A 72,089-nucleotide genomic window follows, 5' to 3' on the forward strand; every position below is an offset into this window, starting at 1 on the left:
TTCTAGAGCAAGTCTAGTAAAAACTGAATTCCTTTATCAAGTGAAATGTCGAGGTGGCACTTATACCATTGTGACTGGGCTGTGAAAGGCTCGTGAGATGCCGGCCCCTTTATATGAAATCTGTACTGGCTGTGTTATTTCTTATACAGCAGGTGCATTTTTCAGCTGTTTTCAAGATCATAATACTGCTATAGCAGAGATGGTCTTGCAAACATTTATGGTAAGGAAATTAGCAAATTAAAAAATTCGTCAAAATTTGATAATTAAAGTGGGGAGAATTAATGGACAGAGGGAGATGTGAAACAGTATTGTATTGTTATTGTAATGTTCTAACATGCCATTCATCTGGACAATGAGAATGTAGTCAAAAGCAGCGTAAGTGAGCGTGAAGTTCATGCACAAGAAGCTCAATAGGCCTTATTTTCAGGTGTAATGTGAGTTGTATTAAATGTAAATGTAAAACACAGATCACACAATTCAAATCAAATTTAAATCATACAAACCAAACAAAAATACATGTTTTCAGACATCGTATTTCTTCAGAAGATACAAAAGAAAGATCTTCAAAAGGGTAGTGTCCCACATTTTGTTCTTTGGCACTTTCTACATTTTTCTCTTTAGGCCTATATTGGAATGAAGCATGTTTTCTGCACAAAGCACATCGTTGAGAGCCAGAGGATAAATATATTTTGAAAAATGGCAAGGATGTGTCCATAAAACATGACATTTGAAACCAAAGATTAAATACAAATTCTAGATTTGTATATATTTTAGAATTAAAGAAGTTATCTGCATGGAATAATACTAACTTTGTTTTTCTTCTCTCTAGAATCAAATGCCAAATTGCTTAATTAATTTCATGTTATTGTAAATTATGATATTTACATGTATGTGCAGCCTGGGTTCTAGAACCTTCATTCATTCAGAAAATATTTACCCCATGACCAGAAAGTATTTACCTGAGACAGTAAGTGAGCAGTTTAATGTGTAACGTGCAGTTTATAGCAACTCACTGTAGCTATTAATGAGATATAGTCAGTTTTGAACACAATTCTGGTTATTCAGCTGGATAGTTTTTTTGTTTGTTTTGGAGGTCATGAGATCCTTGACATGAAATAGGCTATTGAAATATCTCTTGTGTTGCATTACTTTGTATTGCCTCTGTATTCTAGGACTGTTTCCATTCCTGCAACATTCACCTTTTTCCTTTAATGTTGAAATGTTTGATTAATGACCCACAGACTGGACCTAAATTGCTGGTGTTGTAACCCAGCTGTGTAAAAACATTCGGCTTTTCACATATTCTTAGTTGTAGGAAAGAAAATGTGCAAGGGACAAAAGAATGCTAGAAAATAATTAAAATATTCTGTTTCAATTGAAGTGAACAGTTGTGGGTTTAAATGCCATCACAATTTATAAATAATTCAAAGATTTTGGCATTTGCATGAACATTTGCATAGCTGTAGAAAAGAATTGCACCAAAGAGACTTCAATAGTATGCTTGAAACCATTCTCATAGCTTCGGTACACAAAGGGTGCTATGTTGAGGTTCTTACACAGCGCACAGAGTCACTGTGGGGCTAGATCAATGGTATAGGTTTCAAAATGTGTTTGATTAACAAAGGAAAATATTGATGTTAAATGCTCAGCAGCTTTGTGATGCAAAAAAAGAGCCATTACATACAAAGATGAACTAAAAATGATTATGGTGTATTGATTAATTATAGACATACTACTTCAATATGTGTATTTGCTTGTGCATTAGAGCTAAGTTTAAAGAAAATTGGATAAGAAATGTATTGGATATGTATCCTATACACTACATGGGAACACAAATTAAGAAAACAGTGAAATTATGATTTTGTACATTTCCACCATCACTCTACTGACTTTCAATTGCTTTCTGAAATGATACAAATTATTTTATTGTACCTATGTGTAAAGTTGTGAATGCCTGCATCTTGCTTTAGATATTTTGTCCCCTCAAATGAGTTCTGCCCCTCCCTACATTTGTTCGTGAAATTTTAAAAAAAACATGACAGTCTATGGTACTCCACGTGAAATCAAATGTCTCCTGAAACAAAGATTCTACCTCAGAGGCTTGACAATCTGAGAGGCTAAATTTGTTTTAAAAAGACCAGAAAGTAAATATAAAGGATTCAAATGAGCTGTCTCTCAGGCCTCATGCTGAGTTCACCCGTGTGTGTGCCACACCACCCTAGTGTGATGAATTCCTCCAGTAGGAGCTCTATGAAAGCAAAAGACTGCTTTTCTTCAGAAGGACAATGACAGAAGGAGGACCTGGATTGTCTGTCTTGTCTTTAGGTTGGTGCAAGCAAGGATTAATTAAATATGATGTGATAGGTCTAGCATTCCGTTTCATAATTCTGCTCTCTGTTCTGCACGTTTGTTGGAAGTTTCCATTTGTACACAAAAATAATATATAAGACATGTTTATGAGTATTATATTTTGCAGCTCTATACGGTTCTGTATGCACATCAAATGTCAAACATCAATTAAAAAGGCCTGTATTTTCCACACAGAAAAATAACTATTGTACATAAAGCTCAGCAGGGCACTTTCACATACGTATATAGGCCTCCTCTTCACCTCAATATAAGTCTGAACTGAACTTGATTTACCTTAACTTATTAATTATTAGGTTCTCTACTGAGAACAGAGTTGAATGTCTCTGGCATGTACTGTGGCAGCATTTGACATGGAGTAAACCTTAGTTTTAAAAGCTTTCAAGTCTTAAACAACATCGACTCAGTGTCACTGCATTTTTTTCCTTTAGCCCATTTATTCACAGTGCGGTTTTTCTTTTCCAGAAATACAGTGTCTGTATAATGAACAATAAAGGCCTTGCAGCACAAGAGTAGCGACTGCACTGATCAAACCGCTATACCATGGTGTGGATGCTGATTCCCTGGAAGCGATGGTTTGACGAGGTACTGGGATCAATAAGCTTTTCCTTTTTATGTAAAATCAGCAGAACACTTCAGCACCAGGATTGGGGTTTCATGTAACTCGAGTTGAAACACAACTACAGCAGCAGAGAACAACAACAAACTAAAGAGTCACTTCACACCACAAGAGCATATACTTAAAAACAACTACACATGTTGCTGACACATACTGCCTGTGAGAAATGTGACATGTATACGCTTGATTTAAAGATAATTATGTTCTTTCTGTGAATATATGCGGTTACTTTTTATTCATAATCATCATGTGCCCAAATCCCCTTATTGTGTATAGAAATCTAATATGTACATACTTAAACAAAATTATATTTTTTAACAGTATATGGACATTTTCACTTTGTAATTATGAATACAGAGATACTGATTGCACAAGTACAATAGATTTCTAATTTCCAAGTGGCACTATTAGAGCCAAAAATAACTGTATTGACCATCCCTAAAAATATTATAAAAACATTATTTTCAAAGATGCTAACTAACCATGCAAGCATAAAAGCTTCTGAAATGTCTTATGGTTAATAAGTAAGAGTATAGGGCAAAACACATTGTCACACAACAATCTGGAAAGTCTGTTGCAAAACAATATACACAATTCTGCATTTCTGCACAGCAATGGATAGTGACTTTATCTCCTGCTGCACCTTAGCCTTGAAAGCATTAAGATGTATTAAACTTATAATGTGAACTGCATTCAGTAATCTTTAATTTAAAGCATATTTAAGAGCAAGGGAGGGGAATACACCTACAGTAAAGGACATTTGTTTTTTCGAGTAGTCATTAGCAACAATTGCTTACGCCCCTCCAAAACAGTGTGATAACTCTGATCTAGTATGGAGTCTCTATAACAGGTTCACAGTAGCTCATCATGCTTTCAGAGATTGATTATCTTTAAATCCCACATAAACAGTGGAGAGTGGACATGGTGTGTTAAACAATTCATGTGAAGGATGAGAGCAATACATTTTATCTGCAGAATCTTCTCTCTGTGGACAGGCCGCACTATGCTACAGCCATGTTGAATTGGAAATTGTCCCACTAACCTTACTCAATAACTCACTGCTTCTCACTTCCCTCCCGGCTTTCACTTCAACCTAAGGAAGAAATTAGCACTTTACAACAGATCTATCTATCTATCTATCTATCTATCTATCTATCTATATACACACACAGATATATACATATAGATATTATAGTCATTTTATCAAAATTCTTCCTTAAAAAAAACCCAAAAACTCCATGTCATACAGCTGTAATTTCACTATTACTGCTAGCACGAAACCATTAAAGAATGTATTTTTTGTCTATTAGGAATAAATTAACGTAACAATTTTGGAACATAGGATTAGGAGATAATTGCACTGCCATAGGTTTACCAACAGACAGACACAATCAGAGACTATTCCAATCTTGTCAGGCCACAGCAGGGGCAGAAGTTTCATTTCAAAAATGGGTGGGACATTCAGTGAAACTGTATTCCCATCTTTCAAAAAGTAGGGGGTGATGAATTGCCACATTTTTTTAAATTGTGGGGGCATGTCTCCCCCCCACTCATAAATTATGCCTATGGTCTACAGGTAAGACCCCCAGATAGACAGAGATGAAGGAATGTGGTGAGGAGCTGTATATTTCACCAGCATTGGGCACTTCCTCCTGTCTCCAACCTCTGTAGGAGGTTTTCATTCCAAACTAGCTCTCAAATGACATAATATAATTGATTATCATCTCTAGTAGTCATTTTTAGCAGGGTACTGAAAACACCTCTAAAACTAGAATGACTGACTGAGACTCTCCAGGACCATTGTTTACAGCATACACCGATCAGCCATAACATTATGAGCACTGACAGGTGAAGTGAAAAACACTGATAATCTCGTTATCATGGCACCTGTCAGTGGGTGGGATATTAGGCAGCAAGTGAACATTTTGTCCTCAAAGTTGATGTGTTAGAAGCAGGAAAAATGGGCAAGTGTAAGGATCTGAGCGACTTTGACAAGGGCCAAATTGTGATGGCTAGACGACTTGGTCAGAGCATCTCCAAAACTGCAGCTCTTGTGGGGTGTCCCCGGTCTGCAGTGGTCAGTATCTATCAAAAGTGGTCCAAGGAAGGAAAAGCGGTGAACCGACGACAGAGTCATGGGCGGCCAAGGCTCATTGATGCACGTGGGGAGCAAAGGCTGGCCCATGTGGTCCGATCCAACAGACGAGCTACTGTAGCTCAAATTGCTGAAAAAGTGAATGCTGGTTCTGATAGAAAGGTGTCAGAACACACAGTGCATCGCAGTTTGTTGCGTATGTGGCTGTGTAGCCGCAGAACAGTCAGGGTCCCAATGCTGACCCCTGTCCACTGCCGAAAGTGCCTACAATGGGCACGTGAGCATCAGAACTGGACCACGGAGCAATGGAGGAAGGTGGCCTGGTCTGATGAATCACGAGTTCAAGGTGTCCAATCGAGCATCTGTGGGATGTGCTGGACAAACAAGTCCGATCCATGGAGGCGCCACCTTGCAATTTACAGGACTTAAAGGATCTGCTGCTAACGTCTTGGTGCCAGATACCACAGCACACCTTCAGAGGTCTAGTGGAGTCCGTGCCTCGACGGGTCAGGGCTGTTTTGACGGCAAAAGGGGGACCTACACAATATTAGGCAGGAGGTCATAATTTTATGGCTCATCGGTGTATATGACATGACAAAGAAGACTACTTGGGGATTTGATTCAAGATTTCAAAATCATGAAAGGCATCGACCACATCAAACCAGAGGAGCTTTTCCAGATCAGCAGGGACACACGGAACCGGGGACACAAATGGAAATTGGGCTTCAAGGCATTCAAGACAGAAAACAGGAGACACTTTTTCACACAGAGAGTCGTCACAATCTGGAACAAACTCCCCAAGCGATGTGGTTGAAGACACAATTTGGTAACATTTAAAAATAGACTGGATAGGATCCTTGGATCACTTAGTTATTAATGGACACCAAATGAGCACGATGGGGGGAATGGCCTCCTCTCAATTGTAAATTTTCTTATGTTCATATGACAAGGTGACCCCGCAATGTTTTCACTGAGGTTGTGGGGGCATTTTTCATGTCTAGCAATCCCTGCATATAAGGTCATATCATAATGGACATACATACATCTATTCTATACTGTTTTTGCCCAGGTGTGAAGCATCACACCCTGATCATTCACTCGGATATAGATCTGATTAGTGATACAATGTTCTTTGTTGTGTCATTTGTCTCTCAAACAAACTTTAGCTAATTTAAACCAGACAAAATCATAATGATTCATCAGTAATGGTTCACTACACTCACAGATTTGCGGTCATGGAGGGCTCTGCAATCTTGGATTGTATGGAGAACCAGTCTTCTTCACATTTTATAGACAGATTCATTAATCAGAGACCAGGGAAACATGCTAACTTTTACCAATTAAGCAAATAATCAGTGTATTGTGTAATTTAGAGTTCCATTGTATATCAATACTTCTACTACTACTACTACTACTATTAAAATATTAAAAAAGATTCACCCCAACAATAAGTGCATTCCCATTATATTACCACGTTTACTTTTCAACTCTATGAAAGCCCTTTTCAGATTAAATACCAACTATAATACGTGACCTCTGGGTAACCTCACTAAAAATACACTAGTCTGACAGTGCACTTCCGAGTAACATGATATATAAAAATGGTTATTATTTTGTATTTATTTCCAGCTTACAGTGTCGATATTAGCTTTTTTCCTGTGTCTCTCTGCTGGACTCTTTTTATTGCAATATACAGCAGGACGGAAGACACTTTTCCCAGAGGTACTGTCATAAACGAGACATCACCGTAATATAAATCTGGATTTTCTGTGATTTTCAAACAAGACTGCCCTAATAACACACAATGAATAAATAGATACATAAATCTACAGATAGACATCTCATAACAATGCATTCCAGTAATACTAAAATAATAATGTAATGTAAAGTAATGTGTATTTTAGTTCCCCCAAGCCATTTAGCGGTGTACGCAGGTAGCCAGTACTACTTGTATGCATCACACCACCTTTTCTGGAATTGTTCTGCTGGTTCGCTTTCTGGATTTTAATATTAAAGTATAACATCAAAGTCGAATAGCGCACCGCAGATCGGTCTAGATGTCATTATGCCTGTATCAAAAGCATGACCAGTGCTTTTCCAGACATTACACAGAAAGGACCGCAAACAGTTAACCCAGCAGCCGAGTGACGTGCGTGCTCACCTCTGTGCAGCCGCAGAGACAGCACTGCCGGCTGCAGGAAAGCGTGGTCCTTTCATTTCCCTAATGCACCCAACACAAATGCCTGAAAACGCCTTAAATAAACACATTCTCCCGGAGATTTGGGGGATTCACACGTTTTTATCACCAATGATATGTAATGCTTGAATAGTTATATTATTATGATCTGTGGGATACTTTTTAACGGATAAGTGTCTTTCATTCTCGCTTGCTATCAGGCGAAAAGAGCAGACAGCTTCTTACTGAGGGTCCTAGCGTGACCTCTACAGCAGTTGAAAACAGTAAGGAGCAGAGCTGGGCTGAATCAATTGTGGCCAGTGCTGTATGATTGTGATAATTACGGCGGGGGTAGGTTGTGTTGGTTAAGTCAAAGTTATTATTTGCAAATATCAACAACATCAAGAAGGCTTTATGTGCTCCGAGCCGCTGGATTTCCGACTCGGGGTGTTCAGTAAGACAGCTGGCGTGAAACAGTTGAGTCCTACACTGCTTCAACATGGTGAGTATGCAGGGCACATACACCTGAGTGCAGAAGCCAGGTTTTAGTAAGGGTATAATTGGTGGTCATTCTGCTGCTTAAAACACATAAAAGTGTCTTGCAAGAGACAGAAATTGGGTATTATTGATGGTGTCCTTGAATTACAGTGTTAAATCCCGCATCTGTGCGCCTCTGGGATCCGTGCAAAGGGAAGAGCACAGGTGTGTTCCTGGTCCATCCATTGTACCTGCGGTCTGCTGTCTGACCTCAGTCTGCCCTACAGACATGACCTGCGATACCTTACTTCGCTTTAACTTTTTACTTTCTCGCTTAATTATTATATTAAATCAAATTATTGACGATTCACATCACAGTAAATATAATGATTCAATAATTATTGGCACTATATTTACTGACACTTGAATAATTCACGCTATGAGGTGTTGTCATCTTATTTGTATTAACCTATTTTATTTAATACCCTGATCTTGATTTGAATCACTGCTTTACTTTCCATCTAACTTTCTACTACCTGTTAGATAACCGAACTCTACCTACTAAGCCTACATGTACAACCTTGATATTCAACCTTTAGTAAAAGTGTTGCAGGGAAGCTAGAGCCTTTTTAAATCATACAACTCTACAGGTTTCAGGTAATAAGTCAATAAACGTGGTGAAGACAGACATAAACGTGTGTGTTTTAGCTAAAAGCACTAGGCTTGGACAATTTGTTAAGCAACATTCCTATTAGTTGTGGTATGAATGCCCATTTTCTGCAAACCATAATCATCAAATCGTTAAATATAGGTGTCAGTCTTTTCTGTAAGACTCACACAACCAAAGATGTCTTGTTTGGCATGTCATCAAGGACCTGTTAGATCTGATATGCTTTTTTAATGTGTGTTGCAGAAAATGTTAAAAGGTGTTTCAGGTTGCTAACAGGAGTTTGTCACACATCTGTGAAGCACCTGGGCAGCAGTGTGGAGTAGTGCTCAGGGCTCTGGGTCATGGCTTCAATCCCACATGGGTGACACTGCTGTTGTACCCTTGAGCAAGAAACATTACCTGGATTGCTCCAGTACAACTCCAGCTGTATACATGGGTAATTGTATGTATACTAATATTATTATAATAATGTGGATATAAGACTAGATCTAAGAACACAGTATTTAAATGGTAGGAGATGCCAAGGAAGACTTGGTGCACTACCTTAGTTGGTCCTAATCTGGAATGCTTTTTTCAGCTTTGGGCACCACAGTGTGAAAACTAGCCTCTAGTGTGAAGAAGTAGCCTCTCCACCAGTATTTGGCCCCTGTTTTGTTTGAATCATAAACCAGTAAGGTAGTGATGCTATTCTACACTTGTCACTCTCTGGAAGCTCATATTGCCCATGTATTGCTTCCTGATGTGTGCCACTATAGATCTGATACTTTTCAGCATTACACTCAAGTGTTCATGGGTTTCTCAAGGAACAGGCCAAGAAACCATTTTGGCTCCACCTCACAGACAGGATGGGTTTTTCCCCAGAGCCACTGTGGCTGCCACCACCGTGATTCCTCAGGGTCCTAAAGACCACAGTTTCTCTTTAGGAATCTAAGCTGAAATTTGATTGGCCCATGTCCCATACTTTATGGAAGTTTAAATGATGAATATCGAGAGAGAACATTACCTTATTGAAGCATGTATAGTTTCATTTTAATCAAACTAAGAAAGTCAGTGAATATGGCAGAAGTATTTTTTTTCCAAAAATGCAACATGGCTTCCAAGATCTGAGAAAATGACTTGCCAAATGACAAATCTAAATCACATTCATATGACGCAGCCTGGACACCAAACCATGTGACCAATCCACTTAATTCCAACAAATCTAAATCTAGGCCATCAGCTTGTGAGTTATGTGTCAGGTGTGTAAAACATTGTGAAGGCGTGATTCATGAAATGGTTGTTCTGACGCCAGGTGGGCAATTCCCACCAAAAATACAGATGAATAAAGATGCAACCACCACCATGATACACCTAACGCCACCTTGCCTATCAGACAATAGTAACGAATTCCATTGTTCAAACAAACCAACAACCCAATTAATTTTTTAGTTAGTTAAGAAAGTTCTAATGGGTTCAGACAAGAAGATTTTTGTAAACTTTAGAAAATGCCCATTTAACACAATGTGGCAGCTGTACTATGTGACATGTCAATCATTTTCAACAAAAGTTTCTTAATATGTTTACAAGTGTGGTAAGTTTAATTACTTTTGAAGTATTTGTGTGAGTTTCAGAGGCTTTGGAAGTTCTGGCAGAATAGTAATAATTAAAAACTAAAAATAGGTATATATTACCTTCAGTGCTAGACTACATAATAACATATATTCCCTTTCCACTCAGAGTTAAGTCTGAGCCTAGTGTTAACCCTAGATTTAGTACAAGGTATTCAAATCTCAGCATTTGTTCAGTACCTCTGCTATACATACTGCAGTGATATTACAAAATGTACAAATCCTGAGTATTTTGGTTGAAAATTATTTGCATTTTACTTCCATTACCATATGTATTAAAATGTAGCTTTCAGTACAGTAATGCTGTGTCAGCATGACATCAAGTGGCAGGGGAAAAAAAATAAGATTAGATCATAAAAATGCATGGTCAAGAGAAACCGTAAAACACCTACCTTTTCACCTGCATTTCTTGTTTCTCAGTGTATGTTTTATTACCTTATTTCTTTACACAGTATAACTATTTCCATTCCTGATAATAAAGGTGGGATAGATTGTCATACGCCAGAATAAGGTAAAGCCTACAGATGATGCTTATTTATGTATTCCAAATCATCTAGCCGGGTTAGCTGAGTTTGATGATGGATCTTAAGGGGATTTGGTTTTACCGGCACAACAAGAGGTAATAATGATGCATGCAGAATACCAATATGCACTACAGCATTCCCTCTTCAAAGAGTTATATGATCTTCAACCGAGTTTTGTGAGGATAAATGTGTTGTTGTAGCATGTTGATGTAAGCAAGATCTGAAGTAGTGATTCAGTAGTGATGTTCAGCCATTTTTGGTCTAAGGCCAGTTTGTATTGCGTAGATGTAGACTAGTCAAATACATGTAAATGCAAATGACTTAATACTGTTAAAATGTACAATTGGAAATGTCATCTCTTGACTACCAAAACCAAATACAAAGGTCAACCTATAACTTACCAAATGCGTTTCAGATACTTCCAACCAGCAGCCATTCATTGATTCATTGAAGTCGACACAAACGTTAGTACAGTTTCAGCTGGTTTCACAGACCTTGATTAACACTAGTTTTGGACAACTCTACATACAATTCTGTTGCATACTTCTAAATTAGTGCTGATACAAGTCTGTGAAAGCAGCCCTTTATTTTACTGTAATTAATTTGACAGGCCTTAATCCAAGGTGGTGGATGGGGGATACACCAACATAAACACAGTAATCTTATAATTAATGGTATTCGTACTGAGAACAACCTGAAAAAGTTCCACGTCTGTAAAGTTTACACCAATTGCTCATGAAGGTTAGATATGTGACTGTCCTTTGTTTCCAGGGCCTTAAGTTTTGTATATGAAGAAAAACATCATAAACTAGAATCAGCATGAAGAATCAAATCAAAATGTTGACATAAGATGCTGTAAGTTTGAGTGCAGTTGCACATTTGGAAGACCGGATTTGCACAGAGAAATTGGTTGTAATTATACCTTCAGCAGTTTTATTTTCTATTTGCTTTAAAGAGATTCATACATTTCATGACAAAGCACTGGTGGTGTTTGTGCTCAAGTGATATTTCTCAGTGGGACAGCGTTCCTTTAATGTGTTGCCAGACACCTTATTTCTGAAGTTTGCACGGTCTAGCATATTTCTTTAAATAAACTTTGTTCTTCACCTTTCTTAATTATGAATTTATTACCATTGTGGGTATTGTAAATTTTTAAGAAGGGGGTTAAATTGACAGTTTGAGCTGCAACTTCATGGTTCAAATATGAAGTAACTTGACACACGCAATAAAACACCTCCTATGCTTAGATATGTGCACAGGCCCTGAGTATATACTATCTTTAATCCAGACATGGTGTCACGCAGTATCTTGTGGAGGGGGGAGGGGGGGGGGGAGGGGTCAATTTTTTTAAGTAGGCCACTGCAGCAAATACATTTATTGGTAGTTTCATGCTGCCTTTTCTTCCACACCATGCTCTAGAGCTGGGAGATGCTGATTGTACCACCATCAAGTTACCTGGTTACATGAATTTTTTAAGTTCCTACCAGGCAATCAGCCCCTGTCAAAACGAGATACCCCAACATTGTTATGGCCGCTGACCTATTCAAGAATGAAGCCTACAGTAGAACGATTGTGGTTTATCAGTATCACGCTGTCAAATGTCACCTTCAGCATGTTTTGTGCCTCTCCCTCCTAGCTGCAGAGCACATGTTGAAACAAGCAAGCTCCAGCTTCACAGGAGACCTCCCTCTGGCTGGGCAGATAATTAAAGTGGCCTGGTGTTTGTATGGGCCTTTGTTTCACCATATCTAATGCTGAAAGACAAGTACAGTATTGCACCTGCATTTATTGACTTACCGACTCTCTCAAACAGTTGTTCTTTATGATGTTTTCTGTTGGAGTAAGGAGCAATTCAAGGACAGTGCATTTTGAGTTTAAAGAGTAATATAGCAAATCTTCATCATTAAAAAATGTTCAATTCTATTTGTTCTAGTGTAGCATGTGTAATGCCTTTCTAAATGAACAAATGGTTGGTGGCATCTGTACAACAGAACCATCTAAAAACAGTTTCAACCCCCAAACATAATTTTTTCTTGCTTCCTTCCCTTTACCTTCTTAAAATCACCAGTATTTTTGTGCTCCTTGCACATATTTACACCTCTCTCTAGGGTAGTAATTTTATTTCATCCCCCCCATTTGATTTACTTTTTTTGTTGTTGCTGTTGAACATTGCCCTAAGATTGGAACCATAGTGTGTTGTCCCGATTCCTCCTATGTACAGGGTTGCGATCTAATGTGATGTTGGACATTTTCCAATTCACCTCCCAGGGACTTGTTTATCAGTGGACCTCCCGGCCTATTTTCCAGAACCCTACATAATCAGGACTTGGTATATCATCATGTCCTTTTACTCCAGTTCCAGGAGGAGTCTGTGATGGGTGACGGGAGACATAATACAACTTGTAAACATGTCTAACATGCTGTTAGTGGAGAAGTTAAGAATAGCATAGTAAAGTAAACTACATAATGTGTAAACAATATTTTACAAACAGAAAAACAAAGCATTTGTGTTTAGCTACATACCCATCTCTTTATGTGTAGAACAGCAGCATTCAAAACCAGTGATGTTCAAATCCTTTCATTAAATCTGCTATAAAACACACATTCTTCTTACTTAGAAACCCAAGTTTAAACAAAGGTGCAGATTTTTTTTTCCAGTCTTTCAAAATGCACATATTCAAAGTTTCTCTAGTCAATATCTAGAAACATTTTTAGACAAAATATGTAGTGCTGTAATGTGCGATTATTATTGTTTATTTACTTATTTATTTAAAATTTTTAATATATTTTTTAATGCATTAAGAGATTTCAGATACCTTTGACACAGATTTGTCTGAACCAAATTTTACTCTGAGTAACTCGCGGTTTTGAATGGAATTATAAACTAGCGAGAATGTTGTCAGATAAAGTCTGCAAGTGTCAGTTCCTGTAAGTGTTCAAAAGCTCTGCATGTGCCAATAAAACAGATGGACTCCTTTGTTATTAGTGGTATATCTATATTAGCCGAGGACACTGCTATTTTTTGCTTATGTACGGTGTTCAAATGGGCTGAATGATATTGGTTTTAGAAAGTTGGTATGTACAGAGACTGTTTTCTTGTACAGTATTGCAAAGCCAATCCAATACTGTATCCTAAACTGAATCAAAGAGGCATATATATATATATTTATTTGTTTGTTTTTAATTTACTTGAATTACAGGATTCCTAATGCTGTATGCGACTGAGTTTTAAGTAATTGTTTAACATAATATTTTGTAATCTAATCTTTTTTTTGGTTTCCCTCCCACAGTGTTCTGGTGGTTCTGGAAATTGGTAAAGCATAAGTTCAGATGTATTAAGCTTTCCTAAACCCATGACTTTTATCTGCAACGGCATAAAAATACAGATTTGAACTTCAACCGAATTATTTGAGACATTCTCCACTGTAGCTTGTGGCTTAATCTTCTTCAGCCTCCTCTTTGGATTGCAGAGCTTGGTAGTACATTCGGTATGACATATTTAGCAGCAGTATAGCAGATGGGTCTACATGGCAAAATATGACCTCTCATTTCAATTAAAACAACAGGCTTTTATTGGGTGGTTTGAAATATTACAATGTGATTGTATTGTGGTAAACTGAACCCATAGTCTTGCCACCAGAATAAGCTTTTCTCGATTTTACACAATAAGTAACAAACAGCTCCCTGGAAAATAAATGGTAGTACCTAAGGAATATGTCTCTCAATTTGTGTAATGTTCGATTATTTTAGGATTGCTCAGACATGTATGAAGAACGTAGGGAAAAAAAAATCTTAATTATTTGGCTGCTTTAGTAAATTTCCCAGATGCACTGGAGATGAAGAACTGAAATCCCTTATCTTGTACTGAAACATTCTTGCCAAAAAAAAAAACTGAAGTACAAATTAATTTATTTCAGTTATATATACTTATAGACTCCTTTTTTAAGACTGTTCTAGACTAAGTAACTATAGCTGTAAAGACCTCTTTCTAAAGAGTTATGTTTTTAATACAACATGACATGACCTCTATGGATTATTTAATCTTGCAATTCTAGATATACTGTACAAAAATGAATAATGCAAATGTCTATTTCAAGCTAAAGGTTACATTTACTATGGCTAATAGAAATGCCAGTAAATATGCTGATTCACTCTTTTTAGCGCCAATTGATTTTTTAACATACATGATTGACATGTATTTGTCAGTGTTATGGTATTAACTTTAATTGTTTATCACATATGGAATAAACATACTTGTACTGTATGCAATTTTCAGTAGCATTTTCTTGCATTTTTTCTAGATGTTTCCAGTTTTCCCAATTTTGCTTTTAATTGGGATATCCTCTTCTAATCAATAGCAGAAATCTGTTAATTCTTTTAAAATTGGTAGAACGTTTATTAATGATACTATTTCCGTTGTTTTTGCTAAAGAGAAGACTCCTACTCTAAACCGTTCTGTGTGTGGTTTGAATCAAGCACTGATACCTGTAACTCAGGGAGAAGATAGTTGATGCATTAGTATTCAAATTGTATATCGCTAAAGGTTTGAATTTGCGATTCAGTGCTTCTGGTGTCAGCGTACTTAATGTTCTCTTGGCATGTTGCCTGTCTTACGTGCCTTCCACTTTCGCTGTTAATTGAAGTTTCTAGTACATTCACAGCTTGTATGCTAGTATTACTGGTCACAGGGCCGGGTTGCAGAAAAGCTTTCTGTTCGAGCTGTTAAGGTTGTGCTCGTGCTTCTTGATATTCATCTGTGCAAGAAGCATACTTACATAATTCATCACATCAGTACTCTACTGTAGGGCTGGAAAACTGTAATAGTTGTCTAGCCCTGCAGCTGTAGAGTGAAGTTGGTTCCAGCCAAATGTTTTTAGTTAAACTAGGATTACCAATACTTCAACATGGCAAACTTCAGATATAAAAAGTACTTCTTTATGTATTAATTTTAAACCAGCCAATAGTAATGACAGGTGACTTCAGATCTTTTGACATGTTTATCTGTCGTCTGTCAATTCTGTCTCTACCTGTGTTTATTAAATACTTAAACAGTATTAACAAAGTTTCCCATTGTATGTAGATGTATGTAGTGTTGTGTAATCTCTTCTCTCTGAATTCATAATTTTTTCTCTCTTCCTCTAGGGTGTAATTGGTGTGCAGCTGGTGTTTACGATGGTAATGGCCAGTCTCATTCAGAAAATAATACCTCACTACTCCTTTGCCCGATGGCTTCTTTGCAGTGGAAGGTAAGGTAACCATCAACGCAAATTCTCTTAAGTACAAACATGCATTTGCATCACTGAATAACCATATAGAAACCTTAACATATGTTTTTATTTTCCTCTTAATTCAATGGACACATACTGTTCTGCAATACATAAGCATGGGTCAATGGTGGAATGAAGTCGATAGACCGTCACTACAGGTATAGATTGAAGCAGCTGCACTGGGGTTTAGTTCCCCTATTCACAGGTTAAAGAATTTTTCAATTGAACTTTTTCCCATTTATGCTTCACATCAGAGAGCAGTGCTGGCCAGATCCTTCCTGCTCTAGATGGCTGAAGTGCATTTCCAAGGTTCTCCATCACCTGACTGCACTTACTAGTGAGAGAACTGCACTTTAGAGAAGCCATGCACGAATCCTCCCAAGCCCACCTGTGTACTTGCCAAACCATATCATCCACAAACCTCTTACCCCCCTGCCCCTTTGATTCCCTACAAGTGCTGCTTATATAATCCACTTTTCCCATTGTGTCTTGTAGTTTGAGGTGGTACCAACATCCTACAGAAGATGAGCTTAGAAGCCTTGCTGGGAAACAACAAAAAGGAAAAAATAAAAAGGATAGGTAGGTTTGTGTACTTTGTGTGTTTTTGCATCAGCTGCAAATATGTAGATTAACTGCTGGATCTTTTATCTCATTATGTCAGGTTGTGCTACTAAGAATTACACGGTTAAGTACTTATTGATTCAAATAAATCTCTAAACAAAGCTGTTATGTCATACCGAGAAAGCAAGTGTTGTGTAAATAAGTGTTCTTGTTCAGCTCTTTTCTTCTGTTAAGAATGAATCGGACTAAACACCGTAGAGTGCATAGTTAGCAAACAAGTCCTGTATGCTTTCCATAATGTAAGGCCTAAAATAAATGGTCTTATTATTTGTATAGGTTCCAAAAACTGTCAATATATTTTCTTGTTTGCTTTTTAGGTTTTTTTTTTTTTTTTTAAATCATGGTTGCTTCCCTTAAAACATAATTATTTAATTTCTATTCCTTTTTTTTTATTGTACCTCTGTTTTAAATAAAGAGAAAAGCTCCTTTTTGAATGAGGTGCACCCAGACTGAATACACTAGGACAGTATTGTGATTGACTCAGGGCTGAGTGTCATACAGAGGTATTATGCTAAAAGAAGCTCTGCTAGCCAGTGCACATGGAGTGAACAAACACAGTGCAGAAAACCCCTACTTTAGGGAGGGTAAGAATAAAGGTTCACAAGTCCCAAGGACAGCTGGCACTCAGCTGTAGGCGCCACAGGCTTAGTGTGAAGCTGGCGTGATCTTCAACTCCTAATGACTCGTTGAGACTTTTCTGTACACTTTCCTGCTGGTCAAAATGCTTCCAACATTTATCACTGGCTTTGAGTTAGTCCAAGATAAAATATAAGAAATCTGTTACTTTTTTTTTTTTTTTGGTGCATGTTCTATCATTATTTGAACTTTGCAGAATATCAGAATGGAAAATACTTAGCTTAGCAGTAACTAACAATAAAAACGTGCCTCCTATAGCAGAGACAACAATGCAGCGGGAGAGCCATTTGTGTTGGCTGCCACACACCATCATCATGGGGCATGCCTGTAGCCTGTCGAGAGATCATTACACGTTGCAGCCGAGTGTTGTTAATGTCTAAGGTCTTTCCTCAAAGAAGTAAATAGGATGCAGTCTTAAATTAGATCAACCTAGTGTGCACTGGTTTTGTTCCTATTGGTCTTGTATGCCTAGAGCCATTTAAGACATTTAATGATCCTAAAAAAGTTAAGTGAGAGGTTTAATGTTTCAGTTCATACTAAGTAATAAACACCCCTACAGTGTAGTGGATGACTGCTGCATATGGGGTCCTTTCTCCCACAGATCTCTCGATTCCTGGGGTTGCGCTAATGACCTTCTAGTCCTCTTGTATGTGAAAACATGATTGATTTTTTTTTTTTTTGTGGCTGTTACCGGCAGGTCATTTGATGGAGAACATGCTAAAGAAATATGGTCCAAGAAAAGCATCTGATCTTTATTTCAGCATACTTTTGTCACTCGTTTCATCCGACCATTACCTGATGGAAATGGCTAATTGTCTATTTTTGTTTTATCCCAGTGTTGCTTTTGTGAAATATTGAGTTCTAGATTGTTTCTGCATCGGTTTCTCTGACTTGCTCAACAAATGGTGCTCAGGGAAATAACGCAGGATAATCTATGACCAAATGAAATGTTAGTCAGTGTGATCCAATCTGTTATTAATTAACAGATTGTTCAGTCACTTGTAAAATAGTTAACGTACAATAATTATTTCCTTGTTTTCTGTCTTAGGAAGTATAATGGGCACATTGAAATCAAACCAATGACCATTCCTAAGGACATTGATTTGCAGCTGGAGACAAAGTCAATTGCTGAAGTGGACACGCTAGGTAAGACATCTTGATTTTAGAACGCAACTCTTCTTTCTTTCTGTGGATCATTCACTGTTTCTGCCAAATTGTTTTAACAATGCATTAGAGATAATTTACTTGCCCTGTTTGTGGTTTCACTGTGGCATTGTGTTTTATCAAAGATGCAGATGTTCACAAGGTAATCTTCTTACAGCAAATGTCTCAAAACTATTTGCTCATGTCAGTCTGAATTGTATGAACTTGAGGGAGGTGCTGTGAGTTTCATAACATTCCCCCCCCCCCTCTAGCTCTACACTACTTTCCTGAGTACCAGTGGTTGGTAGACTTCACAGTTGCGGCCACAATAGTGTACCTCATTACTGAACTGTACTACAGCCTGGTGGAGCCCTCCGGTGAAATGAACATCAGCGTTGTCTGGTGCCTGCTGGTCTTAGCCTTTGTGATGTATCCTTTTTGAACAATGGTACTAGGTACTGAGTACTGGGGATTTTCATATGTCAAAGATTATTTAAAAAAAGCAAAGCTATTCATTAATTGACTTACTTTACACAGACACCTAAGGTAAAGTGAACAAGTGTATCAAAAAGAGCCTGGATATTTGTAAATGTGATTTGTAAGTAGGAAATTCAGGTCAGAAAACATGGGGTCTCAAAAAAAAGAAAAGGAAACAAGCAAGGTATTTTGTATCCTGTCAATTATCTAGTACTTTTCTCAAATGAAAAAGGTTCAGTACACTTATTATAACTCATGGTAAAGTTATTCTGTAAACCTCCATTAAATGTGAGGAATGAATGGATTAGCAATACCAGTTTATTAACTATATAGTAATTTCATCGCATGAAATTGTACATACACCCCATGGTCTCGGATACACTAGGGTAATGCCTATCATTGCTGGGCACATAATGCTTATTGTACTCCATTACTGTTGACATTTATTAGAACTTTCTTTGATTGATTAGCTTCCATGCTTTTCTGAAGTGTATATTGTTCTTCCCCAATCAAAAGTGTAGGAGGAAAAATGGGATAATGCCCCAAACCTGCTGTGTACTACATTCTATAATTAGTTAATGTCTCATCTGTGAGATTAGCATTTTTTGCTATTGGGCAAAAAGGAAAATAAGACACATTTGAAAGGGTGTTCTTAATATTCAAAGGTGCATTACTCATTTATCTGATTTAAATTGGGTGAAAGCAAACAGTTGATTCCTTGGCTTCAGGAAGTTCATACAATGTTTTTGATGTACAGCTGTCAGTCGTACCATGTCAGATCTGTTGGGGGTGAGGGGGAGAAAAACAAATTTCAAACATGGTCCTGGCATTTAAGAACATGTGAATGAAGAACATCAACTATCGATTTCTAACTGTTGCTGTAATTATGTTCCGTTCATGGGGCTGACATGGTACGTATACCATTGCTGCTGTTTGTAAATCTAAGCATTAGTTTCTAGAAAAGAGTATATACTACCAGAATGCTGTTAAGTCCCACATTTACACCCAATTTGCTAGAAATGATTTCTCAACCTTAAAATAAGTTTGTTCACTGGTGACTCAACATAGCCCAAGTCTAGACCAAAATGGAAGGCTAATTTGATCACTAAACTGAATTTTAGTGGAAAACTTTGCTAAGCTACTCCAAAGAATATTCTTAATAGCAACCTAAATGTTCTTATAATAACATTATAATCAGCCTAACACCTAAATATTATTCAGAATCTTTATTCTGAACTGTGATATTGCATTGCAGTGCCAAACCAAATCTATGTATACCATTGTACTATATCAATATATTACCTAGAGTATTTTAACCTAGAATCAAGCCAACATCAATATATGAAACTATGCCCATACAAATCTACACACCATTGAGTTAACTTGGTAGAAACTCAATCCTAGTCTTTTCTGGGGTTCTAACCCTAACAATCGCCCTGATTTCAAATGTAACTATTTTATCAGAAAACTCCAAAATGTAACTACATTACTCTGTGATGCCCTAAAAACAACCTATATATAAGTTTGCACATTTCTGTTGCAATCTGTATCCCCAATTAAATGTAATAGTGCCATATTTTCAAAATTTTCTAAAAGTGATCTTTTTATGAAACAAAATATTAAGTTATTACAGGGATGCTGATTAATGAGCATGTTACCTAGGCAACCTAATATTCAGGTTCTTTATTCTGAACTGTAATATGAGCTTTTATTAACTTGTCGAGGCTGAAGGTGAAATCTCACTGGTCGAGGTGTTCAATGCTGTTGTAGGTGCTGGATTGCAAGGTGCAGAAAATTAAACACCCCATTTTTGATGCCCTATCAGTTGATTCATATGAAAAGCCATAGAGATGTTAATAAAGCAGACTGTATTATGAACAGCCTACTTGATTTCGGCTTCATCTCAACCTCTCTGGGAATTTCCCCCTAGTTTCTGCTAAGGACATCGAGTCTACTAGATATATGCCTGTCAAATAGGCCTACAAACCTACTTCCAGGAGATATTTTAGGAACGTATTCTGTGTTGGCTGGTCAGCTGCATGACCTCCAAACAGAATAATCACCCTTTCTGCTGAGCCTCACAGTATCTGTATCATAAAAGTAAACATGCTCTTAAATATATATTCCCTGTTGTATATCGGTTCAAAACAACTGAGGATATACCCAATAGTTGAGGCTTATATTTATCAGCCCCCACTTGCACCTCTGATTTTACTAAGTAATCACTTTGTCCTCCATGTACAAAATTCCCATGCCTTCTCATTTAATCCTCTTTAGTTTCTATAATTCACAGTATTAAGAATGTGTTAGATGTTTATATACATATACATTCAGTTTTATAACTTCTGGAAAGGTTGTTTTCAGTTAGATTTATTTATTTATTTTTGGCAACAATCTGGTGTTTTGTATTAAGTGAATTCAGTAGACTGATAAACTTCATATAAAGTCTCTGATTCCACATTTTTCATTTATTTTGTGCTAGTGCAGCTACCTTGCCTTTAGAGCAGTAATCAGCACTCATGAAGCTATCTTATTAAGTAGCTGCATTTTTGTTACATTACTTTTTGTCTGCATTTTCATGTTAAAATCCTCTTTGTAAATAACCATGTATTATATTGATAAATCTATTGACTAAATAACCTATTAAAAAAAAGTTTTATTAAATGTTCAGTGAGAAACTATTCTGTTGCGACTCCCATGTGGCAGCATCACGCTTTTGTACGCTTCTTGACATGAAGATGCATTCGTTGTACTGATTATATTTGTTAAGTGTACATTTCACCCAAAGCATTGCTTATATTTTTCACTGATTTGCTACAAGCAGTATAGGCCTTAATGTGATTGAGTAGGTTGGAGTCTCTCAGATGTTTGTGTTCATGTATGTTGTGAGTGAATCTCTGATCAGCTTTATACATTGATAATAATTCCTCACTTTTCAGGAATGCCTGTGTGGAGAACAATAAGAAATCTAGAGAGAATATTTGAATGGCTTTAATATCTGAAACGCCATTCCGTTAACCTTGCTTCATTGCAGTGCTCTTACATGATGAATTTCAAAGACTTTACCCAACCTTTGTATTTGTATTCGTATTCTGAAACAATTTTTTTTGCCTTTGTACCTTGAGTTTTTAAACCGAGTATAAGGGATCACTGGAGGGGCTGATCTGCAGTAGTCACAGAGTCCGAGATAGTGATAGAAAGTGGCAAGGATTTCCACAGGCCAGAGGCAGAATATCAAAATGCTCTTTCACCCTTCGTCCCTGCTAACCCCAGGGAGCAGGAGCTCCACTTTCACTGCTGTCACAGCATCAGCAATCCAGCCCAACTATCAGTCGCTATTAAATGTGCATGTTGACACGGTGAAGTGGTAAAGAGTCTTTAATGAGCCCCATCCTCTTTATTTGTAATGGTAATGATGAGGGCTGTTTCTGTGTGCAGTAAACACGTTTATAGGCCCTCGTAAAGATGCAGCCGTCTACAAGCACTTTGCAGCCGAAAGCTCTTTCAGGAAAACATTTCAAAAGAATTTAGACTGTTTTGGGAAAATCTGTCCTTGAAAAGCAGTAACCGCGCAAATGGATAGATAGGTAGATATAGGCAAGATATTTATCTCCATGTATCGATCAATAAAAAAATACGTTCATGTGTTTAGGGGCTTAAGCTTCTGTTTGTGGACACATCTTTGTTCAGAATCAAAATGTCTTGAGTCAGGATAAAAATGTGTGTTTCATGGAACATTGGCAAACAAATTATATAAACCTTTTTTTCTTAACTTAAATCATGTATTAACGAAACTAGTAGTGCGTACTTTAACCTTTTTGGTTCAGAAACCTAAATGCTGCTAATTGGCCATACTTTTTCTGGGATGAATAGGCTTGTCTTCTAGCAATTCATATTTAAAATGTTAAAACCAAAAGAAACCTGGATTTTTCATCTCAAGATTTCCTTTTGGTGATTAAGACATTTGTTTTCTCTATTGGACATATTTGTGGAATATGTGGAAAAAGCAAATCTCGCACACAAAACAGTAGTTCCAAAAGGGCTGAGTGTTCACTGCTGGGGACTGTATATGTAGTTCCTGAATGAGGGTAACGAGGAGCAGTTTAAGTTATAGAGCTTGACATGAATTAGAATTGAGAATTAGTATATTCCTTCCTTGAAGTTGAATTATTGTACCTTGATGTATATGCAAACAATTACATTTTGTATTACATGTTCATAAATTGGCAGACTTCCATTTCTTTGAGTTTCTCATACCTTGTTTGGCTGGAGGCTGGTATCCAGTGAAGTGTATTAAACAGCTACTTTTCAGAGGGTGTAAGATTATCAAATATTAGTTGATTAACAATCCCACATGGGAAAAAGAGATTGCAGGGAGTCAGCTGAATTTAAAAAAAGAATTGTAGGCTTAGGCCTCCCTATTGAGGACACTGTGTATAAATCAGTTAAATGTTCAGAATTTTAAAAAGTGTTTAAACCACAGAGGATATGAAATCAAACTCCAGAGCTGAGTGAGTTAGTTGGTCAGGAAAGATACAATGTTTTTGTTTATATTTACTCTTTATGATAACAGGTAATGTAAAGGTAACATTAAAAAAAAAAACATGTTTTGAAAGTCTTTCCTGGTATGAGTATAATGGGATTAAGTTTATCTTTTGAGCTGTTTAATTTGCAGATCATGGAGGGTTTTACTGGGTTAAAGAGATTGTAATCACTACATACTTGCTTACAGTCATTAACAAGGTAATCCAATTACTGCCATTGAGTGGGTGCTCTTCCACAAGTCTGGTGCAGTGCTCAATCTTTCAAATTAGGCAGCACTTCTTCTGGAAGATGATCATTTCACACTGTGTTTCATGCAGAAGTGCTGACTAGTGCTATCCTGTTGTAATCTTTTGACTATCAAGCTGCTGTTGAAGTTAACATATCTTCATTCAGTTCAGTTAATGTGACATTGGAGGTTAAAAGCCTCTGGTAAATTACAGATTAGTTACTCTTGGAAAGCTCTAAAAAAAAACAAAATAACAAAAACAGGTTGAATATCCCTTACCTAAAACCTTGACGGTTTTATATAGTGTCTTATGGTTTTTGTTTCCACTTAATAGGATGTCACATCTTAAATTTCGAAATGCCATATATATTTCCTTTTTTTGTACAGTGATAAGGATTCAAAATGTTTATGTATCCACTTATGGTTATATGAAACGTGCGTCTTGCTACAGGCAAACCTAGAACTTTGCAACAGAAAAATTACCAACTTTCGATTATGAAGTTAATCGATCTGTAGGCAGGGTGCTTGGCAGTGTTGGTGAATGCGAATGCCATATCTCACAAGCAGTACAGCACACAATACGCCAGTCTCCACTGGTCATGGAGCAAGACCAGGAACATCATTTAAATACAAAGGAGGAATGCTATTCATCGCCTTTTATGTAACAAAGAAAAATAAGGCTAAAATTGAAACTTATTTTCCCTCTCGTGCAGTTAATATTTCAACAAATAGCTACTTTGTAATGTAATGGCTATGGTTGTGCTATATATATATATATATATATATATATATATATATTCGGTGTGGAAACAAAAACCAAACCATCCAAATTTGCCCTTAAGCATACACTTTGAACATCACAGAAAAAAGTAAGATGTCAGAATCTGAAACGTTGAACTCGAAATGGAAGTAATCATTGGTAAAAGAGGAGACATTTCTACAGTCGAGAGTGGTGGAGGACAATCGAGATTTTTTTTTATAAGGATTTTGTATGATTTCACGAGCTTTGGGGTCAGAGTACAAATAATTTTATGTAGCCATTTAGTAAAGTAAGATTTTATTTTTTTCGCACTGTGGTTTTGCTTGATTTCCTTAACATTTGCATTTTACAGAAAGGTGCTCTTCTCACTAACTGCCCATTACTTCAAGGTGGAAGAAGGAGGGGAGCGTTCTCTCTGCATCACGTTTGCATTTTTCTTTTTCGTGAAAGCCATGGCGATTCTGATTGTGACTGAGAATTACTTGGAGTTTGGGCTTGAAACGGGTATGTTAAACACTGAACACTTGTATGTATGGGACTGGGAGGACACATCTGAAAATGGCAGTGGAATTCAGGTCTGAGATTGGTGCGATTATATTATTCCCATTATACTAGAAATTAAAACCGTTTTCATTTTTAAACAGACCTGTATAGCAGATAGGTGGAGACGCATTAAAGTCTGAACATGCTCATGGGGATTTTGTGGACCACAAGACTGAATGGGGGCCTCAAGTTTGGTCTACCCATAACCACATCTTTCCCCACTAATGCTTTAGATCAATCATAAGAGGTTTATATAGTTGTTCAAAGTACAAAAGCTCATATAAGGACCATTTAAGATTATTTAAGTCACCAAATTGAATCCATTATTTGAACAATACACCTCATTTGCCAAATTTGACCTTTGAGAAGTCTTCAATGTAGTATCAGTGTATTTTAGTATCAATGTCCGTATTTGCTTACATCTATTTCCCCCAATTTCCGGCAGTAGAGAACTGTTTCAAGTCTGTCACAAAATCATCACAATATACATTAAAATGTATGTGTCAGAAGGACATGATTATTCTCTGAAGCCTGATTAAATCAGCGCTGGATACAATCCTGTGACCCAAGACCAATCTGAAGCCAAGGACAGGGGTCTCTCTGCTCAAGGCCAGTCGGAGCTCAATCCTCCCGAACAAGGCCAGTTTCAGCAGGATGCTCTGTGCTGAGGCGGGTGTGCCTGAATGGGAAGAATTTATGAGACAAGGCCACCCTCGCACTCTGATGCTGTGCCTTTTCAGTAGGATAAGCAGCAGGGTTAGTTTATTAGAGTTGTATACCTATAAAGCTCACAAATTAGGAAATTAAGTGTAATCAATTGATAGTGTGTGAAATCGGAGCAGGAAGCTGTTCTGTAATAATAATTATTCTGTGCCTTTAAAAAACAGGAGACTACAAGAGGGAAAAGCTATCCATTATTGTTTAATGTAAATCACACTATCGTACACATACACACACATGCATTTATTGTTTTGTTTTACTTAACTAAAACATTTTGTCCCCTCTCTTTACTAGGGTTTGCAAATTTCTCTGAAAGTGCCGTGCAGTTTCTTGAAAAGCAGGGTCTGGAATCCCAGTATGTTAATCAATATTTGTATTTGAATCCAATGTTGTCATTATTATTGTTCTTATCAATTCAATGTAAACCATCAGTGGCATTCATGACCTATTAAATTCTGTCTTTGTCTTATAGGGGACCCATATCCAAGCTTACATTCAAGCTGCTGCTAGCGCTGTTGTGTTCTCTCATCGGTGCTTTCCTAACATTTCCTGGCCTGCGTTTAGCTCAGATGCACCTTGATGCGCTGAACTTGGCAACTGCAAAAGTAACACAGTAAGTGGCCCTTGTGTCAGACCTACAGCAGAACACCGTAAGTGGGTGTTACTTATAAAAAATAAAATAAATACCAATAACCTTGGAATTGCGATCACCTTTTAATGTGGTATCTGGGTGTCTATCGGAATAAAACCAATAAGGGTTCACTGCTTTTTGCACATTACTTTTCAGATGGATTCTGAAATAAAGATAACACAAATAAAGAATCCAATAAATTAAATTCCTTATGATACTTTATTGTATTTATTGTAGGTCAGACAAAAATATATGTATGACTTTCAGATATTAAAATAAAATACATTTGCCACCTATTTTGGTCGTAGGTCCAAAAAATAAAAGCAACCAAAAAGTTGAGCAGACTATTTTCAAAACCTTTATATCTGACCAGTCTTATTGTAAATAAAGATGTTTGGTAATGTGTATTATTATCCCTTAGACTGAAGAGTTCACATCAGACCTCATGACAAACTCCTCTGAGTTTCATTAGTCAGTATTCAGCATCATCTGCCATGTACTTTGTGAAATGTTGTTTACTAGTATTTACTCTACCCAGTCTTGTTTTCTGGGTCAGTTTTCTGATTTAATATTCCTGATGTTTTATGAAATAAGCGCGGCATTGCCTGACTTTGAAGATGCATTTCCCAGTTGCTCGCCTCTGAAGAGGAAGTTGGGCTTGATGAGGGAATCTTGGATGAGGATGGTGGGGGACGGAGACATAATAAATAAATAAATAGCAGTTTGATTATTTTAAATTGTTGAAAATGTGGTGAAGAGGGCCAAGTGGTGAATGATGGTGTGGATTGGTTATTGATTTGATTTCTATATTTAAAATGTACACCCTATCCAAAGGTACCAAAACATTTTGCCTTCAACACTCCATAAACTGTTCTTGTGGATACTTTTGAAATGGGATATTAAACAGTACAGAGCACAAGATTATTTTTCTGCTGGACCTGGTTTCCATTTCACCTCACCTTAGGTGGTACAAATAAGATGCATGGCCTGGTAGCAGCATATAGCGAAAGATAATCCACTTCGGGATGACAAGCATCCATAACCCATTCACCTTTGGGTGGTGGCTTACAAGGCCCGGTGTCCCTGGCTGGATTACTTTTCCCAATCCCTTGCTCACCCAGATATGGTGTTACTCTTTCTTGAAAACCATTTATGTCAGTCTCTCTCTGCCGGAATGACAAATCATGTTGTTGTTTCCCCATTGAAAATAATATCTATTAGGTTGATATTTTTTGTTTTTAATACAATATTTAGTTAATATTATTAAATTATAGTGTATTGAAATCATATATCTTGAATATGTTAGCAAAAACATTTTAACACCTGTATTATTATATGTTACAAACCCTCACTGAGTTATGAGTAAATGCATCTAAAATCTCTGGTTGCTATTTAAAGTTTAAATGGGACCGCTCAGGATTATTTAAATGCCTTTTATTTCTCCAATGGCAAGCAGTCCCCAGAGTTTTAAACCTCTGCAAACCAATTCAGTGTAGGTTACTGAGCTAGGCACAGGCAGACAAAAATATAGTTGTCCTTAAACTGCATATTAATCTCCTGGTGGTTTTATTCCTTATGGACTTAAAGCGCAGATCAACTTGTAGCTGCTGTTACTGTATGATTATTTCATTTGCTCAAATGGTTTAGTTTGTTCATTGTGATTTCATCATATGCTTTGTAATCCAGTTGTTGACCAAACCATTATTTAAAAGCTGCTGTATAGATTTCCATCATTTTACATCAGTACTTTATGGGTGTTCGATTTGTTTTTGTTTTGAACCCACATGTGAAGAAATGGTGGTTGAAGCCTATATTGAATGTATTGCCTTGAAATGAATTGCACTCCGTGTTTTTCTTTCATCAGGACCTTACTACATATTAACTTCTTGGCTCCTCTAATTATGGTTCTCCTGTGGGTAAAGCCGATCACCAAGGACTACATAATGAACCCAACCCTGGGTAAAGAAAGTGTGCCTTTGTGAGTTTCTTTAAGAAAACCAATACAAAAAAATAAAAAAAGTTATAGATTTTTGCCAAACAAAATTACATTTACTTTTTTTTCCTCTTTCCAAAAGAGGTTGATTGTTGATTACATAGGCTGCGTTCACGACATATAGATTTTCCTGAGACATTCTTCACGTACTTTGCGGTAAACCTGTCCAAGTTTGTCATGTGCGTGAACTCTGAAGGTCAAAAGGTCACACCTGGCTTAAAATTCTAAAAATAATTTTTCCTGTGAATGATATAGTAGGTACAATAATATAATAAATCTGTGAATTCTTTTTTCATATATTTTATTAAGGGATTACTTTAGATTGATACGTGAAACATTGCAATAAATTACTTTGAATGTTGCTTTGATGTTTATATGATTAAGTGCATTTTAGATCATTCATTAGAATTTCTCTCAGTGCTGGCTCCATTTAATTAGTCCGCTCTGCAAAGCGGTCCATGCAACATTTGCACAGACCTTGACATCAGGCACAGACTCCCAGCTGCAATCTAGCCGGCGAAACTGTCGTGAACGCAGCCATAGTCATGTTAACATAGTTTCATAGTTAACGTACCTAGATTCCTGGAACCCATTAAGACATGACCAATTTTCCAGTCACTTTCTCATTAACATTTGTGTCTACTCTTTCTATTTGTTATGTATAAAATCAAAGGTTAGTAAGAAGTTTATATTTTGCTTAATGCATTGATTACGCCATAAAATAAGTCTGTTAACCTCAAATCTGCAAAACAAAATCCAGTTCTTTGAGCTCTAAACTCTTATTTCGATTTGATAACATTTTTCCTGTGCGATACAAATTCAAGCTTGTTGTTCCCGTTGTCCAGAATGACCGAGAGCACCTATGACACGCTGCGGCTCTGGGTAATTATCCTGCTCTGCGTCCTGCGGCTGGCAATGATGCGGCACCATTTGCAAGCCTACCTGAACCTGGCGCAGAAGTGTGTGGACCAGATGAAGAAAGAGGCTGGCAGGATCAGCACTGTGGAGCTGCAGAAGATGGTAGGAATCGAGAGTGGCTTGTTGGGTGGCCCTGAGACTGCTGAACTGTGCAAACCTGAGGAATTGCACTTTTGGTTTTAGCAGGATAGCAGTTGTGACGCACCAATAACTGTGTGACTTAGCATGGACTGCCCTATTTTATTTGCACCTTTATAATCTGGTCAGACACTTTGCACCCAGTGAATTGAATCAGTCAGCCAACCTTGATTAGATTATTGTACTGTTATGATTTTTTACTATAAAGTGTTTTTTCATTTTCTTTTTTTCTTTCAGAAGCCCATAATGGGCAGCCCCTGCTAGAGATCAAAAACCTCCTTATTCAAATGCACAGACACTAAAAAAAGTCTGAGCTAACTTGTACAATGTTTGATGTTGTAACTCATAAATGCGGCACTCTGGATGCACAGTATACAATGCCTACTCCTAATAACTGAGAAAAAAGTGTTTCCTTTTAACCTCAAGCTTTATAGTTGCCTGTTTCTAGGTCTGTTTAACCCCCATACAGTGTGGTTTATTCTTTACATCTCTTATGTCTTGTTGTGGATTCCACTAGACGTGATTTTCTAGAAAATAATTGTCCTACACTTAATATTGTTTACATGTATTTTTCAGGATTTTGGTTTGTGGATACAGTGAATGGTCAAGAGTTAATCTGCAGTTGGTGGATGTTTTTATGTAAATATTCAAAAGAAAGGCTTGTGATTTTTACACTACCAGTCAAAAGTTTTAGAACATCTCCCATTTTTCCAGTTTTTATTGAAATGTATGTAGTTTAATGTCTTAATGTACTATCAAATTAAAGCATAGAACAAATTAACGTGGAATAGTTTTAACCAAATTTAACCCCTTAAGCTGACAAGGGCACCAGGGTACTCTTAAATGGGCACCAAATCTGTGTACTTCTCTTGAATCCCATGTGTACTCTTCACTCTTGTGTTTGCCAAGTGTTTGGTATTCCATGAAAGATGAGACTCTGAAACGAAGTGAAGCATTCTCTGTGCGTTTACCCCCCGGGCTCTGAATGACGGCGGGTGACACGGAAACTGTGAATCCGATGTGTCTGAGAATGAAACATGCTGGTAGCCAAGAGAATAAGCTTTCAAATGATGTGTGCATTTTAGGAATACAGTGTAACTTCTATGCACAGGAGCTGCATGTAACACTGCCAAATAATGTTTAAGAGGGTGTAGTAACACAGTATATAACTCTGAAATGTACATTATTTTTTGGTAACCTAAACTTTTATTTAACCTCTGGCAGTTTACCACTTACCTTTGTACCATTTCAGGTTATTCACTGGACTTGAACTGCTTACATTTCAATAAAAACTGGAAAATTGGGGGTGTTCTAAAACTTTTTACTGGTAGTATATCTATTGGCAAATTAAAAATTCAATATAAGAAGTGCAATCTGTGACTGGGACTTAATCAATTGCTGTTTGAAAGTGTCTCAAGCCAGCCCAGATGGATGTTGTCCATTTCTCCTGCAAGTTGATTGTCTAACATTAGTTTTGTCTTCCCTAGGTTGCTCGAGTGTTTTATTACTTGTGTGTGATAGCACTTCAGTATGTGGCTCCTCTGGTGATGTTGCTTCACACAACATTGCTACTAAAAACATTAGGTGAGTGTTTAGGCCTTCTTTAAATCTGGATGCGACATCACATTGGCACTGGGCTAAAGGTCAATGTTAATCAATGTAGATGGTCAGAATATTAACCTTGCTTAATATTAAAATTGCACTGTAAGGTCCTATTCTAAGTTGCCATGTGTGTAGTAGTTTTAAAAAGCATTTCTAAAATTGTCTTGCTTTGCCTCACTGACAGAAAAAAGCCTCTGGCCCAGAAGCCCAAATCCCTACATCTCTGGCGCTCTTGTGTCATGCTCATGGATAATTATAGGTTTATTATATTAATTAATGCACCCCAATATATGATAAACTGTAACTGGTGGGTAGATGTTTTGTCAAGCTAATGCAATTGCCCTCCATCTTGTGTTCTTGCAGTTATTAGATTTGTTACCAAGTGGCTGTATTTCAGGTTGGTTGCGAAAGCTGCAGATAAGCACTTTAGCAGGAAGTAGAGCCATGAAAATTACGCAGACCGATTCTAAAAGGTGTCAGCAAGGGTATACCTTCAGTCCAAAGTGAATTAACATACAGATTAAAAAGAAAATATGATAGATATGTATTTTATATGCTAAATATCATTAATTTGTTGACACACAAGGCATTTGCATACATTTAAAATTGCAGATATTTAAGTTGCAGGGTTGTACACTCATTCTTACCTGGATTGAGTTAAAACTCATCTGAATTGGTGCACCAGTACACCTGCAAGTCAAACAAAATGGTTTTACTGGGTATTGATTCTACTGAAATTATTTTTTACCACATTTTAAGCGATTCTCTTCTTCCCACCTGCTACAGTTATGGCAATCTTAAATATTGCAAATATTATTGCCGTCTCCCAAAACCTTCCTGTATATCTAAGCTGTAATAGTGTCTATAAAAAGAAATGCTTTCCTTTGCGTTTGAGCTGAAAGAAGGTTATAGTATTTTTGTGTCTAGAGAGTGCAGAAAATGTGCATCTCCCCTAAGTTGTACCAGATTTGATCTCCTGCCTGTGTAAGCTGGACACTTCTAGAACTTTAATTGTAGAGTTCAGCATAGTTCAGTTCTGACTCCTGTTAAACTTAAAATAATCATTTTCTTCTAGAACCTTCATTTAAAACTTAATCAATTAAATGAACTCCAGAGAAGACTTGAGTGAAAGTAGTAGCTTTTGTACATTGTAGACTTCCAGGTGTCTAAGCTAAAAATGAAGTGGATGTGAAATATTGAGCGTTAAGATATTTAATACTGCTGCTGATGATCTTAAGGTTACTCTTTTAAATGTGTAGGGTAAGGCAAAACCCAAAGCACTTCAGCATCCACTTGCCACCCTAGAATTGAGCACAAATGTGGGCATACAGACTTTCACTCCTCTTCGATGTGCTTCAATACTCTCGGGATGCCTGGGAAGATGTTGGCAGAACTTTAAGCAGCTGGCCTTGTTTGGAAATTCTCTCGAGCAGGTCACAAAGCATGCAAAGTAGTCTTTTGGTTTGACCTGAGCAGACCAAGTCTTCACAGGGTGCCAAAAAGGACAATAGCTCTCTAGAAGTGGAGCATTAAAGTAGAACACTTGGCCTGGAGGAAAGCAGGAGAGAGAGCATTTGCAGCAGTTTTACCTAAATAAAGAAACAAAGCGCTGATGCTTGCAAGCAGCTATAAGTTGACTTTGAAGAACCTTTGCAGAGAAACTAAACTACTCCTCTGCAGTATTGAGTACAGATGGCGATGGGTTGAGCTAAATTAGTGTTGGAGTAAATTAAAGTCAATAATGTGATTTTGGGTAAATGTGCTCTGGGTGCATCCTCATGTCTTGTAAATGTTTTACAGACTTTTAAAATGTCTTTCTTCTCAGCCATGCTTTAAAACTCTAACCTAGACCTTTCCCCCACAGGTGGCCACTCCTGGGGCGTGTACACCGAGCCCGAATCACCCTCTCCCTTACTGACAGACTCTGACCCTTCAGCCCCAAGTCCCGAGCTGCTTGCTGCTCAGGCACGGCCCCAGGCCTCGATGGCCCACATCACCACTACGCTGGGGGGCCTCAGGAACGTTTTCACTCCTCTGCTCTTTCGTGGGCTCCTCTCGTTCCTCACCTGGTGGATCGCTGCCTGCCTCTTCTCCACCAGCCTCTTCGGGCTTTTCTATCACCAGTATCTTACAGCAGCATAGGAGCACGGCCGGGAGAGCTCGTCCGCACAGCTCGACCCCAGGGGACAGACGCACACTTTTAATGAGAGCGAAAGACGCACACAGACCATATCAGCAGAGTGCTTCCTATTATTTTTTCTATTCAGATGGATAAATGGATCATTACTAAAATTTTAAAAAAATATTCGAATTACACGGATGACCTTATCTCTGTAGTGTGAGAGGAAGGTAACCATGCTGATTTCTTAAGGAACTTGTGATCTTAACAAGTGAGAAAAAAAAAAGGTCATCGCAATTTGGCCTTCGTGGTTTGATACTGCCTGCGGTGGGTGGGGTGGGAAACTAAGGTTTGAACACTTGAGACTGTTAGGATAACTTTCAGATACTGAACGGGTGTATATTCATGGAATGCGAACTTTTTTTTTTTATATATGTATATATATATACACATTTGTTTGTTTCTGTAGAAACTGAGCCATATTTAACAAAGGTAGTATATATATATAATATTTGTGTCATTACCTTCAGCTTTGTGAGGGAAACTTCCAACAGGACTGGAGATTAATACTACTGTATATTACAGTAAAGTGCGATGGCTGGATTATGGATGTGAATGAGCGTGATTGTGATTCATGATTTTTATTTAGGTGTATGCAAGCACGAGCAATGCTGGTCGTAGCAATGTTGGCAAAGTCTGTAAAAGTGACTTCATTGCATTTGCCCCCCCGGTTCCTTTCCAAATGTGGTTTATCAGTTTCTTTAATCAACATGTAGTGCTGATATACTTCATGTCTTAATCTAGTCTTGTCTGGTTGTTATTGTTCTCTGATTCTTATAAACATACTTTAACTTTTTAAATCAAGGGATGCTTCAGTGGTTTTTATAAGAGGTGCCAAGTTTTAGGATGTCTCCCCTTTTGGATTGAATTATAAATTATGTACTGAATCATTAGCTGCTGCTAAAGTCCTCGTCTAAGACTGAGGATACATTTTTTTTTTTTTTTTGTTAATTTAATCTCCGTTAGGATGTTCTATAGCTTTGATGAACTAAAATGTCAGAGTTGCGCTGCCTATACATAATCTCCCTTTAATGACAACTTCTGGTGTTTCAGTTCTGCATTGCAGTTGTTAACATATTTTAGGTTTTGTAAGGGTGTGTGAATGTTGTATATTTATGTTGGATTATTAAATCTATTATTAAGTAATGGATTCTACTTTTGGAATTCCACAGAGTTTCATTCAGAATTGTCTGTGAAATGCTTTTCATTGAACCAGAAAATTCATATTTTTTAAATGGCTCCCCTTACAGGCTCTTACAAGATTAAAGTTAGTTTTAAAGTCACTGAAATCCATTTTTTTTTTTTTTTAAATTTGTATGACTAATATGGTTCTATTAGTCATAACAAACATCTGAAACTTTTTTTTATTACTAATATGGTATTGGTGGCTACAATGCTGAATTTAAAGTTGATTACTTTAATCATGTCACTTCATTCGGTTTGTGTACAGAAATAGTTGCACTCATCCAATTATTTAGTTTTTGTTTGCTGGTGTGAATTGAGAAATGTGTGGAGATGTACATCCTGACTTTTTATTTTATTGTATTAGTACTTCTGAAATATGAATAACTTTGTTTGGCACTGTGTATGTATCACAGGAACATTCCAACCCCTTCACAGTACTTCAGACAAAGCCAGCCTGGTACTGAAACGGCCCGCTGTCATTTCAACCACAGAACAACCTGCACTGCATATTGTAGGAACGTCTTACAGTATTTGTGATTGTTTTAATTTGCATCTGTCAGTAAATTGGCATTCGGGTGGTTTTAAAACAATCGTACAGTATTTGAGTAGCTTTTTCAGGTATATTAAAATAATGGTCATTATGAAGACATACTAGATAGGTTAATCCTCTCTGACCCATTGAGTTTTAGAAACGGTCTGTAAGCTGTCATCTGCATTTTAATGGGACAAATGATATTAGCTTTGCAGAACTTCCCAGACCAAGAGCTCCTATATTCATACAATATAGATCTTGGCGTGTCTGACTAATGTATATTCTAGATACGTGGGTAATAGGATATGTTCTTGTATTATTTTTTTAATCTCAAAGATTCTAAATAAATAATTTGTTTATACTAGTAAAGGCTGGTATAATTAATTGGTTTTCAGCTGGTTTCTTGCCAACTTCATAGTCTTCAGTGTAAACAAATAAAGATTAAACAAATTAAAGACGTGTCTCCAGTTCTCTTGGCGACGTGTATATGATTGTCAGCTGGTTTCACAGACCTCGATTAGCACTAATCTTGCAGTACCCTGCCTAAATTAAGTGGCTAGTCCAAGCCCAGTATTAATGTGTGTGTGAAACCAGTCCTATATTTTCAGCATGATTTTGGAGAGGAACGCGAAAAAAAACACATCTGCCGTTTGTATTTTTTTAATTTCCCATTACTTCGTGACTGTTTTGATCAGATGCTTTCAGTCAACAACCTTAGAAAGTATGTCGCAATGCTGTTTTTATGCAGAAGCCATTTTTTTACTGTGTGAAATGCTTTTTGAAGGTTTAAATGTGTTAATGTCACATTTTGTTTTCCTTAACATTGGCTGTACAGTACTGAATGTTTTTTTAAATTTATTTCCTGTGTGTTTCCAGCAATCAAACTAATCTCCTAATTTTCTTTGTCGTTAATTTATTAATATTCTAATCTTGATCAAATGTATCAGTATAACCCTGGTTCTGTCCAAAGGTCTTCAGGTTCACACACCAATCCTTGAAGGCATGAAGCCAAACATTTTGGGAAAAATTGCATGAGGGTCAGGACTGTGAATTTAGATCAATACCCAAACAGTTTTTATTTATATATTTATTTTGTATGCTTTTAATGTTGGGGCGGGGGGCGATATAATTACTGAGCTCTCTAGTCTGTAAGGACTTTGAAAAGCTGTTGGGAGCAGCCATTTCTAACCATGAACGTTATTTTCCGTGTGATGAAGGACTCCTTATGGGGCTACTTTTGTGTGGGTACTGTAAATAAAGGCATGTAACTGCATTTCTTGGGTGTGTGTTGAAATCCATGTGTGGACAGGTAAACACTTCCTGCTGTACCACATATACATACAGGTTGAGAATAACATAATGGGACAAGATGGACTTTGAATCCGTAAAGTATTTCTCTGCAGATTTGACTGCTTCAGGATTCTCTGCCTTTTGTATTGTCCTTGACCAATTCTGTCGACACAAATACATATTTTTACTGCACAGCAAAAGCAATATAGTAAATGAAATCTAAGATTCCACAGAATGTATCATTTCCATTTTTAGAAATCTAGGAATGCACGTTCAATTTCACCCAATAGTAATTCATGATTTTTATTTTACATTTGCATTTTGTTAGTTCATTATCTGTCTTGTTGTGATGAAGGTGGTACAGATAGTGTGCTTAGTGGTTTAATGGTGATCGTTAAATTTGACCAGGTCTCCATATTTCCCTCGATGTACTTCAGAATCCAGCAATAATCGAATTGTGAAATACACCTTGGTGAATGAACTTTGATTATGGCATTTAACTCTTTTTAAAGTTTGAAATTTGAATTGTGGGGCTTTTAATTAGGTCCGCTTGATGTAACGAGGGATATAAAGACTGATTTTTGTAAAATGTAGCTGTCAAAATGTGTGAAATCTACAGAACATAAAAAGGGTTGAGTTAATAGGATTTAAAGCCTATTTCTGCTTCTGCCTTTGATTTTACATTGTTAAACACATGTTGCATTTTGTGTTTCATCAAAAAAGCAGCTTCTTTTGAATATGTTGCTGGGGTCGCAGGATGCGGAGCTTTTATTTCACTGCAAGGAATACAGAATCAGGGCTTGTGTGAACTCTAGTTTCAAAGATTATAATTGTTAAAAATGAATAATCAATCTAGTTGTAAAGTACTGCAGATCTTAAACAAATCAAAATGAAGTCAATTAAAGGGAAGAGCAAGTTTTTATCTGTCAGGTTTGGTGAAACAGCAAATAAACTCCTGTAACCAGACGTTTTCTCTATCACAGGCAAGACACCATAATGTTTATTTCATCCCAAATTTGGGCACCAGCCTACACAGTATGACTTGCACTGTGTGGTCTTTTGAACACTTCAGACAGCCAGGAGTTCCAGGAGGAAGATTTGAATGTTGAAAACAACCTGAAAAGTGTATTATTTTAAAATCCACATGGTTTAAATAAGTTCCTAAACACGTGCTTTCATTTTGGATTTTCACATAGTAGAGGATGGCAATGTTACTTTAGACTGATTTAACCGCTTCCTGTAGGGATTCTACTCTGAAAAGCAATCCAATACCTTCAAAGCCACAGACTGGGAGCCCAGACTTTGACTAAATGAAACTGAATCCGTTATGAGAGCGGAGAGAAAAAAAAAAGTTTTTGGGGGTACACATTTTTTTTTAAACTTACCAGGGTGTGTTTTTATTTGCAAAGTATTTATTTTATGTATTTTTTTTTCAAGAAACTGAAGATTGATAGACGACTAATAAAACAAAAACTGACAGCTAATGAGACTGGAGATGTTTAACGGGACACTGTCTCTAATCTGAGTATTGGTGTTAGTATTGCACTCCCTGGACTCAAGGCCTTATGTTACTTTTACCCGTGATCAATCTGTACACAACTTTCTCCCAATTTTATTTTGTTACGTATTTAGCTCAGTACAGTGTAATTTAATTCAATTTAATGTTGACTTACAAGTACAATTAAAAAAAATGAATACCAAAGATTTATTGTTTTAATCGGCAGTACTTTTGAGGTTGTATTTTGTTCTCTTTTAAATTGTGGACAATCAATGTAATTACAGAAAAATGGTAAGAAAATCCACTTTTTTTCTTTTTAGCATGCCATGTATTGTTGTGAATTGATGCCTTTTATTGTTTGTTTTTTGTTTTAAGAGTCATAAAGAAATTAGTATTCCCCTATTTGATTTCCTTTTATGGATCTAAAAAATGACTAAACTGACTAAAGTCCTTGGACTGTACAAATCTAAAATAAAGTGAGTTTTTTTTCCTTGTCTCCATGTTTAGTTGATACATATTTCATTTAGATTTTCTTTTGACTCTTTTGATTAGTAGCATATAGAAGCATCGTTCTTTTAAGCCCTCTCTACAAAACCTTAAGCATGCCGGAGTAAGTACATTCAAAAGTGAAGGAGGAAGTTCATATCTGACCAACTTGAATGTGTTCAAGGCTAGATGAGTTTGGTTATCAAAGAATCCATGGTCTGTCAGTACTAACCTATTGCATAAAAAGCAGCTTCGCATCAAAAACCCTGAATGCTCGGTCCAAGTTTCGATGCTTGGCAACCAACAGTTACTTGCTGAGGGTATGTAGTGCATTACGAAACAAGATGTGAACTCCTCCTGGCTCTTGATTGCGCATCAAACGTTTGGCTTCAGTCTTGTACTCAGTGGGCCAGCATGTGTAGGTGTTTGATCTGCATTGATTCCCTGTCCATCAGTCTTATCCTTGAAGGTCCTTTGCTTTATATGCCAGGTCTAAGGTGTGAAGACGGCAGTCTCTGGTTTCATTTTGTTTGTGCTAAATACAAAGTATTACACACATTTTCATTGTATACCCACCCACATCACAACTTCTAATGGTTAATCTACTTAACTTGCCTACTTGTTCCAATACTGACAGATGAAAGTGGGTAGACATGTCCTCTGAAATGCATACTTTGAAACCATGCTCTTTCGATATATTACTGGAAATATCTGGAAGTGATATTTGTTGTTTAGTCATTGGGATTCCCCATGTCCTCATTTTTTTGGATTAATGCTGTGCCATTGTAAAAGGTCCTATAGCAATGAATATTTTGTTCATGTCTGGTCTGTGTAGTACAGGCTTTGAGGCTTCATAAATGATCAAAGTAGAAGTGGACAGAATTTTCTCTCTGTGTGTGTGATATATATTTATATACAGTGAGAGATGTCTATAGATTGATATATACTCATTCTCACACACGCATATATGGATCATATACAAGTTGTGTGAGAAGTATTGGACAGATGCTGAGAAGATGAGCTTCCTCTGTTCCTGTGCTTCGTTGACTACAATAAATAATCGAATACTGTATTCAAACTCGGGCATCAGGACTGTAAGAAATAAAAACATAAAGGAAATCTAGATCTACATCACTGCTACATTAACAATCTGACTCCACCAAGACTTTGACAAGATTTGAGATCTGTGAAGGAGAGACAATCTCTCCAAAACTCTTCACGGCAACTCATGTTCAAAACTTGACGGAATGGAGGAAATTAAGCTTATTTGCAGATGACATCATATTCGCAAAAACACAGAAAATCCTGCAGTTTCAATTTCAAAAACTCTTAGAAGCAAGAAAACTGGACTTTATAACTAAAGTGATGTTGAATAATTTTGTTAAATTGAAGAGAATTGAAGTAGATCGATGGATATTTAAAAAAATCTAAAGTTCTGTCTACCTTTGACAACAAATCAGCACAGACACATTGCAAGAAAAACGAATTAAAGACAAATAAAGCTACCGGATGGATCCATGAAAACAGACCTAAAATACAACCACATAAGAGATGGGAAGTTCTAAATGATGGGAAATAATAAATTTTGCAGGTGTGACATGGAAAATGGTAGCTACAGAGTGGAAACATCTTGGGGAGGCCTTCCATCTAGCAGTGGATTGATATAGGGTGATGGTGATGGTGATAGATAGATAAATACATGACACATCCAAATACACACACTATACACTTCTGTACAGCTCACAGGGAAGGTGTTTTAAAGAAGGAATGTGAAAAGATCAGAGTTTTGACCTATCTAAATGTTTTGAGATACTACATCAGAGTCAGAGGTGAACTGTTCTCTCCATACTAAATGGGCTAAATGCAGTCATGTGCCCAAAAATCACTTTGCAACCTAATTATAGTTCCATTATAAAAAAATTATAAACCTCATAGAATGACAAAGTGACAGTGAGTGTCTGAAAGGTCATTAACATGCCAGGATTCAAATGTTTCCGGCTTATAGTGTTCATCTACACATATCTTTGTTAATTCTCTTGTTTGGGACACATTTATCCTGAAGGAAAAGTGATGTTAAACGCATCTATTTTTGCTGTTTTCAGTGCTGTGAATCTGTAGATAATCTTGTGAGCAAGGTATCCACCAGCAAATTCCCTGACAACAATTTGCTAAACAATTTCTAAAGTAAAACCAATTAAAGAACTCACTGTATGCCAAACGTTTGATAAGTTTACCATGTACACAAATTTAAAACAAATATAGATTGAAAGGATATTTATTATTTTCTATGGAATAAACAGACATCTCTTTTTTTTTCTTAGATTTACGACATCTAAGTGATAAACAATTACCAAACACCAGAGCACAAAGCTTTTTGCAATTGCCTATTAATTACACTGGGGTATAAAGTGAATAACCACTTCTTTCCATAACTGTTCATGCATTGTTTTTGAGTGTTTAACACTTTACATTCTCAATTTTCGCTTAGGCGTTTAAATGTTTAATATGGACATTATAAGGAGTACAGGTATGTGACACCTATCAAATGAAAGTAGACAACCTGTACTATACTATTCTCCATAGTTGATCATGATTAGACAAACTATAATACAGTACTACCAGGTTTCTTCACAAAAACAAAAATGTGTGACCTGAAATTTTGACCTTTTTCCTCCTTTAAAGTCTATGGGAAATCTTGATATGAAAATGTTATGTTGGAATACCACTCAAATTGAAATTTGTAGAAGATGCTGGGTGAAAATAGCATAAGAAATGAAGCAATAGTTGTGCATTTGAAAGAACCTAGCCTATGCAGAAAAGTTTAGAGAAAAGTTGTGCCGCAAAATACGTGCAAAAGGGCCATTTCTCCATTATAACGGCCACAAGCATGTGGGACCACTCAAATGAAAGCATACAAACTACAGAATCAGTTTCTGGATTGTTGATCATGATTCGACACACTATATTGCAACACTACCACCTTTTTTCTCCAAGATAAATAATAGCATAATTATGAATTATGGCATTTTTGGATTTTATGTAAACTTTTTTTTTTTATATATAATTTTTTCCTTAAAGTACTAGTCAAAATACAACTATTAAGACAAACTGCCTGAAAATTTGATAAAAATTTAAGGAGTTATGGCTGAGTTTAATGGGTTAACTGTGCAATGTCCACAAAGAACCATGCGTCTCAGGTCCACAATGGGCGACCCCACTGTGGTACATAGTTGAGATGAACAGTCTTGGTGAAACTCACGAGATCTTATCCAGGGCGTCATGAAAGCTGGAAGATGCTGGTGTCAAAGTATATGTTGTGCCAATGCAGCTGCAGATGGTGGCATTTAGGGAGATGCAAAACACCCTCACACCCTCATTTGTTCAACGGCAGTAAGGATGCTGAAGACTACATTCATAACTGTGACAAATGCGCATCAAAGCAGGGCACAGCAAAGAAATACTGAAGCTGCCTTAGGGAGCAGAACGCTAGTGTTGCAGTAGAAAAGCTGGCAGTGGATGTTTCAGGGTCATTTTTGGGGACAGAAGCTGCCAGTCATTCCTTTGTGATTGCCACTGAATACTTTCCCCAAATGGCCCCAAGCCTTTTTTGCCATTCCTCACTGAGAAGCCAAAACCGTACTCAGCAGAAGAGATTATTTACACAGCGAGAAACATGGCACTGACGATCCACAACTACAATCTCTCCCAATACATTTCTTGCCACTGCAAACACTTCGAAAGCGATCCATTTAATGACACATGAGCACCTGAAATGAGCTTCTGATGAGATTAAATACAATTGTTGCTCGAGCTCTATTTAAACATGGGGATGCATTTCTGTAGGGCAGGAAAATCCAAACACTATGAGAGGGATTATACCCCATTTGGAAGAAATGAAATGCTGTGGTTTGAAGGATCCAGAGGGGGACCAAGGCCCAGCCAAAACTGGATCGTGATCAAGTTGTGAAGGTCTCGAGATGAGCCTTCACCAGCTACATTCAGAACTGTAGGCGATGGAAGATCGAGGGATCTGCCAAGTCAAGAATTTGATAGAATGGTTTGAATCTGTAGACAACTAACTCACAGTAGATCAACCTATCTCAAAAACAGCAATTTAAACACTCAACCTGCAGAGGAACTCAACTTTTTCAATTCAGGGGCTTTTATATAAGCTTAGAAATAGCTGCTAGGAGTCTTCCCCCATTGCCATTTACCTTATATTGCCTATAATATTCAAATCTAGTATTATAAAAGTCTGTTAAATCATTTTAGTGACTGTGTGTGGTATAAGGGAGCTTTTATTACATTTCATTTGGACTAACCTGATTTCACTAACTGGTATTTAAGTGAGGTCACACCTTTAACTGGATAATCCCTTGGAAAATGTCAGATATCATTTCTTGTGTTTAATTACAATATTCAGTAATATTCCTTAATTTAAGTTTTCTCCCCACTTGTTTTTTATTTTTATTTTACTCATTCAGTGTTTCCGGGGGGAAATAATTTTGGTCATACAAGGCAATGCAAAGTCAAAAGTGTGTTTTAGCCCTGCTATTAAGTAGTTAAAAAAAATATTTGAAGTTAGTCTGTCATAGGAACATCTTACATATTTATTATTTTTAAACAGCACTAACCTACTTAGCCAGTGTTTAGTGGTTGTAGCATAAAAGCAAGTTCATGAATATGGATTCTTTGTTTATTCTTGGTGCTTCTATTGGACTTCAGAAATTATATATATATGTATGTACACATACACACAAACATTGGTTTCAATAAAAAGGGGGAAAAATTGCCCTGGATTGAAACAGTTTGGCGTTCTCTGTGAGTTGTAATATTTTCTCACAGATAATGGCTAAGGGCTGATAGGATTAAGCCAGACATAATTAGTGGATTAGGTACTCATACATAATGTTATATTTATTAAACCTGGTCCCTTTGCCTTACAATGCTTGATTCATGTAAACAAAAGAGCGTAAATTACAGCACAAAGGAGTTTCTCATCGGTTATGTGTTCACACTGACTTTATCCACATCAAAATGGTGGGAAGCATTCTCCAGGTGATGCATACATTGTTAATTGCATTTTTGAATCTCTGTATTTGGGTAAACGGTTAAGAGTTTGGTTAGTGGTCTTGGATACACCCTAAGTGCTTCTTAGCTCCCCCAGAAATATTCCAGATTATGGGCTGAAACTGCCAATTACTTTTCCTTTTACAAAGGTTGTGAACGACAGAGACAAAGGAGACTTGCCTTCGTTACAGTGAAAAGCAATCATTTAAATGTAGATGAAGGCTGAAAATATGTACTGTTGCTTGTCCCTCAAAAAAAAAAAGCAGAAATCTGAAGCAGAAATTTGAGTCATCATAACTAGAACTGATTTTACCTTAATTAAATTCTTTCCTTTAATGACGATGTAATAGATTCTTGCAAGTCCTTAATTAGTGTGTTTTCTGCTGACACTTATCTGAGCCTAAAACAAAGACAAATGGAACAATGGTGGTGGAACTGCATTTCAGAAGAATGTTACCAGGGTTAAGATCCAAAAGAGGAAAGACAGCCTGGAGGAATTGCCTAATATACAGTATCTGGTTTATAGATGGATTTAGGAAGAAAATGTATTTCCCTAGATGATGATGATAATAATAATAATAATAATAATAATAATAATAATAATAATAATTATTATTATTATTATTATTATTATTATTATTATTATTATTATAATATGGGATAGCAATATATACTGAGATGATTAAAAATATATACATGTGTAAATACATAAATACATATTTTAAGGAAAGCATTTTCTTCTATTCCAATGAAAGCTTTCCCTTCAGCTTTAAAACACCAAGTATAATGGGGCTTCAGTTCTATTTTTAATAACAGGAAATTAGAACAGGAGTGATATTTTGTCTAAAAATAACCAATTATAATTATACCTACATTTTGTTGTTGTTTTTTCGTTTTGCTATGAAGAATGTTTAGTCCAATCTAAATGAATGGGCCTAGATGTAAATTACTTTGAGCTGGAAACTATATTCCTACTGCATTGGAAGCATAAAAAACATCAAAGATACACTGATGAACACATGGTCAGATGGGTGGCAGATACCACTGTTGGGTTTTTGCTCGATCTGTAAAGGAGGGGGTGAACAAAATGACTGTTTAAAAATATGGCCATATAATGTAATCATTACACGACATCAACCACCCATGGCCTAAAAAAGTTTGTACTGAAATAAACCTAATTTTAAACTAAATAAACCTAAATACTTATTATGTTTACAAGCTGATAATCTAGAAAACATTTAGTAATGCCTGAGTTTTTTTTAAATGTATTAATTAATTTATTTTATTTCACCCTATAAGGACAAAAAAATAATTTAAAAAGTTGCATTTAAAATGTAAACCATGCACAGTTTGTTATTAACTCAACAGTTCAGTGTTGCTTAATATGGCAGACATATTGCAAACTAACCCTGTGGATTCAAATGAATTGTCTTGACCACTCCAGATTCTTAAATGTGTTTATTAACAATATTATATTATTCACCATCTCTCTCTGTCAATCTATCCATCGCCTATGCATATATTTCAGAAACTCCCCCCAAACCCCAATGAAACTAGATGTGTTTAGTAATCGGGCTTTATGCATCCTTTATGTTATTGATTGCACTGATTGGAAAAGGAAAAGCTCTTCTGAAGCTAAAGGGAATCCAAAATTAAGGCTTTTACATTTTATTGAGTATATTAGATTTCCTGCCACAAACACACACACACACACAGGGACGCACACAGTTAAGCTTCAGCTATCGGTTATCTTTTAAATGTGTACAGTAGGCTAAGTATGGAGGATTTGATTTAGAAAATCAATCATTAAAAAAAAAAAGTGAAATGCCTACTAGAACTAGGGAGAAGATCATTAAATAACAAGAATTGTTAAGTATTTTAAAGCTTTTACAATGTATCCAACAATGTATTATATATATATATATATATATGACTATATGCCTATATGCCTATAATGAGGTGCGAATCTTTGCCACCCTGTCCCTATTAAGCGTCACTGATGATGGCAATACCTCTGAGGAAGAAGAAAGAGAAATGTGAGGAGCATCTCCTATTTGAACAAGTGTGGCGTGGTCCGATCCTGGAGCACACACCCTGCTCTATAAACGACGAGGCCGATAATGATACCTGTAATGTCAAGAAGAATACAGTAGCAGAAAACACCTCACTTTTCTGCGGTGTGTTCTTCTGAGAATAAATAGGATTTACTGCCCCCTGCTGTTCCATTGCTATTCCATTACCGCGGAGAGGGAGGGGGTGCAGAGCTGATCAGCTGATCCGGGGATTCAGACACTCGTGTCCCTTCAGCCCTTGATTAGGCTCGATAACAAACCCACATGCATAACTGATATTTTGCGGGTTTAGCTTTAGCTACACACACACACACACACACACACACACACACACACACACACACACACACACACACACACACACACACACACATATGAACCTGCCTAGAAGGAAAGCAGGAGAATCTATTTAATTCTGCACTGTACAGTCGTAGTTTATTCACATCGCAGCACCCACAGGTACTCATGTCTATTATTATTATTATTATTATTATTATTATTATTATTATTATTATTATCATTTGATCAATATTATTCCCTCATATATATTACAATCAAACATAGCATGCACATACACCCATTCAACCCCATATCACAGGAATTAAAAGAATAATATATTTGAGATTCAGCGGCACATACTTTAAACCCCACTAGAGCAAGTTAGGCAGGCTTGATCCTATGTGTGCTATATGTCCTGTGGTGTATGGGTTGTGTGTTTGTGTAGTTCACTTCAATATTCTCAGGGTGTAAAATCAACTGGCACAGTTCAAACATATGCTTTTCCAATAAACCTAATATATAATGGCCAGCACCATCGCTTTCATTAGTAAATTATCTTCATTGTATATTTTATCCATTTTTTTAAAATACAAATCTGGAGAATTATTGTAGATTAAAATAAATTTTACTTTTGCAAAACTGTCTGTTAAAATGTAGCTTGTGAAAGTGGATCGAACATGAATTATGTTCAAAATGATTTGAGCTGAATTTCACTTTGTTCCAAATAAAGACACAGACCTACCTGAAATGGTTAACTTGAATGCTATTGTATTTGTATGGAAAATGAATAGTGGTTAGCACAGACATGGATCCATCATGTAATATTTCAATTTTCCAGATATTTACAGAGTGCTATTTTAGTATAGCCTATCCACCCCACTCTCAACTTTTACCAGAACTGACTGCGTGTATTAAAGTATAAGTGTAAAATATTGGAGCTTTTACATTTAATTTCTTAGTAAAGAATACAAAAATATGTGAACCTGCAAATAGCCCATGGATGAATGTGCTGAAATAAAATACAGTACCAAGCTTTCATACAAGTGTGTACCTTTTTTCTTCCTCTTCTGATACTTGGCCAGATGTCACAACATGTCACAGTAACAAAATGTAGTTTTATACTGTGCACATGTATGTATTATTTGAGTAAATTGAACGATCAAGATGTAGTCCCGATAAAATGTATCATTTAAAAAACATTGTGAGTTTTTGGAGATCCGTGTCAATAATGTGACAGTTATTTCTCAAATTTTTGGAGGTCAATTGGCTTTAGTAAAATTGGTTTTAGAATTGGTAACATTGCTGCCCGAGTCGTCCCCTTTAAACACATCTTAAAGCCTTACTCCTACTGCCACATTTAGTCCCCAAATCGGTGCCATAATAGAAACATCATGTCTGTCATATCCTCCGAGAACAGAAGAGCTACAGAATGCTTCAGTTCTGCAACAACATGTGTCTGGCAGCAGGAGAGATTTCATTTGTAGCGGAAACAAAACTAAAACAAACTTGTTTTGAGTTTTAATGTTACCTGTTTAGCAAGTTGACAGTTCACTGACAGATTTGTAAGGGCGTTGGATCATTAGTCGATCAATAATCGGGTCTCAGGAGGGCAGTTAGTTGCTGCAGTGATTTCTGGTTCACAGTGCAAAAGGTTCTTCCTTGGGGGTTCTGCACTGAAGGCTACTCTTTGGCAACATCTGAGACATAAATTTCTTCACTCCGAATCAATATTTCCAACCTTTCCAAAATTGATTTTTACAATACAGGGGCGTATCAGGACTTTTTGTTTTAGGCCATCCCCAGCATGGTATGCATGTTTACAGCACAGTGGGGATTTCTAATCGCATCTTTCAGCCCCTGCTTCAAGGCTGCAGTGGCCTCCAAGCACTTCTAATGAAGGAATGTTCAAACCCAGTAAAAACAAAGGCAGCAAGAGAAATACATAGACCAGAACAGACAATACACACGCAGACAGAGACAGAGCAGATGTTCGTTTCTTTTTTTATGTATTTTTTATTTATGCATCACGCTTTCAAAACAAGCTAACGCAACCATTCTTTGATCAGTATCATTATTCCTGTGGTTCATAAAGGAATATAATTACATTCAAGTTTCACCCATCAGTTACAAAATAAGGAAAAAGGAAAATTCTTTTTGAAGGTGTGTGTGTGTGTGTATGGTGTGTGTGTGTGTGTGTGTGTGTGTGTGTGTGTGTGTGTGTGTGTGTGTGTGTGTGTGTATGTGTGTGTGCCTTTTCCCCCCTCACTGAGTGTTACCAAAAGACTATTATCCATTAAAGGGCTCCTGCTTATTAAGTCTAAAAAGCATCCATCACTCATCTTGCACAATGCATGACTGTAAATTATGACATTATCTCTGAAACCATGGGAAGGGGAGAAGAAGAAGAAGAGAGAGAGAAAAAAAACTACAGAGAATACAGAAGCTGGGAAAGAGTAAGCCAAGACCCTCCAGTAGGCCTGTCAGATTTATTCCAAACATCAAGGGCTTAGTTATTTTATCCAACCCAATACATCACAGGGTTGTCAGGGGTTTATGTGTGGCCATAGCTGGGGCGAGGGCTGCAGCTGCTGCGTGGCTGGTGCGAGGCGGCCTCGAGGGACAGTTGCCGGGGTACGGAGGACGAAAGTATTTTCTCTTGTCTGGATCCCAGGGTGCTGCCCCAGTAATGTTCTCAGTAAGGCGCAACTGGAAGTAAAATGCTGTCACTGAGATAAAAGGGTTTCCTCTTCTGATCTCTGCACAAATAATACTAGAAAAAATATATACTCAGCACCTCACACTGTATTTTATGTCAATACTTTTATTATATATATATATATATATATATATATATATATAGTTAGCATGAAAAGGATATGCATGCATTGTTGAAGCAGACCCTCTCACAACATGTAACCTAGCAACTATTTAATTAAAATAGCATCAGCTTTTTTTTCAAGGATGTGTTTCTAGGATTTTTCTCTTTTCAGGATATTTTAAAATACACAATAAATTAGAATTTGGGCTTGCACCTGCTACACCTTAAAGTGTGCCGGCTTTTTTTTTTTTTTTTTTTTTCTTCGCAGCCTACCTTTTTACAAACCCAAAAGGCATTTTCATTCTGTTGAAGCCATTGAGCTTGTTGGGTGTTACAATTCACGTGAGATAATCAGAATGCAAATTATAATGTACGTGTAAAGTGATTTGGGGGAAATGACCTTGACATCACAGTTGTTATCCTTTCAAAGGGGAGAATGCACAATAGACCTGTATTAAGTCAGTATATATAAATAGATACACAGATCAAATATGAATGTATTATTATTATTATTATTATTATTATAAAAAATAGGATAGATGTAACTACATATTAGCATGACATTTTGTATTGTACTCCAGCAATGTCCTCCTTGCATATTTTGTGTATTTTCCATAATGTAGGATGTTTTAGTTCACTGTACAAAACCTTCAGCTATCTCTCATACAACACAAGCAGTCATTTAGTGAATCCTTACTTAAATAAGAAACCTAAACTCGTCCATAATCGTCTGAAACAGGTCAAACAGTCAATCTATCTACTATCTGTCCATAAATGGAAAAGGAAAACGTACCAATAAACACACTAGTATGCACTAATATAGGTTGTAAAGCTAACATGTTTATTTTGTTTTAAATATGCCCACATTTTCCCTTTACATGTATTATTTTGTGTTTGACTTTTTCAGTTATTTTATTTCTTAATCTAGTGCTTGGCCTTGTCTGGAAATTGAATCCTTTTGTAAATGAATCAGCATTCGATTTTAGTCTTTTATGACTTTATGATAAATCACCTCAACTTTGAATAAGGTCAGTATGTAAATGATTGATTTAAATTGTACAATTTGCATACATCATGTATATGGCATGCGTTACAGTCACATCAAATATACTATTCTGGAAACTTAAAAAAAAAAAAAAATTAAAAAAAAAAAAAAAAAAATATATATATATATTTATATATATATATATATATATATATATATATATATATATATATATATATATATATATATATATATATAATTTCTGCAGCACATATTTTTGTATACTACAGAGTCTTGCCTCTTCTCTTTTTTATGTATTTGTACCTCTCTTATTTACCTTGGTGTTAAGTCTTGCTGTATTCCCTGTTTTCCCTTTGTCAAATGTGTTTTTAATGTCTTACAGTATTCTTGGCTTTGATAGTGCTCTGGATTTATAATCAACAGGCTGTCCTTTCACCAAAAATAGCTTACATACTCCTGTATAGACTAATGTAAGGATGTTTGAGGAGACGCAATTAGAAGAGATGTAAAGTAGCTCTGTGTGTCAACCCTTATTTTTAAATCTGTCACTCAGCCGACATTTGGAGTTCTTCTTCTTCTTTCTACAGAAAATAAAAGTTGTAGGGCTTGAGTTTGAAGCTGGAAATGTGGAGTCAAATTCTTCTCAGAGGAATAGAAATAATTTTAATGGCACGAAACAAGAAAGAAAGTAAGCATGAAATTATGTCCCTGATCCTCCCTGTAAATAAATGCAATCTTTAGGGATTCTCAGCAAACCACATATATCTTAATGCAAGACCCTCAATTGCACACTAATTGTTAATTACTTTCCAAACCATGGTTGAAAGTAAGGTGTGTCAGGTTGTGTGTTTATTAATTAATGAAAAAAAGCCTAGTTTAATTTGTAATTTGAATCATCCTTTTGTCAGCTTTGTTGAATACATGCATGGGGATGTACACGACATCTGGGATTTGTAAGTCGGGGTTCAGGAAACAGTACGCTGCAAAAGTGTGAATTTATTATATTTATGTACAGGGCGTGGGTGATCAAAAACCAAAAAAACAAACAAGACAGTATACACAACTCTTTGGCATCACGGCATCATAATAATCACATACACACATGCATATATATATATATATATATAATTATTTTATGTACATTAGTCTACAGTCTTAGTCATGGCATTTTACATTAAAGCTCTATTTGTTAGAAAACAGAAATGAGGAGCAAGTATTGTAAAACTACTATTACTTCTGATTTAGAGTTGAAGAGACACTTTAAAGAATTGTAAATCTAGTTCATACATAAAAGGCAGACACAAAACAAGCATACTAGTGCCAAGTTCCGACTTAACTGTGTTGAACAAGAGCTACAACAAAAAGAAAACTAACAAACACAAATTTTACTCTTAGTCCTGGACAACGTGATGAAATTCTGCACAGAATATGTAACGAAAAAATACAAGGTTTAGGTTCAGTTATGTGAATGCACACCAAGTGGAAAAAGGGGACATTACCCTGCAGGCCCATGCATGTCAGACTGTTGTCCGGCTTCATGGGTCATGCAGTCCCCAGGTTAAAAACAACGGCATTGTCTTTCATTATGTAAATGCATGTACTATAGTTGTTCTTTTAAACACCCAGGGATTTCTATCTTGAGTGAATATATCAGCGAGGTTATTCCAGTCATACAGGCACAGGAATCAGCTTTTCTCTTGCACTATATAATTTAGCCACTTTGAAAGTAATGTTTCACTTTAACCTCACAGCACATGAATTGGTAATCAGTGTTACGCGCATTGGGGAATACAGCTGTACTTTGCCCCCAGTACTTTTCAAAATGTAGGTCAATGAAAAGATTGAATAGCATTCACATTCCCATTTCTATATTTGACACGCTTTCAAATGCGTTGCACAGATTTTGTTTGCTAGGTTTGAAGACAGGTACTGATACACACGTGTATAGAAACAGGCAAACGTGTGTAACGTTTTTAAATAAAGATACACTTTTAAAACAATCTGTCCAAATCAGTGCCTCAACAAACCCATTGACAGGAACAGGAGAAGGACAGGAGGAACATTTGAGCAATTATGCAATCACTGGTACTGGTAAGAGTACTTTGTGAAGTGTTTTCTGGTCAGGAAGCCTAGGTGACATCTATTAAGGTGTTTGGAAAAAAAGTATCTTAATATGGCACAGCTAATTGTACATGTCTTGGAGAACCGAACCTAAAAACACCTTGTTAACCCTTCATAAGCAGTTGAACGCTTTATACACACTTACACAGAGGTGAAGGAGAGGGCTGGGGTATCTCCTTCACAATGAAGATTGTAAGTAGTGAAATGGTTAACATTTGAGCTGAAACAAAGCAATGTTTTAGACAGGAAAACAAATTTTTAAGCCCAGTTCAGATTAGCCTAGATCAATGACAATAATTATCAATAACTTAGATAAATAGTACCCCATTTAAACCTCCAATACATGCAATAGATGATATTATTCCTCATTATTCCTCATAAAAAGAAAAACAGACCATGCTGTGTCATGCATGCTGTATTAATGTGGACCCGTTTAAAGTGATACTGCAGCAAATGGCCAAGGGACATGCAGAAACGTGTTTACAGCTACAGCTACAAGGTGCAAATGCACTACTACGCAAGTAAGGATGCAGTTACATCAAATCTGCTGTGAAAAAAAAGGGTCTCTGTTGCTTAAAATGACTCCGTGACAGACCGTGCAAGGGTTAAAATGAGCCTGAACAAATTGGTTAAATAACTTGCGCAAAGTTAGATCTATTCCCCGCGACTCTAAACATGAATAAATCTTTCTATAATTTGTCCTTATAGCTCAGCCCTTTGCCTTCAGAAGATACTCAGCCTGATTTCTCAGATCTCAGACCCCGAATCCTCCTAATTGTAGGCTACCTAATGTTGCTTTAGTCCATCTCGGGTATATCATTGCTAGCAGAAGGCAGGTTATTAAAGGAAGCTGAAGTATATCAATTAAGTCATTTCAAATAAAACATCATTGCTAAGTAACAGATATGACAAGTTTTGTTTGGAAGTTGTGAGGGTTCTTGGCCACATGTTTAACCAATGTGAAGTTGCATCTTCCTGCAGTCAGATGCTCTCTTTGGTTCTGGTTCCACTTAATTCTGTACTGATCCTGGCCTTGCATCTAGTCCGTACTGTCTGACAAGCTTACCCTAACATCTCCCTCTCATCCTCATCCCAACATCTACCAGCCCAGGTTTTCTAGACACCAAACAGCTGATCATTTATTTTTGTAACCTCACTGTTATAAATCATGTAGTAAAGATGCCCACATTTTTAACACTACCATTATATTCAACCTACAGCCATGTAGATGAGCTGGGCCGGAAAACCTGGCCTGAGAGTCAGTTACGCCACCCCTAACATAAAACTAATAATGGGCTAAGTGATTTAAACATATTCATATTTACAGTGGTTTCCAATATGATAGTATGATCTGTAATTTCTGGCAATATTACAGTCCATATTATTAGGAACGTGTTTTATAGGCAGTAAGTGTGAAAAATACTTGATTTAATGGATGGCATATTCACAAAGTTAAGAAATTCACCAAAGAACAATCTCTATCCAGTATCTCAAGAAATAAATGACCTAAAACTTGATTTATTTATAAATTAATTCTTCAGTCTACTCTGATGAATGTCTAATAAACATTTGCACCCTTACCCCCCACCCAATGTAAAAATGACTAAAACAGTATCTCATCTGTATGAGACTGATGGCACAGCACACCCACAGCACACTGGCACACCTCCAGAGTTCACCATATCGGTCTGTGACTGTGGGAAAGGGCTCGAGCGACGCACAGATCAAGAAGTCAATTACCCCTGTCACCTCGTACATGCGCCCGGCCTTTGTGGATGACAATGGATCACACCTACCTTGCGCAGACCTCCAGACAATGGTTTCACACATTGTGCCATATGCCTGGCTCCTTATTACCAGTTTGTCCACACGTCTGTGGGAATTATAGTCGAAAGAATGAAGAAAGACAGGGCCATCCATCAGGATCCTTCTCAAGGCAGGTTCCAGTGCAGCATTCTCAATGGTGAGGAATATCTCACTGTGTCCCCCTTCTACGTTTTCAATTTGCACTCATGTTTGCAAAATGACTCATGTTGCATGTCATTTGAATTCAGCAACTGAAATTCTTGCATTGAAATTAGGTCAGTGATTTTTTAAATATATATTTTTGCTTAACATGCCAGAATATGTATTTGTGTATAGTATATTAATATTATTTATCAGTTAGGGATATTCTCTGGTTCCTGGCACACTGTGCGTTTATAAAACAGACAATGGTGTCTACTAATATGGCTGAAAAACACAGAATATAATGTAAATACATATATTATGACATTGAACAGAAACCTGAGGACTTGGTATGTTTTAAAACCCTCGTTAATAATGATGCAGGCACAGAGTAATTTTGTGCGCCGTGGATGTATCATGTTAGTTTCCGAAAAATTGTGCCTTTCCCCCATCTTATCATTTATAACGTAATTACCACCTGCAACACAATACTCGGGGCACAGAGACACGCGGCAGGCCGCCACCTGTACTGTGCTTGTCTCCCGTTGCATTAATTAGAACCACAAGCCTGGCGCATCACACCCTGCCGAACGCATTAATTACAACTCCAATAACCAGATAACCCCTACATTCACACACTCAGCGATATTAATTAGTATTGCGGTAACTAGCTACTGCGCTGAACCCACTGGCTCCTTCCCCGGTCTCCCAGGATCTCTGATTAAAGCAGAACCCCTCTGACTGAATATTCAGGTTCTTTCATCATCGCAGGTATTGCACGGCCAGAGAAAATATTTTACAGAGACCTCAAACTGTCAGCCCTACCTATTCTTTTGGCTTGTCCTCAATGCAGTCTACAATCGGATCTCATTGTCACCTATTTTCAGCAGACCCCTATGCATGGGGTAGACTTAAAAATATATGTATATATTAGTATTAATTCCACTTGACAGGAGAAGTGGGGCAGTCTGGAATACCAACTTATATTATCAGTACCAATGATCGTCTATTTAATAAGAGAAATTGGATTATATGGTGCTTGCTGCTGTAACTTATTATTTCACATATTAAGTACAGACGCCTGCATCCAGACTGCATCCTAATCCATATCCTACAACCCCGGTGCTGTGCCGTGTGGATGCAGGCAGCGCTTCTCTCTGTTGCTCAGAATCCATCTGGCTGTGACGGCGACAGTGACTCGCCAGGATTTCCTGCAGAATTACTGGCTGCTGTCCTTCCCCAAGCTGTCTCTTCAGCTGCAGTATTCCCAGTCCTGTCTGCAGTGTGAAGAGAGATTAGAGGTCTGGTGGCTCTTACAGAGTCAGTCTCTGGTTCCCCCAGGTCAGTTTCGGAGTGGAATTTGTCAACTTCGACTTCAGTAGCGTTTGAAATAATCTGTCATTTATTTATGTTTTTATTTGATGCATTTTAACTAAGACAGCTTATGTTGTAATGTATTGGCATTATAAACTTACAGGGAACTGTCAAAAATAAAAATAAAAAATATATAAATGACATTGTAATTGTCCACAAAAAACATACACAACAAAATGGTTATGAGGGAAAAATATTTAAAATTCAAAATTCTTAATGAATAAATAAAGATATAGATCAATAGATCAATATTCCAACCCCTTATAACTGTACAAAAGTCCCAAGAAAGACAGTGTCCTCACATAATACATGAAATAACTAAACAAAGCAATCATGTAGTAAAATATGATTTAACATGATTACACAGCCATGAGTTAACACTGATAAGCTATGATTATACAGTAGATTCAAATACTTTTTCTAGATTTCAACTATGACCCTTAACCCCTGAGGACAGGAGCCATCTTGCAGTGCTGGTATGTATCATGTAAACTGACCTGTTGCTAGTAGTGCCCATCTTTATACAGCTCGGTTGGCCCCTCAAACACAGGTCTTACATGGTGACTTCATATAGTATTATGAGTTTCCTTAAAAATAAGACAAAAAGAGTGGAGATGCACTGCAGAGATTGTGAGAGTAATAAGGGACACAGTTAGAAACTATTCCCCACACACAGCCATTAATTAAGAGAAACAAGAAAGATTCTTGGAGTGAAAGAAATCAAACACACATAAGAACATAAGAAAGTTTACAATCAAGAGGAGGCCACTCAACCCATCGTGCTCGTTTGGTTTCCATTAATATCTAAGTGATCCAAGGATACTGTCCAGTCTATTTTTAAATGTTCCCAAATTGTCTCTTCAACCACATCGCTGGGGAGTTTGTTCAGATTGTGACGCCTCTCTGTGTGAAAAAGTGTCTCCTGTTTTCTGTCTTGAATGCCTTGAAGCCCAATTTCCATTTGTGTCCCCGGGTGCGTGTGTCCCTGCAGATCTGGAAAAGCTCCTCTGGTTTGATGTGGTCGATGCCTTTCATGATTTTGAAGACTTGGATCAAGTCCCCACCTAACCTTGAGACTAAAACAAACACACACAAATTATCAGCTAAGCAAGCCATCTAGTCTCTAGAGCTGTTGGAATATGGAACGCAATGTTATATAAAGTGGTTAAATAATGTAAATGGTTAATTAGGATTGTTCAGGAACTTCAGGAAGCACTAAGGGGTTTAATATGCTACCCTTGCCTTTCTTTTTCAAAAGTGTTTTTCTGTGAGAAAAGTGAGAATCACTTTACTGATCACCTGAAAATCTGCTGTGGTATAATTTATCTTATAACATCACCAACTGTAGCTGACCCCATGTAAACTAGCAATGCAGGCTGGGTGTGTGGGATTCATCTGTGGTTTCAGTTTACAGGGTCCTGTAGATTGCACTGCAGAGCTTTTTGGCTCTATAATTGTAATTGAAATATATACTTGCATGAAAATGGCTTAATAAAAAGAAGGTAACAGGACTGTGTGGTCCAGTGGTCTCCAACCCTGGTCCTGGAGAGCCCCAATCCACATAATCTATAGGTCGCCCTAAATCACCAATTTCTAAATACTGGGAACACATGGGAGTTATTAATCAATTAAGCAAGTCAACCAAGTGAATTCTTGCCTCGAGAGGCTGAAGGTGTTCAGATGATTCCTCCAATGGTTTACACTAAAACACTGAATTGACCAAACCACCTTCATTGTTTCCAATTAAATACTTTCAGGTGTTTATAAATCGCTGATAGAAGGATGAACTCCAAAACCTGCTGGATAGGGTTGGAGACCACTGCTATACATATATATATCTCAGTACTCCCATGACTTCACTTTACACTGATAAACTTCACTGTGGTGTACTATAGGAAGCATTTATTAGGGGTATAAGCGACTTTCAAAACTATATCCTCATGCGTACAGTTAACTTTGACGAATCATAGTTTTAAGAGATAAGTAGGAACGTGCGCCCGTAGAAGGAATAGTGGTAATGCATTTCTTATGGCAGTGGTGTCCAAACATGGTCCTGGAGAGACCCTATCCAGTAAGTTTTGTCAGTTACCCTAAATTGCTAATTTCAAGCAATTCACTTATTCAATTAAGGGAATTCTGGTCACTAAGTGCTGAAAAGGATAGTTCATTTTCATTATACCAAATCTCTACATTTCACAAATCACCTGCTTAATTGATCACACGTTAATGGTGCCAGGTGTTATGAAATTGATAATTAAAATACTGTAATACTGCCCTTGAGGATTGGGTTTGGGCAGCACTGTCTTATGGAGTGGCGTCCAGCTCCCATGTGCACTGTGGAGAAGTGGGCTTTCAGAGGTACAGTCATCATGGAAGAACAGGTGTATTTGGTCATTGTGTGCATTATAACCGTCCCTGGAATCAGACACTTAAGCTTAAATGCCATCAAACCCGCTGTTTGCACTGTGGTCATAAAACAGCTGTGGGGAGTTTTAGTGGAGTTCCTCCTAATGAGGCGCGTTTGAATAGTGGACCATCGACATTGGAGGATAATAACGCTTCTTTTGAGACGTGCGTGTTAATATCAGGGGTTAGGAGCCAGGGCGAGATGTGGAGTGAATACAGCATCATTGTATGAATACTGTCTCAGAGTGGTCCCCGTTTGCCATGACTGTCAGCTTGAATGGCATGCTGTAGAAGACTTATTGGTGGCCCCATTTAATGAGTGCTTTGATTAACCTATCACACTCCCCTTACCAAACCTGATTATAGTACAGCCTGAGTTGCTGGCAGGCCTCCATTGTGCCACCCATCTGTTGTTTATGACAATCCCTCTCCCCAGTGGAGGGGGACACCTGCCACCCCCCAAAAAATAAATTTCTACCAACGACTCCTAATAAAGACTACTGGGAACCGAAGTTAAAATTGGAGGATTAAGGAATTAGAATATTGTCTTTCTAGGACACTAATCTCTTCAGGTGAGGGAATGAGTATCAGAGAACTGGTCTATGGCAATACTGTCTAATCTATCTAATCTATCACTGATTGGAGTTGTGTCACTTATCCAACATGATTCTTTAAAATGGGAAATAAAAGCAGGTCTTTTCCCATGTCAAATCTGTTGCACAAACGTTTGTAAGCCTGGTGTGCAAATAAAGTTGTAAGTTAGACATTCAATACATTTTTCTATTGACATTTATTTTTTTCAAACTCATTACAGTATCCTGCTCTACTGTACTCATCCTTTCTTTTTTCTTTTCTTTTTGTCATAGTTCTGTGTAGAGTATTTTTCATTTTTCATTCATTTTGTAGTTACCTGTATTTTCCTTTTGTCTGTGCTGCGACCCATTTCCATGTGCTGAAATGCATCTTCCAATTCCATTCATCTACAATATTAATTTTCCACCACATTCAGACACCTTTCCTCCCTAAACCCGTTATAAAAAGAAACAAGCACACAAATGTTCCCCTTTTTCAAACAAATAAAGCTAATCACACTTTACAGGATGTTGTAATAGCTCATATTAGTAAATGCTTTTCAGATCGACTTCTAGTCTTGCCTCATGACTTGCCAGGGGCAACGCGTTCCACAAAATTGAAGTAACAGCTGAAAGACTTGAAGGCATATAAGGGATTAGCATCTCAGACAATCATGAAGGCTGCCGCTGAAAGTCCATGTCACTTTTGACATGTGCCAGAGAGGAACGAGTCAAGTTGGTTAATGAACCGAATGTCTTCTTTAAGGAGGCAAAAGCAAAAATTGTTTTAATTCATAGATAACGTCACCCGTTTGGTTAAAATTGCAGCTGGTGCAATTGCGTGATTTGCACTGTGCAAATGGAGGTTTCGTTTGATTTTCTTTTAAATAACATCTTTATTATTTTGATTATAACCATTATGAGGTGAGAGTTACTCAAAAGCTGCTGGATAGTCTTTGTATCATGGCACTTAGATTGTATATATTTTTTTATATTTTGTATGCAAGCACAGTTATTATAAAGTGGAGTAGGTTAAAAAAGAAGTATAAGGTTTACCACACAATGTTACGTCTTGAAGATTTGATTGAAAGTAGTTGCTGGTATAACTTAATTATACCTATGGATCTTAGTTGAGGTGGTTATTATTTTTTGGATACCTGCCTCTTAATACATTTTGTGATTTCTTCATTAGACTTCAGATGAAGCTCTTAACAGTCTCCTAAAAGTCAACTTCAATTGTTTTCACTCTGTAATTTGAATGAGACTTACACTGATGATGTTATTCACGGACATAAAAGGGATCCAATTAAGCTCTTATCAAGGTAATTGTATTCTGTGTTCGACAGTCTTTTGTGCAATTGCCTAAATCTTCCCAGTGAATTCCTGCTGTTAGTTCCATACATTTTTGCTAGCATTAGTCGGGACTGTTAAGTTCAGTCGGCATTTTCCTGGCACTTCATTAAACATCAGAAACATAAAATAAGCTCGGTCTGATAACGTGTGCTTTGATTTTCTTTTTCATCCTGACACTGATGTGAGTTGTAAAGTGCCGCACTATTAATGTTTCTGTTTTTTTTTCTCTCTCATGTTGAGAGTGGCCAAGACTCTCTGACCAAGTATGTCTGTTTTGACCATTCAGAAACACCTGAACAATTAAGTCCTGGGGTCTTTGGCATGCTCTATTGGACAGTTTATAGGTTAGTATTGTGCCTTTCAACTAAAACAAAGTCATATTCAAACCAGGCTTGAACACTGAGCAGTGGATTACATCTGACAATTGGCATTGACCAGATAAAATGTCTTTCTGCTTAAATCCAAGGTCGATTCCAAAACTGGTGCTCCCCATGTCTATAATTATTAGGACTTTTTATTTCTACCACGTTCAGGTTAAAATCTTTGGGGTAAACCATTGATTAATCTGTTAGCTGGTTAGTTATTGAGTTAGTAGTAGGTGTTGAATGCAGTTCAGCAATGGACTAGACTGAAATAAATACATAAATTAACCTGCCAGTTGCCTAGAGGTGTCTTGTTTGGTAACATTCAGATTTTTCTCCCATTTTGTGCTAATTTAAGATAGTGGCACAGCCAGGTTGACTAACAAATAACACAATCCAGTTCCCCTTGTGAACTAAGGACACGGGCGGCCCGAGGAGCTGTCAGACAACACAGCTGCACCCACCACCCGTTAACAAAGAAGACACAATGGGGAATTTCTCTGTCAGGCATGTGAGGGAGATACAGTCATAGTGAGACCTGATGCATTAAGCATAGTTCGCAAAAGAAAAAGTCAACAAAGTCATTGAGATTAAACAGATGAAGTCTACAAAGTATATGTCCTGTTTATGTTTGTTGTATCCTTGCTTTACTTTGCTGTATAACAAGATTAAAATATACAGAAATATTTATTTACCTCTATCAGTTTAGGGGACAAATATGGCACATTGTTTTCACAGGTGTAAAAGTCACATGTTCAATGTTTACAATACTTTACAATTTACAATTACAAGTACTTTCAGGCAAAGAACAACATCTGTCTAAAAGTCTGATCCCACGATGCACCCATAGCTGGTGATACGTTGACTAATTAAGGAATTGCCAATAAATTGGATTTATTTAATTTGTGCAAAGATTTATTATTTTACTATTCTAAATAATTAAATGTATACATTTAAATTATTAAATATATTTTTTTAATAGATTGTGCAGATACATTTGAATGACTATTTTAAAATGTAAATGGTTCTTTCAGTGTTCACACATACATAAAGAACCATGTGATGAAAGTCGTGGCCTAAAACCAAGATATCCAGACACATTATTTATTGTATAATAGTATTTTCTAACTTAATAATCTAAAAAATAGCAATTTTAATGTATTTTAATATGAAATAATACAATTTTACATATAATTGTTCTTCAAGGGCATTTCAAATTTCAAGAAGGAGGCCATTACCCAAGAAACAATAGGCAAATTTACACGGCCATTCCTGATCCGGATCAAATGCATCGGAACATTTGATCACAATCAGTGGTGTCGTGTTTACACTGCCATTTGATCAGAATCAACTTTCAGCCGCCACAGGGGTCCTCGCAGCGCACTAGAAGTCCAAACTTAATTTATTAAATTCGTCCTTTAGAACACGGCTATATCAAAAATTGTTAAGTAAAAACAACACACTTGCATATTTTTCAAAACCAAAGCATTTTAAATACATATACATTTTTTGGCAAAAATAATGTTACTTTTCGCAGCAGAAGCATTTTAAATTAAAATACAATTCTATATGTTTTGCTAAGATAAAGTAACCAGCCATTTAGTGTTAATTTTAACAATATTTTATTTGTAATAAGGGAAGTAAGGAAGGGTCTCAGGTCTGCCACCTGCCTTTAAAACACTGCCGCATTAGCACGTCATACCAAACTTAATTATATGTATATATTAAATTAGAATTCTAGAACACAGCGCTATACCAAAACTGTCTTTATCTCCTTACCAATTATTATAACAAGTAAAACCAACGCACCTGCATATTTTTAACAACCAAAGCATTGAAAATAAAAATAAAATTATATATTTTTGCTAACATAAAATAACATGCCATTTAGTGTTAGTTTTAACAATATGTTATTCATAGTATGGCTGTAAGGAAATGTTCTCCTGTCTGCTCCACTGATGCACAGGCTGTTTATCTGCCCCCGTCTCTAAAACAAACGCCGCCGCAGTGCATGCTGGAACTCCAGTCAAGTGTTTACACTGACAGGATCAAATGTACTGATTCATTTGACACGGATCTGTACCATCTACCTGAGAGGAACATTTGATCCGATTGCCGAGCGTTTACACTGCCATTTCTGACCAATGCATTTGATCCGGATCAGAAATGGCAGTGTAAATGCGACTATTGAAACCTGAAACATTCAGGAGATTCTGTAGCCATGTGGCAAAAAGTGTTGTGGTCTGACGAAACTAAAATGGAACTTTTAGGCCTAAATACGAAGCGTTATGTTTGGCGCAAATCCAACACATTACATCACCCAAAGAACATGATTATGGTGGCAGCGTCATGTTCTAGGGATGTTTCTCATCGTGTGGACTGGGTCACTTGTCATTATAGAAGAGAAAATGAATGGAGCAAAGTACAGAACAGTCCTTGAGGAAAACCTGATGCCCTCTGCAAGAAAACTGAAACTGGGACAGAGGTTTATTTATCAGCATGACATTGAACAAAGCACACAGCCAAAGTTACACAGTAGCTAAGAAATAATAATGTAAATGTCCAAAGTGGTCCAGTCAGAGCCCTGACCTAAGTTGAATTGAAAATCTGAGGAATGACTTGAAGATTGCTGTCATCAATGCTCCCCAAGGAACTTGACAGAGCTTTAACAGTTTTACAAAGAAGAATGGTAAAATATTGCAAAATGTAGGTGTTGTGAGACATGTGAAAAACGTTAAAAGGGGTTCAGTCTTTCTATAGGCACTGTATAGTGTGATATAAGATGACGATATATATATAACCATCACCATCAGCCGATATTGATCCACTGCTGGATGAAGGCCTCCCCAAGATGTTTCCACTTGCTTTGATCTACAGCTTCTCTTTTCCATATCACGCCTACAAAGTTTATTTCTATCCTCTATGTGGTCGTCTTCTAGGTCTTTTTTCATCTCTTGGGATCCATTCAATAGCTTCCTTTGTCCACCTTTGATCTGTTCTTGCAATGTGCAGCCCATTGCCATTTTAACACTTTCACACTTTCACTCTTTCAATTATGTCACATATTTTAGTTTGTTCTTTGATCCAGTCCTTTCTATTTCTATCTCTTCTTGTTATTCCAATCGTACATCTTTTCATGCTTCTTTATGTCATCTGCAGTTTCTTGAACATTTTTGCATTTAGCGACCAGGTTTCAGAGCCAAAAGTGATACTGGTAGTATGCATTGATCAAATACTTGAGTATTATGTTATGTGATCTAATGTGTTTGTTTATTTTATAAAGTGTATTGTATTGTGTATCTTTATAAATAATTTAAAACAAAAATGTCTTCTGTCTATATATCTATATGCATATTACTCTCTATTTCTCTCTCTCTCTGTATATATATATATATATATATATATATATATATATATATATATATATATATATATATATATATATACACATATATATTTACCCATGTATTAGCCATCCACATTGAGTCACACACAAATAGGCCTGAGCATTGCCAGGGTTTTACTTGATAGATTTATAAAGGCATGAGAAAAGGGGAAAGTAACAAAGGCTGCAAACAAAAGGAGGCCATTTAGCCTTTTTTGCCCTGGCAGTTGCTAGGTTTTAATGTAGAAACAGTTTCCATTAATCCATGTCTAATATACAGCAAAAGAAGTACAAAAAGGCTGGTTTTGTCAGCCAGCACTAAAGCCAGCCAAATACGGAAAATAGAAACCAAACTCTGACAATCTGCTGCAGATGTGGCTGAAAACATGCTTTATCTTCAGCACTTGGGCTACAATAGAAGAGCAGCGAGATGCAAAAGATTTCTCAGTGAAACACCATGTGAGTCATTGACTGCAAGGCCGATGTACATTCCACCTCCTCTTGTCTTCCGTAAAGATGTCACTTTTTCTCCCACAGGTCCAGACTTCCAAAGTCATTAGGCGGTGGTTGTGTATGGGTGTGATGTAACCCAGTGCTGGAATGTTTGTTAAATCATTTGTAAAGCATATTAAAATGTCATGTGGTCTAATTTGTTTTTCTTTCTTTCTTGTTCTGCTTTTACATGATCTAAACCACGTGATGTGGTCTGTGAAGGAATTGTAACTTTCAGCCTTAGATATCAGTATTCTCCAGAAGGGATCGCTGTCTGTCAATGCTGGTGGCCATCAGTCAAAGAAGCAAAGTATTTGTTTAGAAACTAGTAAGCTAACCCAACTCTCACCAGTATATAGATATATGTAGATAGACAGACAGACAGAGAGAGAGAGAGAGAAACAAAAATATTGATTTCAAAAATCTCTAAGACAGGACTTGTGATTGTCCCAACAGGAACACTTTGGCAACAGAACATTTTAATTATGCTTGTATTTATTTAGTCAGTCTTCGTGTCTGCAAACCAGGATTCATGGCAGAGATTGTGATTAAAATATAACATGGTGTCCATCTAAGGAGTGCAGTGATCCATAGAATGAATACAGCTGTTGTGAATGACCAGCCCTCACTTTCCACTAGCTGATTTATAACATTTTCAGCTTTTAGGTAGCCCTTCAGATAAAATGCAGACTATGCTTCTCTAAATACTACTTTCTGTCAAGAAAAAACTTTTTCAAAAGATAATTTTATGTTCTTTAGTATACAACACTGTTGTATAACATGTGAGTTATTATCATGCTTATGAAGCAGCATATAACAAAAAGGAACTACCACACTGAAGTCACAAAGATCAAGTTCATTGGACAACCTTTTTTCTTTCTTTCCCCAAACTATCTCATCCATCCTGCCCTTTATCTGACCTGTAGACCCCACTTTTTAGCGGTCAGACATGAGGAAAAACATTTTCTTACTGAGGACTTGAACCTCGAACTGTAACTTGCCTGCTGTGGGAAACATCTGTCTCCAGTCTAAAATATTTCATTCACACAATTCAGTTAAGTTTTCTTTATTTAGAAGAGCAAAAGAACAAAGGAATTTAGACAAAGTTCACAGGCAGGTCAGTCTGAACAGAGGCATCAATCTAGACAACCTCGCTGTGACCCTCCCTTTCCTACAGACACTATCTGTGTTCCTTTGTGGTCACATTAAAGCATGCGGCTATTAATTTGTATTTAGGAGGAAAATTAAACAGTCATCCAAACAGTTTATGGGAGGTAATATACTGGCTTGGGGACTATTTGGGAGGTCTGAAGATCCTTTTCAGAATAAGTTTTCACAGCTTGTCTACCAGTCTAAGTCTGAATAGGTCTGGCATTGACTGAAAGTGACATTAGCAAAACTGGGGTGGGTGGGGGGGAGTCTTGAAAAAAGAGTGTGTGTGTTTCTGTGTGTGTGATCATCTTGTTTTAATGGGGATATTTGGGCTCATTAAGTTTTAGGGCAGCAGCATTAGTCTGGAAACGTGTAAAAAGAGAATTTGCCAAGTTCAAGTAGAGAGAAGGCCTTGATTAGGATTGTTGCCCATAGTCTGTGTTTTCACATATAGTACTGATGCTTTTAGTCTTGTTTAGGTTAAAAAATATAATTCTAATACACTGCCACTTCTTAATGAGTAATTATTTGTAGACTGGCAAATTGTCCATGTCCTAGTATCAGATGCAGATGGGGTTATGGACTGTTATTCATCCCAACCATACCAAAAAGATGTACCAGTTTTGATGTGTATGTCAATTTAATTCAGCTCATAATACCAAACAATTCGTAAGTCACAACAAGAATGGGATCCAAGCTGAAAAGTGTGGTCATGAATTTGGAGACTTTCAACTGACACAAGAGACCTGATTTTTGGATTAAACACAAAAACAAAAGAGTAGGTTCTTGAGAGTTGTCCTGAGTTTAAGATGAGATCCTCAGAAAGTCCTTCCTTGAACATGTTAAGGATCTAATCTAACTCCCGCTGTCTGAAAATAAAATCTAGAACTGATTCTAGTCTCTCAATCAATGCAAATTGTTCTTTATCACTCCCAATTCCCTTTTGTCTATAAGCTTTCGATGACAAAACACTTGTCATCACTCAGTAATGAGCCCAGGTGTGAAGGTAGACGATGTGTTTGCCTAATCCAGGTCTTCATTAATTATTTCACACATTCTTGCTCATCTCTGTTGAGTTAAGGTCCAGATTTAATGGAGTTTATTGACAACATGAGTAGTGACGGTACTGGAAATCAGAACAACCAACTTTGAGAAAGGGCAGCGCGTACAATGCAGACCGAAGGTGTTGACATCAGATTGGGAAGAAATTAAAAGACTCATGAACCTGTTACTAAAGTCACACAGACACAAAGAAAAGAAAAAAGGCAGCAGTCAAACCTTCTGACCTTCAGAGGTGATTATGTTAGATTGGAAAACAAAGAAAGAAGCTCATGGGGCTTATTTTAGTGATAGTTTGTGGGAAAAATCCCTGAGAAACCATTGTCCACCTGAGAAACTTGATTGGATTAATGGTCTTTATATGTAATTGTTAGATGTATCAACTTGATCTCTTTCATAGAAACACATATACATCTGTATTGATCTAATTCACAACCCTACAAAATATTGAAAGTGCATTATGTTTCGGTCTGGACACTTTGTGACTTGGTTTCCAGTGATTAATTTAAAAGACTACATCCAATTAAAAATGACATATTAGACTATTATGCATTTATCCACTAGCAATTCATATGTAGTGACAAAAGAACGAGTTATTTAAGAATCAGGTAACATCTAAAGATTATGACAATCAAGGTCCTGAAAAATAAACTTTTTAGAACTATTCACAAAACAGATTCCCCAATTTACTTATTTGGTTGCTAGTATCTTATGAATCCCAGTACGTATATATTGATATACTGAAATACCATTTGAAAATGATAATAAGAAAACCAAAAGAAGAAGTCAATGTAATATTATAGATATGTTAATATCTTATTATTCTTTAAAATATACTTCAGCCAGATGGACATATACAGTGCTCTGCTCAAATTGACTATATAGTGCTCTGCTTGAAATTCACTGCACCTAAACATAAAGAGAAAATGAAGTGAGACTAGCAATTAGAACACAATGCAAGTGCATTTAGCCTTGAGGATAGCTCTAATTAACACCACTGAACTGAACCTAACAGCTGGGCTTCATCTTTGACACCTGACTTTTTCCAGACATTAATTTGCAGTGGCACAAAGACTCCTGTACACCACAGAAACCTTGGTTTCTCGATTTAAAACATAATTATAACCAGGCCTGTGTAAATTTATGTTTTCTGTATCACTGACCTTCCTTAAGTACAGAACTGAATTCCACTTATGGATCTCTTCTTGGGGGAAACAAAGTGTGTATCAGTTACTAACATTGGTTGAGTGTAATTTAATAATATTATCTTACCATTGCTTATATATTCAATAACCAGCCAAATAGACATCAGTCTTGAGGAAATTTGTAAACATCTGATATTAGAATAAAAAGTATCTATTTAAATCTTCAACTATTTGTGTCAGTAAGCACACATCTGGTTGGAAGATTAATATACCCTGCATATTATCTGCATCTGTTGACCATTTATTAGGCCTCCACAAGATGTTTCCACTTGCTTCAATCTACAGCTGCTCTTTTCCATGTTACACCTGTACAGTATATGACTTCATCTTCCAATCCTCTATGTGGTCATCTTCTAGGTCTTTTTTCATCACTTTCAATCCATTCAATAGCTTCCTTTGTCTAACCTTGATCTGTTCTTCTTGCAATGTGGCCGGCCCATTGCCATTTAACATCTTCACTCTCATTGATACTTTTATTTGGTTTGGGATCCATTTATTTTTCTATCTCTTCTTGTTATTCCAATCATATATCTATCCATGCTTCTTTGTGTCGTCCACAGTTTCTGTAAGATTTTTGCGTTTAGTGACCAGGCTTCACATCCATAAGTGAGCACTGGTAGTATGCATTGATCAAATACTTTCCCCTTCAGGCATATTGGTAGATTTCCTTTCAACACTGTGCTGTTTCTTCCAAATCCCATTTTGCCATTCATATCCTCACTGATTGCCCAACCAGTCACCTGATTTGTCCCAGATTTTCACAACCCTGTCTGTAACTTCAGGTTGTGAAAGTTGTCTACAGGCTTCTGAGTGACAAGCAAAATGCACACTTCATTACAAGGTGTAATAGTTACACTGGTGTAACTGAAGTAAAATGGGTTCAATGTTATATTTTATTTTGTCTAGAAACTCAGAAAGTTTAACAGGTGTAAACACACACACACACACACACATATATATATATATATATATATATATATATATATATATATATATATACAGTAGGTGTGTGTATATGTGTGTTGTGTTTTGCACTGCTTGGGGCATGTAACACTTTTATAATTAACTGTGACACTATGTAATTGGGAGTTGCTGTAGCCTAATTTCCTGTCCTGCAGGTGTTTAACTAACAGAATTTAAATTATCGACAGCAGCAGTCTCAGTGTCCCGAGGAGCAGTGAAAAGAAAAAGAAAGTCACAAATCTTTTTTAACTTTAGGGTCGTTCCCTTGCAATGGGCTCACACTGCCCACACGAGACCACACGAGTGTTGCACTGTAATTTATATTTTAATTTACAGATTAAAATCACTTAAGACAGAAGTAGCAAAATAATTTGGCATCGTCTGAAAATCCACTAACTATGAGAAGAGAATAGCATTTAAAAGTGATGCTGTCTGTTTGGTGTTGCTGAGGCTGTAGTTTAATTATATATAACCAGCTCTCCAAAGTAAAATGTATGTTTTTAATGTGTGTTTTTTCCAAGAGCTGCTGTCCACAACCCTTCATTTGTTAAATGGCTGTTACCTTCACACTTTGTGATTGACTGATTGACCATGAGACAAAACCACATGTCAGTGCACAGGACAATCAGCCAATTCAATACTTAGGGTAGATGCCTACAGCCATTCAAGGCCAAGATGGAGGCCTTCAAAGTGCTTCAGTTCTGGCCTTGGAATAAATTAGCAAAGAATGTATAATGGTTGCAGCAAACTTTTCAAAATGACAATAGCGAGGGGTTCTCCATGATTTCCCAAACAACAATAAGTGGATCTTAACATCCTGGACTGTTCAACTTTCCCACCGTCACTGCATCCGTTCTATTCCTTGTATGTTAAAAAAAAGAAGAACAAGAAACAAACAAACAAATACATTATTACCCAAAGAAGAACTGAAACGTACAGTACGGTTAAGCACAATGTAAGTATATTTATTTTCTGTAAGGGTAATCAATAAAAAAAAAATACTGGCATATTAACATATTAATATGTTATTTATAGGAAATAACAGAAGAGCTTGATTTCATTAAACCCCCCCGAAACCCAACACTGAAGGGAAAGTTTAAATAAAAGGGGATCTTCCATTTTAACAAGAGAACAGAAAATTACAGCTTATACCTTGCTACTTCTTCCTGTATTTCTGAAAAAAAAAATACAAAAAAAAAATTATATATATATATATATATATATATATATATATATATATATATATATATATATATATATATAAATCTCTTTTCCTGTCATTCTGTAGTGCTACAGGGTGCGTTCCCATCTTCAGATCAACAAAGCTGCAGTCATATGCTTTGTGCTACAAGGTACAGGATTGTGAAATACTGTCAGAGAATTGAAAGGAATGAGTACATTAAAAAAAGCATGACCTCATTATATTTGGAAATAACAGTTTATATTTTATGTGTAGACAGCATAAAATACGTTCTGCCATGAAGGAAAAAAAAATGTTTTATTTATTTATATATTTATTTATTTGTTGATATTTATTCATTTATGCAATGGCTCACAACGCTGCCTACATTTTGAAACATCAGATTATGTCCCGTTACTACAGACTGTATACTGTAAATTATAATTCACATGTACAAGTTATTGAAAAATCTGTTTGCGGCTATTATATTGACAACATTATATCTTATACAGTATCACATGGTAATGCCAAATATCAAATACAGAACTCGCCATCTTTCATTGGAAGTGCATGTAAAAACTATGCATAGTGGAGATTCAAGATTTTTAATGGTCAATAAAACGTGTGAAAGAAAGTATGCATTTTTTTGTTTTGGATTCATACTTATATGGAGTATATTGTAAATATAAGAAAGTGAAATTAATTAAAATTGTATTTTGTGTACTGTATTAAATGCATGATACTGCATAATGTGATGCTAGTTGTCAATATACATTTTATTGTGTATTATATTGTTTCTAAAATATGTGTCAACAGTGTATTTTACAGCATGTTTTTTCAGATTTCTCACATGCACTCAACTCTTTTTAACTCAAATTTAGGATGATGAAAGGAAAAGCCCAGCTGTTCAGTTATATTTTAAATGCATAGACTTGGACTTGAATTGTAAATCAGAAAAAGACTGTGAGGTTTCAGGAATCAGGTGTAAGGCAATGCAATTCCCATGTAAATTGTCTTCGTAAGACATACCATCAGAGCACGTTTACTGTGCTGCTTTGACTCTCGTCTGTTCTGCAGACATATTCAAACCTGACATTTGAAACAGCTTGCTTTGGGATATGATTGTAATGAAGGACTCTTTTAATGTCGCCACACTCCATGCTGGCGAATCTGGAGTCAGGGATGTTGGGGCAGGATTGATGTAGAGATAACCGTGGCCTTGCTATCATCTGTCAAAGCCCGGTTGTGACATCACCAGAGTACAGACTTGTTTGTGATTACTGAGACTGTGCATCACCCCGCCAACCAACCCCCAACACACCCTTGCACCTCCACAAACTCCCCCTGCCCCACCCCCCTGCCCGTCTGCACAACACACTCGCTCACAAACACGCAGTCTGAGCCCTTTCAGCCCCGGTCCTGTGTCCTAGAACTCTTTACAAAAGCAGCAAGCCGGAAAATTACCACATGCTGTCGCAGTTAGCTCAGCCAGGTCTTGTTATCGCTGTTTCTAAGGGACCCATTCATTGAGTTATTTTACATACCAGGCAGACGCCCTGCCACTGAGACTCGAACCATAGTCACTTAAGGGGCCAAACGTTAATGGGGGCTCTCTGTGCTGGACAATGGGGATGTGGTACGTGGGAAAAAATTGTCAGACAGCTCCCTGACACCAGCACGGGACCTCACGACCCTTGGGGTCAGCTTGTGAAGGGTCTTTATGTAAACAGGAGTTAGCAAAACAAAGCCTGTCCATTTTAACTATATTCATAACCCATAAGAAACAGTTGGGCTGCTGTCTGGGTGAAACAAACTCCCAGAAATGTATGTATGTATGTATGTATGTATGTATGTATGTATGTATATATGTATGTATTTATTTATGATAAATTCATTTTTTTGTTTAAAGTCAAATTTTTCAAACAAATGATTAAGGTGTACATTGAGAAATAGGGAAGCATTAATAGTGAATCCCTATACAATTTAAATTTAATTTACAGAATACTAGATAGCTTTGTAAATAAATATATATAGTTTACTATTCTTAATGTAATGTTTTGAGACTTCGTGACATGAAAAATGATACGTGAAAATAATTTGTAATTTGCCAAATGTTAAAAAAACAATTGTAAGATGCAATGTTGATTTATTTATTTATTTATTTATTTATTTATTTATTTTTAAGGATATGCATTTTTTTTACCTTAACAATCTGGTCTGTTCAAAATAAATAGTGTAAAACCTTTTTGATGACAATGCTGACCCCTTGATTGAAAAGTATCTGGACAGAAGTATAACTATTTGGTGAATATCAGTTTTCACTTCCAATCCCAGGAGGTCACAACAACTTCCTAAAGGGATAGTGACATGCATTCTTCTTCTTATTATTAATAATAATATTATTGCACCAGTCACTTATTTGTTTATTATGTAATGAAAATGACATCCATATGTATTGAATGTGTATCATGATCATATGCAGCAAATAAAAAGGAATCTCAAACAAATCACAATCAAACACATCTCATTCCTCATTCCAATTGTCGTTTGTGGGAAATGCCCACAAAACAGGCTGAATCTGAAATGTACTGTAGCAGGAGACAATGACAATGTGTTTACACTTTTATTTTTGTTGCAAACAGGCCATGCCACTCACCTTTTTGACCTGAGTGAGGTTTCTTGACAATACATCTAACACTTGTCAATATGGAGAAAACATAGGTCAAGTGACACTTCATGTTTAAACGTTTAAATTTGCATAGGTGGTGGTGTAAGTGAGGGGTGAGGGATGTGTGTGTGTGGAGGGGGGGGGAGTGGACAATGACCACAATATGGGAAGTCTGACCATTTAAAAGAAGGCTCTGCAGTCAGTTCTTCAGCCACCTCTGACCTTTATCTTGTGTGTCGCACTGGTTCTTTCAGACTTACAAAGCCCTCATTTGTATCATTTAAAATTGAATGAAGGGTAATGCTTTTTCTCTCTCTAGTCCACTGGTGCTTCACTCCACTTTATAGTACAACATTTGAAAATATGCACAATTACTATACAAAAATAATACTAATGCTAATACTAGTGACCCTCTTGGCAAGGAGATGTGACACCTTAAGGATTTTACTAATGCCGGGAGACAGTAAAAACACACCTGCTTAGAATTATGAGTAGAATATGCTATTACAAAAAGGGGAATTCTAGAATGTGATATTAAAATCCCAGGATTTCTTAAAAATTGCTTGGCGTATAATTTGGTGTATAATTTTGGGCGTATAATTTTAATAATAAAAAAATATCACCAGTGCAAATGAATTGCTAAACCTGCATTTTTTGCTCCAGCGCTTACACGGACAACG

The 72,089-nt window shown here is 36.8% G+C and overlaps 1 protein-coding gene across 2 annotated transcripts; it reads left to right on the forward strand.

The window, feature by feature from the left end:
- Nucleotides 1-7,520: 7,520 nt before the first annotated feature.
- Nucleotides 7,521-35,924, forward strand: tmem161b (transmembrane protein 161B). Of its 2 annotated transcripts, none has more exons than XM_066711877.1 (12): nt 7,521-7,759; nt 15,678-15,786; nt 16,298-16,381; nt 18,108-18,205; nt 18,475-18,631; nt 24,563-24,714; nt 25,768-25,828; nt 25,946-26,086; nt 27,969-28,082; nt 28,943-29,117; nt 30,641-30,737; nt 32,620-35,924. In XM_066711877.1, exons 1-12 carry the CDS (start codon nt 7,672-7,674, stop codon nt 32,895-32,897), a joined length of 1,554 nt encoding a protein of 517 aa, XP_066567974.1. In that variant the 5' UTR covers nt 7,521-7,671; the 3' UTR covers nt 32,898-35,924. The 2 variants fall into 2 exon arrangements, with proteins under 2 accessions (XP_066567974.1, XP_066567975.1); XM_066711878.1 differs by having other exon boundaries at nt 15,678-15,781.
- The last annotated feature ends 36,165 nt before the right edge of the window (nt 35,925-72,089 follow it).

The sequence above is a fragment of the Amia ocellicauda genome, chromosome 8 (genome assembly GCF_036373705.1).
Source record: "Amia ocellicauda isolate fAmiCal2 chromosome 8, fAmiCal2.hap1, whole genome shotgun sequence".
Taxonomy (NCBI): domain Eukaryota; kingdom Metazoa; phylum Chordata; class Actinopteri; order Amiiformes; family Amiidae; genus Amia; species Amia ocellicauda.

Bases quoted from the DNA above. Each gene is read 5' to 3' on its own strand.
- tmem161b (XM_066711877.1), top strand. From the start codon at position 7,672: ATGTGCTCCGAGCCGCTGGATTTCCGACTCGGGGTGTTCAGTAAGACA. The intron at 18,632-24,562 runs GTATCCTTTTTG...TGCATTTTACAG, and splicing joins CTGGTCTTAGCCTTTGTGAT to AAAGGTGCTCTTCTCACTAA. The intron at 28,083-28,942 runs GTGAGTTTCTTT...CCCGTTGTCCAG, and splicing joins GGTAAAGAAAGTGTGCCTTT to AATGACCGAGAGCACCTATG.